Below are 70929 nucleotides of genomic sequence, written 5' to 3'. Positions count from 1 at the left end.
TTCAATTAAGTCTGACAAACCCTGAGCCTAGAGACAAACGGGTGCTCGGGTGCTTTCTGCCACCTGCCATCCTGACCAGATGAGGCCGGGTCTCCAAATGCCTCCCTCATCACACACCTGGAACTTCCCCTGGGCTGAGAACTCCTGCCCTGGGGATATGCAACTCCTCTCACCAAACTGCTCCCTCTCCACACCTCTCCTCGCCTCCTGGGGAGCCCAGTGAGAGGAGGATTTCCCTTCATCCCTGGTGGCTCAAATGGTAAAGAACCTGCCTACAATCCAGGAGACTGGGGTTCCATCCCCAGGTCAGGAAGATCCCCTGGAGAAGGGAATGGCTGCCCACTCCAGTATCCTTGCCTGGAGAATCCCATGGACAGAGGCGCCTGGCAGGCTACAGTCCATGGGGTCACAAAGAATAACTAACATTTCCACTTTCTGGGGCCACCCCAAAGCCCTATTTTCTTTTTCCAGAATTGAAAATGAAAAGAAAGCAGGGAAGACAGGGCTCCCTGCCCCTGCCCATCCTGCCCTGCACCTGCTCTGGCCCTGGGCATCCTGGCCATGCCCTGCCCACCTGGGAAGAGCAATCCGGGTCTGGTGGGGTCAGGGAGCTGAGAGGAGGGACCCAGGGGAGGGTGCCTATGAGAGGAGAATTTCATGGAAATCTGTGGACCAAGAACAGGCCAAAGGCTGGGGGGTGGGGGGTGGAATTAAAAGATCGACAAATAAATGGACAAAGTCCTGGTTCTTTAAAGGTCATAAGTCAGCTAAGTATAGACTGTCACCAAGTCACTGCTATATATAGCCACTCCAGCCCCAGCCAGCTGTCTGCCGCTCTTGGCCGGGAGCTATTATGTCCCAGGTCACAGAGCGCAGGGCCAGCTCTGAGCAGGGAGCAAGGCCTCAGGCCCCATGCCCCCTACCCCCACCGCCTGCACTAATCCCCTCCAGATCCCATATCCTGGCTCTCCGGAGTCCCTTCCTCCTGTTCTCCCTATGATTTCCTCCCCCACCCTGCTAGCCCAGACACCCCAGGGCCCTCCTGCCCTCGGATCCCTAAATGCAGATGTATTTCAACTCCAGCAGTTCCAAAAGCAGGAAGATCTCACTAGAGGATGGACTTGGCCTCTTGTCCATGCCCTGGCAATCCCTTTTCCTCTGAGAGCCTCGACCTCCAGACAGTGTTCTTACACCTCAGCCCTGCCTCCAGCCACGTCCCTATCTATTTAGCCAGCTCCACCCCTACCACCACCACCAGACAGGGCCTTCCCTGGTGGCTCAGGTGATAAAGAACCTGCCCACAAGGCAAGACACTTGGGTTCAATCCCTAGGTTGGAAAGATCCCCTAGACAAGGGAATGGCTAACACACTCCAGTATTCTTGTCTGGAGAATTCCATGAACAGAGGAACCCGGCAGGTTACAATCCCTAGGGTCATGAAGACAGGACAGGACTGAACACTTCCATTTCCACTTCCCAGCAAACGAGTCCCTTCCCTGCCCCCAGACTGCCCTCTTCCTCCTGGGTCACTTCGCTGCTTGTGTCAGCTTGACTTTCCCAGCGCTCTCCTACTCCACGAAGTCACCCTTGCTTTGCTCTGCTGGACTTTCTGCCACTCACAGGCGTGTGGGCCCGTGTCCTGATTCTCATTCCCCTTTCCGCAGTTTGGGCAGCCCCATGAGGGTGCAGAGAGCCTGTCTCCTCGCTCCAAAGCTTGGAGCTCTGGGCTCCGCAGGGTTGGCTCTCAGCCGGCAGATGTTAATCCTCCACCCGCTTCTCCCGGCAGAGAGAGACTCCCGTGAGCACGAGGAGCCCACCACCTCCGAGATGGCAGAGGAGACCTACTCACCCAAGATCTTCCGGCCCAAGCACACCCGCATCTCCGAGCTGAAGGCTGAGGCTGTGAAGAAGGATCGCAGAAAGAAGCTGACCCAGTCCAAGTTCGTGGGGGGAGCTGAGAACACCGCCCACCCCCGGGTCATCTCGGCGCCTGAGATGAGACAAGAATCCGAGCAGGTGAGGCCCAAGGACCCTCTCTCCATCTCCCTCTATATCGGCACCCTCAGTCTCTGCCACCTACAGCTTTTAACCTGGCCCCCAGCTGTCTAAATGAGCGTGTGTGGTAGCACTTTATACACCCAGGGGTCATGGCAGGGGAGGCAGAGGAAGACCTTGGGTAGCACCTAATCTCGACAAAAGGTGGTGACTTTCCGTGCAGACCCTTGACCCACACACCTCGGCCACTGCATTCTGCACGTCTAGGTGACTCCCTGGGGTCTGGCCACGCCTCTCACGCCTCCGATCCGCACACAGGGGCCCTGCCGCAGGCACATGGAGGCATCCCTGCAGGAGCTCAAAGCCAGCCCGCGCATGGTGCCCCGCGCCGTGTACCTGCCCAACTGTGACCGCAAAGGGTTCTACAAGAGAAAGCAGGTACGTACGTGAAGCTCCTTCTCTACAAGAGAAAGCAGGCCCATCCAGTGCCCCCAGCTCCACTTACTGAAGAGACTGGACACCTGAAACTAACACAGCTCTGTAGATCAACTCGACTCCAGTAAAACCTGGGGAAAAAAAGAAAGCCGGCATGCCCCGTCCCATATCCCATGTTGAGGGCATGCATGCTAAGTCGCTTCAGTCGTGCCCCACTCTGTGCAACCCTGTGGACCCCATGCCCGCCAGGGTCCTCAGTCCATGGGATTCTCCAGGCAAGAATACCGGAGTGGGTTGCCGTGCCCTCCTCCATGATGGAACCTGAGTCTCATGTCTCCTGCATCGGCCGGTGTGTCCTTTACCACTGACGCCACCAAATCTCCACCTCTAAATGCCTGGATTTCTGTATTAACAACACTGTGTCCCCAAACACCAGTATCCTTTCTCCCACCACAATCATAACTGACCCCATTCCCACCTACACTGTAATCTACTCATGTTTTAATGATTCACCATAGGTACCTGAGTTCATCTAAAAGGAAACTTTCTATCACTGTGTCACAGCCCATGTTGTCTGTGTTATTTTCTGATACACTTACATAAACATATGGGGCTTCCCAGGTCGTGCTAGTGGCAAAGAACCCACCTGCCAATACAGGAGACGCAAGAGACGTGGGTTGGATCCCTGGGTCAGGAAGATCCCCTGGAGGAGAGTACGGCAACCCATTACAGTATTCTTGCTTGGGAAATCCCATGAACAGCATAGCCTTATGGGGTACCCTCCATGGGGCTGCAAAGAGTCGGACATGACCTAGTGACTAAACAACAACATCTAAGGTAGAGCTCAAGAGCCAGACAGCTTTGGGTGAATCCTTGGGTATCCTGCTTACTAGCTGGATCTTCTTACCCCAGTCCCTTTGGCTCTAGTTTATTGTGTAAAATGGAGAAACCTATTGTTCTCACGTGATTATGAGGAATAATGGAGTCATCTTTGTAAAGCACTTAGAACAGTATCTACAGTATAGTTAAGTGTTAAGTAGTGTCTTGCATGTGGTACAGCTATACAAGTGGTGCTTTTTATTATTATTACTGTTATTTAATGGGCTCCCCTCATAACTCAGTCAGTAAAGAATCTGCCTGCGATGCAGGAGACCTGGGTTCGATTCCTAGGTTGGGAAGATTCCTTGGAGAAGGAAGTGGCAACCCACCCCAGTGTTCTAGCCTGGAGAATCCAATGGATAGAGGAGCAAGAGTTGGACACGACTTAGTGACTCAACCGCCACCACATTATCTAATAATTTAATTTACCATCATTGTCACCATCATGATCATGACCAAGTTATGTCGCTCTCTGGAGAATACCAAGTTGGAGGTAAAAACCAACTTGTTTTGGGTGACATAAGACAAAGTTGTAAGAGCTAGCCAAGGACAGGCTGCCTAAATGAGCACCTTTCGCTGGGTTGTCCCATGCAATGTGGACACCAGAACCCCAAGGGTTGGGTGTTGATGTTGTTCAGTTGCCAAGTCGTGTCCGACTCTTTGTGACCCCATGGACTGCAGCACGCCAGGCTCCCTGTCCTTCACCATCTCCCAGAGTCTGCTCAAGCTCATGTCCAGTTGAGTCGGTGATACAGTGCCCTCAGCTCTCTGGGGAAGAGAGTCTGTCTTGGGGCAGGGAAGGCAAAGGGTTAGGGAGGGGCAGAGCCTCAGGATACAGCCGTGCTCACGGCCTGTCCGTCTCCCCACCCCAGTGCAAACCTTCCCGTGGCCGCAAGCGTGGCATCTGCTGGTGCGTGGACAAGTATGGGATGAAGCTGCCAGGCATGGAGTACGTGGACGGGGACTTTCAGTGCCACACCTTCGACAGCAGCAATGTTGAGTGATGCGTCCCCTCCCCATCTTTCCCTCACCCCATCCCACCCCCGGCCCCGACTCCAGCCAGCGCCTCCCTCCACCCCAGGACGCCACTCATTTCATCTCATGTAAGGGAAAAAAAAAAATACATATATCTATCTATTTGAGGAAACTGAGGACCTCGGAATCTCTGGCAAGGTCGCAACTTTGAAAACGGCAACAACAGAGATGTGAAAAGCTAAGGAGACCCCCCCCCTTTTAAAAAAAGGTTTTCTTTTTGAGGCAGTTTGAATGAACAAGGAGGGCAAGAGAGGAAGAACAAGAGAAAGAGAAGGGAGGAAAGCAGATGTGTGTAAGAGAGGGGAGGATGAGAGTCACAAGGAGGAGAAACAGAGCGTGGGCCAGAAGCATCCATCTTTACGTCCAGCCCTGGCCCGAGTGGGGAAGCCATCTGGCCAGGAGCAAGTGCAGCCCTAGGTATGGCCTTTGATGCCACGCTTGGAATTTGCCCGGCTTGGATGGGTCGCAGGGGGAGAGAGAAGCAAACAGGTGCCAGTGCCTCTCCTGGGTCAATCTCCTGCAGCCAGCAGCTCGCACGGCTCAAGCCCTGTCCTTCCTCTCCTCCCACCTCGGCACTGTTCTCTCTCCTTCCAAGTTACAAAGGAAAAATGCATTCCATCCTTCTCAACACAAGGCCGATTCATACCTGAGTGATACTAGATGGTAGGTGTTCCTAAAGCGGATCCATGAATATGAAGAATATGTGCGGATTTCACTCCCCATGCAGACTCTGAGAAATCAGTCCACACTCCGATAGTGGGAAGACATATGCTTCCAGGGTGGCGGAAACTCAGCGCCGAATGAAGCCTGTGGTTTCAGCCCTTCATTGCATCCAATTCACAGCTAGCACAGCCTTCGTGGGGGAGGATAGGCTGAAACAAAAGTGGGCTTGTATTTATCTACAAGGCTCCATATAGTCATATATAGGCATATAAGTCTATTTTCTTTATTTTTTTTTTTTACCCCTTTCTTCCTTCCTTTCTGTCAAAGGTTTGCATTAACTTTTCCAAGTAGTTCCTCTGGGGGCTGAAGAGCGTCCTCATTCTGGGGAAACCAAGAAAACCCATGTTCTTCTAACACAATCCATAAAACCAGTTTTGCCTGCCTCCCATGAGCAGCAGCAAACTCAGCCCTCTGTGGGACACTGGGTTGAATTTTTTTTTTTCATGATTTCCCATGTGCACGTGTGCTCATGTGCCACCAAGCCAGGTCAGTGAGCACACCCAACAGTGCGCCCACCAAGCTCCCCAGGATGTCACATTCACCTTTAGACCCTTGGGAAGCTACTGTCTCTGGACCCTACACCCAGAGAACCCAATCAGTCCAAGTTCAACCCCCTGGTCCTGCCCAGCGTTTTCATTTCATCTGGACAGAGCCTGCATTTGGAAAGCCTCCCTCAGCCTTCATGCTGGCAGAGCAGGAGAGAGACTGAAATGAGAGATGGCCAAGAGGGAGATGGAGGTGAAAAGTGTGAATATGGGGAAACAATAAAAGTGATTGTTCAGGCCAGAGTAGATGGAGAGAAGGGCAGACAGCTGGAGAGACAGAGGGCTAACTCCCCTGTCCTAGCTTTGGAGCAAAGCAAAAAGAAGAGGGGACAAAGCCAAGAGACACTTCCCTGGGTCCCCACCTGAGAAGCCCTCTGGGATTTAAGAAGAAGGAGAGAGGTTTAAGAAGAAAAGGAAACAGGTTGTAAGAGAGAAATGAGTTTAACCCAGCCCTGTGAGCCAGAGAAGGTGAGAAACTTTTGGTGGGTTCTAGACTGTAGGAGCTGGACAGGAACAAGGATAAGCAGATAGCAGCCATGGTTTGGAAGGGACGAGTCTACGAGCTCACCTGCCCGCCTTCACCCTGCAGTAAGGGACGGAGGCTGGAGAGGCTTTCAAGCTCTTGGTCCACCCTGGCCCCTTCCAGCTTCCTTCCTGGGGTGGGAGATGGCAGAAAAGCACAGAACAAGCAGTGAATGGATACTTTGGGGGAGCCAAGATTCTGAACCAAGAAAACTCCCATCCTCTGCTGACTCCCCCCACCCCCACAACAAATGGGCAGCCCTGATGGAGAACTCTGGCCAGGAGACGGGGCTTGGACGCAGCAAAGGAGAACTTCTCTCGCTGTGAACACAGCTCACTCCACTCTTCTCCAACGACATGACACCGTGGAGACTACTCCAGCATCGAACTTGGGGACAGTGAAGAGGAACAGCTAAGGAGCAGAAACGCTTTAGCTGGTGGCAAGCCTGCAGCTCTGGGATTCGGTAGGGGAGTGTCCCCTGTTCCCCCGGAGTGGACAGTCAGCTGGGATGGCAGAGGCATCAATCTTCACTGGACAAAGGGCCTGATGGGATGGCAGCCGTGAGGACTTCCTTGACCTGCTGTGTGTCCACGTGGCCCCTTCCTGCACCACTGTCCCCAAACCCCCGACCCACACTTCAACGTCTTAGGCCAGTATTGTCAGCCTTTCCCACTTCACTCTTCTCTCCACCCATTCTTTCTCTGGATCTTCAGCAGTCATCTAAACTGGGACTGCCACGTGGATACTGGGGTGCCATTCCCCCTAAGACTGAGCCAGGAATTTGCAGACCCCACCCCATCACCTCCCACCAAGGCCTGGACCCAGTTCCTGGTTCCTGAGAGGGGGCCGTCTTTTCCTCCCACTCTTTACTGGACTTTGAAGGGGCCTCGGCTCCTTCCATGGGCTCTTTGCAGTCAGCCACAAGGTGGGGGGTTAGGGCCTGTTTTAATGCCACCCCTGTCTTCAGATCTCCAGAGCTCACGCTGACAACCCCAAATCTGTGAGTCTCTGCAGAGGGGGTGGGGAGACTCTGGTCCTCTGGCCACTCCCTAGAGGATGCTGGACCTTCAGACAGAGCCCAGGGTGGGAGTCCAGGGGGAGGGAATCATTGAGGAAAGTGAGGCCTCTGGGCAGGGTGGTGAGCAGGCAGGTGTGGCGAGCTGCCAGCTGTGAAGTTCCAAGCAGGGACCTTCTTGACCCCAGGCTGCCTGTTGGCCACTGTCTGCTCACCCAGAGGCCTCAGGCTCCAGGTTTTCCATAGCCTCAAATCTAAACATTGGCCCGTAGAGCCAAGAGGAGGTCTCTTCCCATCTCCCTTTGACTCAGGCCTCACTCCAGCAGAGGAGACCTGTCTCCACCACTGCCGCCAGGTGACTGAGGGGGTCCCAGCCAGGACTGACCCCCCGCCCCGCCTCAACCCGGGGAAAGCAGGCGGTCTGGGACAGAAGCGACTTGGACATTTCTCAGACAGCCAGGCCTAGAGAGACAGGCCTGGAGACATTCAGCCCCAACTCGGAGAATGACGGGAGGCCCTGCGCAGTCCCTCCTCCTGTCTCCTCACCATTTTCCCATCACCACCTCTGTGGTCTCCATGGTAACCCAGTGGGGCCAACCTCCCCTGGGGAAGCGGGCCTGGACCACCACTCTCCCACTGCCCAGTTCGTCAGCAGCCACAGGGCTACCATGCGGCCACCAAGCCCCCCCTCCACGTGGGGCAGTGCCCCACCTCCATCCGCTTAGCCCCCACAGGGCTCCAGCTCAGATGGGAATTGCAGAGAGGAGTGGGCCGAGGAGAAGCAACGCCCCGGTCTTGGAGAAGACACAGTTGGCTTCCAAGATTGAGGAGGCTGTATTTTGAGAGGTGGTTGTACTGGGCGTTGTACTGTCTTTGTTTTTAAAACCACTAAAGTGCAAGCCTTATTTTGCACTTTTCTCTACTTTTTTTTTTCTTGTAGGTTTTGGTGTCTTTTTTTAAGCATCCTTTCTTGGTTCCCTAATGGAGTATATAGTTTAGCTATTTCCACAGACTCTGGCCTCCTCTCTTTAACTTTTTTTGGATGGAGGAAAGGGGAGGTGGGGGGTGGGCAGCCACTCTGCACCCATTCACCCCACCTCTCTGGTCCCCGGCCACCAGCCCGAGTCCCGGACCGTCCACCACCATCATCACACAGTAGCCCACATGGATAGACAGTTGTCAGACAAGATTCCTTCAGATTCCGAGTTGCCTACCGGTTTGTTTGTTTTTTTTAGACAGCAATAATCACAGCACGTATTACTGTAGTTCTTTATAGTTGGACATACATACACACCATAGTGCTATTCTCTCCTCTTTTTTTTGTTTTTGACTTTCCTGTTTTTAAATAAATGCTCATAATCTTTACTGGTGAAAGGATGAAAAAAAAAAATTAACCAGCAAACAAAACCTGTTTGTGGAAAAAAAAAAAAGCGGGGGAAAAAAAAATCACCTGAATGTGGAAGAGCTCGCCTCCTGTTTAGTGTTTTGTACCTAAGGAAATAAAACAAAACAAAAAACCCCTGAGGATCTCACGTTTTATTAAAAGAAGTGAAGATTGCTGTATACTATTTATTCAACTTATAATTTATGTTACTCCTTGATCTTTGTCTTTTATCGTGACAAAGCATTTATTTAATAAAGTTATGCATTCAGTTAGCCTGCCTCAGCTTCCTCCTCTGGCCCAGGGAAGGTAGGCGAAGGGAGAGAGGACAAGGGGAAGAAGAAGGGCCCAGGGGAGGTAGGACTAGGGCCTGCGCCCTCCAGAGAGGCCCCCCTGGACCCGCCTTCCCACCTGGCACTCTGGTGCCCCCTTCTCTAGCTCTTCAAAACCTTTTCAGTGAGTACACATAGCACTTAAGAGGGCCAGTAGTCCTGCGGGGTCAGCTGCTATTACCACTAGGACTATTACCATTATTACCATTTAAGCTTAGCTCCTGCTGCCAAAGAAAGTCATCTTATTATTTATTTATTGGCTTTGCTGGGTGTTTGTTACAGCGCAAAGGCTTTCTCAAGGTTTCTCTAGTGGCGGCACATGGGTTTAGTTGCCTCTGGCATATGGGATCTTAGTTTCCAGACCAAGGATCAAACCCCAGACCTTTGCATCGAAAGACAGATTTTTAACCACTGGACCACCAGGGAAGTCCCTAAAGAAAAGTGATCTTAATTGACTCTTAAGCAAGTGATGGGTCTCTTCTCCTCAGGTAGGACTTTAAGGAAGGCATTGCTAGAATGTACCTCACAAGATCTTAACTCCTGGGAACCTCTGGTCAAGGTGAATCCCACCTCCTGCTTCTGCCCAGCTCTCCGCTGCCATTTCCACCCGGCGAAGAGGAACATTATGAAATGGCTAACCCTCCATCGACGTAAAGGGCACGGCTCCTACCGTCCACCCTTCCTTCCTCTGGCCCCTTCTCTGAGGCTCTTCTCCCCATCTGCATGTCCCCTCTTCATCCTCGAGTCCACAGTAGGCACCGCCCTTCGTGTACCCCCCAACTGCCCCCAACAAGGGTCTCCGTCTGTGGGCACAGTGGGGGAATGAAGCTGGGGGCATCTCCACTCAGCCCAGCCTGGACCTGGTGCCCTGCCCTGTCCGAGTCACGTGGCAAGCAGAGTCACTGGTAGTGTCCCTGCCTGGCGAGGGGCTGGCCTGTGGCTGGGCACACGGGCTCCTGAAGCTCTCTCCCCTGAGAGCACTCAAGCCCGTGCACAACCTTGCAGATGTACCGCCGTTCAGCCAGTACCCAGCAGGGACGGGAGAGTTGGAGGGTGGGACAGCGGTGCTGGGAGGGGTGTTGTAGGGGTGCTGATGGGGGTGGGGGGTGCAGAAAGAGCAGCGTGCAGGAAGGCCATGCTGGCCCAAGTGCTGCCACAGGGCACCACCAGCCCCGGCACTGTCTCCTGGCCCCTCCATTGGCAGCTGCTCACCCACATACTGCCTTGGGGTGGGGGACAGTGACCTAGGATTTTTGGCCCCTTTGTTCCTCCTTCAAGGCTTGTCCCACCCCCCAGACCCACTCCTCCTTGCCCCCTACCCCTACAACCCTCACCAACCAACACCCTGTTCACCTCCCCACGTCATTAGGAGATCTGGCTCCAGGCTGCTCTGCCCTTCAACCTGCTCCTCCTGGCACAGTTCATCATTGAGACCCACAGCGCCTTGCTGATCATTCATTCCTCTGGAGGCCTTGTGATCTGGACCTGGCAGGGGCCTGGGGTCTGCTCTGTCCCATATTCACCCTTAGGTGTGGGGGCTGATCGGAGACCACACTCTGTTAGCGAAAGTGAAAGTGGTCGTCCCTCCATTGTGTCCAACTCTTTGAAACCCCATGGACTGTAGCCCGCCAGGCTCCTCTGTCCACGAAATTCTCCAGGCAAGACTACTGGAGTTGGGCTTCCATTCCCTTCTTCAGGGGATCTTCCCGACCCAAGGATCAAACCTGGGTCTCTTGCATTGCAGGCGGTTTCTTTACCGTCTGAGGAATCAGAGAAGCCACACTCTATCCACACTCTATTAGAAATGTTCTCAACTCCAAGGTCCTCCATCCACTGCAGCCACTCTCTGAGCCTGGCTTCTCTCAGGGGTTCCACACGGAAAATCTGAAGATGCTACTTTCCCATTCCAAGCCCAGCTAGCTCTTTCAGTGAGAGGAATGCGGTGAGAGGGCTGCGGTGTCAACGCTTTACTCAGTGGAGAACGAGAGCCTTTGGCCTCCCACATTCTGTTTCTCGATTCATCAACACTTCCCTGGCTCGGCTTCCTTCCCCCAGGAGCCTGGAGCCCACGGCGCTCCACGGTTAGCATCTGCTCGTCTGGTGTCGCCTGCCCTGCAGCCCCTCGGCCCAGGGAAACCTCCGCTTGTCACTCCTGCACAGCCCCACTGAGCCCTGCTGGAGAAAGTCCCAGAGTCACGGGAGCTGACACCACCAAGGGCTCACCAAGCTCCAAAGCCTGCCTGGGGAGTCCCCCACCTCCCCCTCCCATCTACTACACAACTTCGGGCTCTGCCTCCCAGTGTCGCCTGGCTACCAGGGAAAACCAAGACCCACCTTTGAGTACATCCTGCCTCCCCTTCCCAACCCAAATGGAGTCAGCCACTAAACCACGGTCACGTTCCACCCTTGACATCACTCCGCCTCTGTTTCCAAGGGACGCCTCTTCCTTTTCTCTCCCTACCCATCCCCTCCATCAGCCATCCCCTCTCCTGCTGCACTGGCGACAGAGGAGAGGCAGAGAAGGGGACGGACAGGCTGATGGGACTTGCTCATGAACCACATATGAGAATGACGGGAGGGTCAAGGATATTTTCTCCACCCAAAGTCCCCCAGACAATTCAAGTCCAAAGTGCCCTAAACTGAACTCGTACCATAAGCTCATGTACTTTGCCCGTCTGATTTTATAGCTTAGAAGCACAAAGGTCAAAACCACAAGCAAAATTTGGACTCGCCATCCCCACTCTTGAACTGTTCTCTCTTCATCTCCTTTCTTCTCCTCCTCCCCGTCTCTCTTTGCTCTCAGAGAATGGAATCACCATCCACCCAGCTGCCTCGGCCTGACTCTCCTTAACCTCTGACACCTGATAAGGTCCCAAATCCCAGGAATAAGCCACCTCGTTGACAGCTCTCCGTTGACAGTCTGACTGTTCTCATCACCTCCCCTGCCCGCTTCAGACCATGCTCTCTTCTCACCTGGGTCATTGCAGTTCCTTCCTGCTGGGACCTTCCATCCCCACTCGTGTCCTCCACGCTGGACACTGCAGTCAGAACTCACTTTCTAATGCACAGATCATGACAAACCTACACAGAATATTAAAAAGGAGAGACATCACTTTGCCGACCAAGATCTGTCTAGTCAAAGCGATGGTTATTCCAGCAGTCATGTACGGATGCGAGAGTTGGACCATAAAGATAGTTAAGCACCAAAGAATTGATGCTTTTGAACTGTGGTGTTGGAGAAAACTGTCAAGAGTCCCTTTGACTGCAAGGAGATCAAACCAGTCAATCCTAATGGAAATCAACCTTGAGTAGTCACTAAAAAAACTGATGCTGAAGCTGAAGCTCCAATATTTTGGCCACCTGATGCAGAGAGCACTCACTGGAAAAGACGCTGATGCTGGAAAAGATTGAGGGCAGGAGGAGAAGGGGATGACAGAGGATGAGATGGCTGGATGGCATCATTGACTACATGGACATGAGTTTGAGCAAATTTCAGGAGATAGTGAAGAACAGGGAAGCCTGGTGTACTGCAATCAATGGGGTCACAGAGTCGGACACAATTCAGCAGCTGAACAACAACTAGTCACATTATCCTCTGCCTAAATTCCTTGACTCTTGAGAGCTTTCAGTCCAAAACCCTTTAGGAAGATACCCAGGTCCTTCGTGGTGGGCCCTCCTCACCTTAAACCTCCCATTCCACAGGCAGCCTCAAGTTCACGCAGGTCTCCACGGTCACTGTGTAGCTCATGCTGGTCCTCTGTGTGAACCCCACCATACACGCATGCACACTCACATACACACGCTACTCCTTTCTCCAAATGCCCACTTCCTCCTTACGCCTCTGCTTTTGCGTCTCCCAGGACACAGATGTCCCTCTTAATTTCACCGGGCACGCTTCTGTCAGTGGCTGGTTCCCTCCACTAGAATGTCAGCCCCTTCAGGTCAGGGACCATAATCTTTTCCTTCTTTACATTGTAAAACCCTAACACTGAACCCAGGATGCAGTACAACGGCATGCGTGTGTGTGTCAGTCGCTCAGTTGTGTCCAACTCTTTGCAACCCCATGGTCTGTCTGTGGGATTCTCCAGGCAAGAATACTGGAGTGAATTACCATTGCCTCCTCTAGGGGGTTTTCCTGATCCAGGGACTGAACCTGCATCTACTACATTGCAGGCAGATTCTTTACCATCTGAGCTACCAGGGATGCCTACAACTGCATGTAGGTAGCACTTATTATATGACAGAAATGATTTTATATTCTCAAAGCAATTCTTTGAGAGAAATTATCTCAATATTTAAAGATGAAACAAATGAGGTTCAGAAGTTAGAAATGTGTCCAAAGTCACCTAAGTCAAGGAATTCCCTGGCAGTCCAGTGGTCAGGACTGCACTTTTATTGCCAAAGGCCGAGGTTCAATCCCTGCTCAGGAAACTAGATCCCACAAGTTACATGGAACAGCAAAAAAAAAAAAAAAAGTTCACATACGCTTAAGTAGGTACAGCCTAAATTCCAAGACTGCCTTATCTCCAAACTCATGCTCTCAACTACCCCATCACACGGAGCTAGTATTCCAGACACACCTGACAGAGGTCACTACAGCAGTGATTCTCCAAATTCAGAGGGCACGGGAACAGGCAGTCCAGGATAGATTCCACAGATCGCAAGTTTAACAAGCATCCCCAGCTGACTCAGCCTGGACTCCTGGGACCAACCCTTATGCAAATAACTCTTTGCTGCTGCTGCTGCTGCTGCTGCTGCTAAGTCGCTTCAGTCGTGTCTGACTCTCTGCGACCCCATAGACGGCAGCCCACCAGGCTCCCCCGTCCCTGGGATTCTCCAGGCAAGAGTACTGGAGTGGGGTGCCATTGCCTTCTCCCAAATGACTTTGAGACCATGCAAACTCAGATGCAGTTCCCTATATTGCCACACGGTGGCAGTATAGCCACAGTGTTCATCAACTTCCTGTCTTAAAACTAAAATTGGAAGAGGCAGTTAATCCCAGGTGAGCCATCAGCTTGACATCTCTGATCAGCAGAGATCGCTGCCCAGCCAACCATCTTCCCGCGTGGGTGCAATTAAGCTTTCCCTCTGAAAAGGTTTCTAGGTCACACTGTATATCAGTCAGTGTGTTTCCTGTAGCAAGAGTCATAGCAGAAAGGTGCTTACGCACCTGTAAAAATCCACCTCTTCAGAGGGTTTAGGGTACAAGGAGGCTGTGGGCAAGTGACATGAAAATGGGCAAAGAGACTGTGGCATCCTCAGAACTCTGCAAAAAACATTGCAGAAAGGATCCAAGCAAGTTAGCAACCTTGGGGCACGTGAGCTATTGTGGGGGCTGGCGTGAGCACTGACCCCAGCAGTGGCCCCATCCTAACCCCTGTCATTTGGTACCCATATAGCTTTCGGAGCACAACCACATCTGTTGTCTCACATTGATACCACGCTGTTGTCAACTGGGTGACATTAGGTATCAACCCTGTTGAGGCTGAAATCATCCCCATTAGACATCCCCATTAGGTGAGGAAAACTGAGGCTCATCCCCATTAGGTGAGAAAACAGGCTCAGAGAAGGTAACGTTCAGTTCAGCTCAGTTCAGTCACTCAGTCATGTCCGACTCTTTGCAACCCCATGAATTGCAGCACACCAGGCCTCCCTGTCCATCACCAACTCCTGGAGTTCACCCAAACTCTTGTTCATCGAGTCAGTGATGCCATCCAACCATCTCATCCTCTGTCGTCCCCTTCTCTTCTTGCCCCCAATCCCTCCCAGCATCAGAGTCTTTTCCAATGAGTCAACTCTTCGCATGAGGTGGCCAAAGTATTGGAATTTCAGCTTTAGCATCAGTCCTTCCAAAGAAATCTCAGGACTGATCTCCTTTAGAATGGATTGTTTGGATCTTCCTGCAGTCCAAGGGACTCTCAAGAGTCTTCTCCAACACCACAGTTCAAAAGTGTCAATTCTTCAGCAGAGGAACCAGAGATCAAATTGCCAACATCTGCTGGATCATTGAAAAAGCAAGAGAGTTCCAGAAAAACATCTATTTCTGCTTTATTGACTATGCCAAAGCCTTTGACTGTGTGGATCACAATAAACTGTGGAAAATTCTGAGAGATAGGAATACCAGACCACCTGACCTGCCTCTTGAGAAACCTATATGCAGGTCAGGAAGCAACAGTTAGAACTGGACATGGAACAACAGACTGGTTCCAAATAGGAAAAGGAGTATGTCAAGGCTGTATATTGTCACCCTGCTTATTTAACTTATACACAGAGTACATCATGAGAAATGCTGGGCTGGAAGAAGCACACACTGGAATCAAGATTGCCGGGAGAAATATCAATAACCTCAGATATGCAGATGACACCACCCTTATGGCAGAAAGTGAAGAGGAACTAAAAAGCCTCTTGATCAAAGTGAAAGACGAGAGTGAAAAAGTTGGCTTAAAGCTCAACATTCAGAAAACGAAGATCATGGCATCCGGTCCCATCACTTCATGGGAAATAGATGGGGAAACAGTGGATACAGTGTCAGACTTTCTTTTGGGGGACTCCAAAATCACTGCAGATGGTGACTGCAGCCATGAAATTAAAAGACACTTACTCCTTGGAAGGAAAGTTATGACCAACCTAGATAGCATATTGAAAAGCAGAGACATTACTTTGCCAACAAAGGTCCGTCTAGTCAAGGCCATGGTTTTTCCAGTGGTGATGTATGGATGTGAAAGTTGGACTATGAAGAAAGCTGAGCACCAAAGAATTGATGCTTTTGAACTGTGGTTGAGTAACGTAGCTCTGGGCAAACGAATAGTAAGTGGTGGGACAGAATTCAAACCCAAGTGTCTCAATTTTGGCTGGAAAGCACTAGAACCTTAATTACATTAATTAATTAAAACACCTTGCCTGTTTTTTGATGGCAGGGCACAGCCCCAGGATGAAAAATTTTTTAGTGCCTCAGTTGATTCAAATATTAGTCAAGCTGAAAACTGCCAGGGTAGCAGCCACAGGCTGCCGACGACAGCTGAGGGGATCAGAGGACAGGGGGTGCACCCCTCGGGGAGGGGCTGGTGACCCACAGGGCACAGATCCAACCAGTGCCCAAAGCACTCTACACTCTCCAGGAGAACCTCCCTGCTTCCGCCCACAGAGGGCAGTATAACTCAGGGCTGAGCAGCAAACCCACCTAGGAGTCAGGGGACCCGGTCCCAGGCAGTGCAGGTTAGGCATCTCTGGGGGCCTTTTTGCTTATCTGTGAAGTGAAGCTAACAATAGCACCTTATTTGTGGATTCCTGAGGACTAACTGAGCTTTAATGTACTTCCGGGGCAGCCAGCCATTCGCCGGTTCAGCCGAGGCTCTGGCTGGGATCTGCCTGCTTTGGGGGACCTGCTTTTTTTCTTCTCCAAGTGAAGCTCGTCTCACCCCCCAGGCCTGGCCCCAGGTGTCCTTCTGCCTCTCCTTCCTGAGTTGCCAGGTGGCTGATCAGGAGGGTGGTGGCCCAGGCATGGCTGCCTCTGGTCCCCTCCTCCACATGGGAAGGGGTACGATGTCACAGCAGGGCGCTGCAGAAAGTAAGGCCGTGTGAACAGTGGGCCTGAAAGCACCGAGCACCACTTCCCCGTGGCCTCCTGCAAAGTGGAGTTGTTGTTTAGCCACTAAATTGTGCCCAACTCTCTGAGATCCCATGGACTGCAGCCCGCCAGGCTCCTCTGTTCATGGGATTCTCCAAGGCAAGAGCACTGGAGTGGGTTGCCGTTTCCTTTTCCAGGGGCTCTTCCCAACCCAGGGATCGAACCTGCATCACCTGCATTGGCAGGCAGAGTCTTTATCACTGAGCCACCAGGGAAGCTGGCCAAGTGGGGAGCCCCCTGGAATTGGCCGGGGCTGGAGATACCAACAGAACCAAGCGGGCAGAATTCTGCTTCAGAAATAGGGCCTGTGTCTGTGCCCTTTCCCTGGTCCCTCGGCTTCAGCCAAGAGATGCTTGCTATTCTGGAGCCACACAGCTCCTTGGGCCCCTCAGCAAGCAGGTCTGAGACTCCAAGTCACAACAGACCCACTAACTTCCCTTCAGGGTGATTACATGTCTCCCGTGGGGTAACAGAGCTCTCCTTAATTTGGGGGGCCAGAGGACCCCAATTCCAATTTCTGGGATCCCTTTCTTCCTCTGCAGTGTCATCTCAATGTGAGATGGAAGAAGAGACACTGGGGTCCAACCCTCCTCCCCCAGAGCCCACCCAGGGGCAGGGGAGGTTGGCCAGACTCCTAGGGCTGTGCTGGGGGGCTCCACCTGGATTCATGACTTCCTCCGCCCCATCCATCTCATTTCTATTATGAACCTAAGGCTGGCCTGCCCAGCTTGCCCAGCAGTCGGGGCAAAGCTGGAGGGAAGGAAGCTGGCAAGCCTCAGAACCTCTTATGGACCGGGGGCGGGGGAGCAAAGACTCAGGCAAAAGACACACAAGCTTTATTTTTCCTTCCTTTAATCTTAAGCAAAAGAGACACAGGGGTTCAAAAATAAAAATTTCTTTTTTTCCCTCTCCCAAACATTTACCCCAGCTCCGCCACTGCAACCATCCCCTTCCTGCCCAGCAGGGCCTCGAGCAGGGACAGTGCAGGCATCTCCAGCTGGGGAGGGGGAAGGTGGGGGTGGGGTGGGGTGTGCCGAGCTCGGTGCCGGTCTCTTTCCAAATATAAATACACATGTCAGAACTCCTGGAAGCTCCGCCCCGCCACCCATCACGCATGCGCTCTGCATGCTGGGCCCGCTCCGGAGAGGGGTGGAGGTGGGGGGTGCCGGGCACCGGCTGGCTGTGGTTTACTGCATCCGCTGGGTGTGCACCCCTCGAGCCCCCTGCTGCTCGTTGTAGAAGAGATGACACTCGGGGTCCCCCCGGATGGTGGGGGCTCCCTGGATCAGCTTCCCGGTGTTGGGGTTCACACACCAGCACTCCCCACGCTGCCCGTTCAGGGACATCTTGCACTGAGGAGAGAGGACATAAAGGACACCCCGATAAAAACGAGGGGGTCTCACTGACATGCAGACTCCTGTTTCAAGGTCTGGGTGTGCCTGCCAATTCCGCACGGTCATTCAAGCTCCAGTGTGGCGCGTGATGCTGGCCCAGGAACTGCGCTCTGGTTATTAGCAAGGCTGCTGGGGGGGGCTTCAATAGAATGGCTTGGCCCCCACACGTGCGGAGGTCCCATCCAGCAGACGACCCAGTGTACGGGATGGATGGATGTGCACTTGTAAGGGGAGGTCAGGAATGCACTTAACGGTAAAAGGTCCCGCTCTATGCTGGGCGTGGTGTAAGCGATCTCTATGCTGCTTGCTTACAGTTCCTATCTAACATACATTCATTTAATCCCCACAATCACCTTGCAGATTAGGTACCAATGTTTTACCACTTTATAGATGGTCAGGCCAGTGTCACAGAGCTAGTGAGAGCCACAGCTGGTACACCCTCCCAGGGTGCCTGCTCTTACCCATGAGCCAATTCATCTCGAAAATCCCGTTTATCCATAAGATTTGGAAGAAAAGATTGCTATTGCTTCTTTGGCGCTCCAAAGTAGCTGGCTTACATTTAGAGGGCAGGTGTGCGAACTAATAGCTTTTAACGGCAGACTGATATTTCAAGGGACAAGATGCCTCGGCTAAGAAGATGGGGAAGTGAGATCCCCTAGGGGGTCAGCAGAGCCCCACACCCCATCTTCTGGCTCCACACACTCACCTTTCCCTTCAGTGTTTTTATTTGGTTGTGCCAGGTCTCAGGTGCAGCCTGTGAGATCTAGTTCGCTGATCAGGGATTGAACCTGGGCCCCCTGCACTGGGAGCACGGTCTTAGCCACTGAACCACCAGGCGAGTTCCCACACAGCTGGCTTTTAAGTCAGCTCCAATACCCACTAGGATCCCCAGGGGAGCCTTTGAAAAGCCAGTGCCCAGAAAGCACCCCAGACTCACAGAATATGGATGTCTGGGGGTGGGGCCCAGGCATTTATACTGTTTAAAGCTCCCTAGAGAAGCCCGTTGTGCACTTGGGCTCAGATCCTCCACTGGAGAACAGAATGGCTGGTGGAGCCCACACTCTCTCAATCCTGCCTTACGTGAAATGCACACGGCCCTTTTCTCCCTACACAAGGGATGAGCTTGAGGAAGTGGGCAGTGGGGTAGGTTAAAAGGACAACCCACCAAGATTAAACAACTGGTAACAATCACCACTATAAACTCTATGTGGTTAGGTAAATACACATAGATCATTAAAAGGCATATGAACAGAGTGGAAGCAGGGAGGAAAAAGGGTTCTTTTCTTTTAAAAATTTAAACTTTCTTAATTTTCTCTAATGTACTCATGTTGTTGTTAACTGTTTAGTCGCTAAGTCATGTCTGACCCTTTTGACCCCATAGGACTCTACACCATCAGGCTCCTCTGTCCATGGGATTTCCCAGGCAAGAATACTGAGTTGCCATTTCCTTCTCCCGGGGACTTTCCCAACCCAGGAATCGAACCCGAGTGTCCTGCGCTGGCAGGCAGATTCTTCACTGCTGAGCCTCTGATGGAAACCCTCTCCTATTACCTTTTTTAGTACTATTTCAAGTGGTGTTTCTCCATTCCTTGAGATACTGGAAAACCAGAGAGGCTACCTGGTTTTGAATGGTTCAAGTCAGTGATTCTGGAAGTGGGGTCCAGGGACCATCAGCATCCCTGAGAGCTGGTTAGACATGCAAACTCTCGGACCCCACTTAAGCTTCTGAATGGCAATCTCTTGCAGCTGGGTCCCCAGAATCACCAGCACATGATTCTAATGCTCAGTAAAAGTCAAGAGGCACCATTATGAGGCCCTATCTCTTCTCCAAGAGGCTCCCTCTCATGCTAACCGCTGCTGGCAGGTAGCGGGGGAATCGAAGTCAGCCTTGGAAGGGACTGAAGCCAACAAGCCCTGCCCCCGCCCTCCCTGGCCTGGCAGCTGGCATCCCTGCCCTCCTCCTCACAGAAGACTGGTCTTGGACTCAGCGCTGAGACCTCAGGGGCTTACTGGCGGCATGCGGGGCAGCAACAAGGCACACACAGGCCAGGGACACCCTCACTCACCTGTTTGAGGTTGTACAGGCCATGCTTGTCACAGTTGGGGATGTGTAGGGAATAGAGGTGCTCCAGGGGACCCCGCTCATCCGGAAGGCGCATGGTGGAGATCCGTTCCAGGACCTGGTCCAATTCCTGCTGGCAGGGGGTCTGCAGGCATAGGCACATGGAGAGGACACTTAGAGAACGGGTTCATGCAACGCCAGCCCCGGCACAGCTTCAGAAAGAAGCGCGTGTGCAGAATGCCACTTTCCCACGGCCACACAGCAAGCTGGTGGAACCGGGAACTTCTGACACCCAGCCCAGCAAGCTCATTGCTTTACCACCAGGCCCCGCCCCACTCCAAGAGAAAGTCACCCTGCAGGTGAGTCTTCCCTCCTCTCCTCCATTCCTTTCAGGGATCAAAATGGGATCTACTTGCAAACACTGAATTCAAGGATCTCTACTCCATCCAGTGGCCCAACCATCATTCCCTTTCATAAACCCATCCAAGGGCCAAGACAGCAGAGCTGAGCTGGAAAGAGGAAGAGGGGTGGCTCAGTGAGGGTAGTGTATTACAAGAGTGGGCAAGTTCAAGCGGTAGTGGTGGTGATGTAGTTGCTAAGTTGTGTCTGACTCTTTCGATTCCATGGACTGTAGCCTGTTCGGGGGGGGCCTATATCTCAAAGCCAGGCAGTGCTTCCGCAGTAGCTCAGCAGTAAAGAATCTGCCTGCCAATGCAGGAGATGCAGGTCACTTCCTGGTCAGGGAAGATCCCCTGGAGGAGGAAATGGCAACCCATTCCAGTATTCTTGCCTGGAGAATCCCATGGACAGAGCAGCATGGCGGGCTACAGTCCATGGGGTCACAAAAGAGTCAGACACATCTTAGCAACTACACAACAGCAATGAAGCCGAGCAGAAATGTGGAGGCTTTAGAAGGGAGGGACCTCAAGAATCCATATGTCCAGCCCATTTCACAGCCAAAGATGCTGAGGCCCTCGAAAAAATACTGATGTGCTTGAAAAAACACTGAATGTTAGCAACGGAATTAGAAAGTACTTTGCCTGCAGGCACAGAGGACATGGATCTCACAGCACTGCTCCTGACCCCTCCTGCTGGGACACTCCCTTTGACGGTCCTCCCACCCCTCCAGCCAGACCCGACCCTCTCTGACCCTGGCAGGTGGCGGCCGCAGCTTCTTGGGCTCCTCCAGGCCAAGGTGATGTTTGCCACCCTTGCCCATCTGCCGGTGCTGCTCTGTGACCTTCTCCCGGAACACGGCCAGCTCCTTCATGCCGGACTTGAGGGGCTTCCGACCGGCACCACCTCCACCTCCCATCAGGTTCACGTTCCCGTCCACGTGGTTCTCGACCAGGCCTCCCTCAGAGTGCTCCTCGCCATTGTCTGCAGAGAGAGAGGACGAGACTGAGGGCTGCAGGTCTGGCTGCCCCAGATGCGGGCCCTCCAGGGACTGGCTGAACCCCCGACAGTGACAAGAAAGGGGATGACCAACGCCCAAGTAACAGCGCTAAGCAAGACGCGTGGATGATCCATTTCAGTCTCACAGCCACTAGGAGTGCCATCCCCCAACTTCTACAGACGGAGAAGCTGAGGCTCACGGAGGTCAGCTTCTTGATCAAGATCACAATCCAGGATGTGAACGCAGCCTCTGACTCCAGAAAGGAGCCTGGGCCACCTACTCTGCTCTGTCCATATCCCAGGAGGCCAGGCAGGGTTGGGGGATCGAGTGGGCAAGGCCCTCACAGGGAACGGGATTAAAGCCATCAACTCTTCCCTAGAAACACCTCTCAGATTCACCCGCCACTAACCTCCCCTGTTTAAAGTCTTCATCATTTATGGTCTGAAAAGGCACAGATTGGATGAGTTTTTAAAATTCAAGCCACAGAGAGCAATGGGCTGTGCGGTGTCTGGTGGTTAGTGCGGTGGAGAGTCAGGTCACCAGCAGAACTCAGCGCCCAACGCCGCCTCCGCTGTCACTCTTCATCAGCCCGCCTGCCCCCTCTGTGCTGCCCGCACGGAGACTCCGCTCCTTCAGCGCGACCCAGGGTCCCTGACTTGTCTCCCGGTCTGTCTATGCCTGCTGGCCCGCCCCCGCCCCGCTCCACGCCAACAGGGCTTCCCTGGTGGCTCAGATGGTAAAGAATCTGGCTGCAATGCAGGGGACCCGGGGTTCAATCCCTGGGTGGGGAAGATCCCCTGGAAAAGGGAATGGCAGTATTCTTGCCTGGAGAAGCCCATGGACAGAGAAACTTGGCAGGGGTCACAAAGGGTCGGACACAACTGAGTGACTACCACTTTAACCCATGACATCGAGAGCTCCCAGACAGGAACAAGGACCACGCTGTAGTTTCATCTTATTGCAGGGCGTGTAGCCTAACTTTCTTAGACCCCCAGCCAGTCAGCCACAGGGAACAGCTCCTACCACGTGCACAGCTCACGTGGCATGCCCCACACCCCCGCCGTCTCACGTAGGCTTAGGTGTCTCCAGCCAGGGAACAGTGAATGGTCTGGAAGGGTCCTGACCAGGAGACCATTTCTGGAGAGCTCTAAGCAGGCCAGGTTGCACACAGCCCCTAACAGACACAGCAGGGGCCTCAGGGCCTCCGACAGCACTGCAGCCCCCTGCAGGCCCAGGGAACACTCAGGGCTATCTCCAAACAAACCGTGCACATTTTCTCTTCCCCTTTAGTGCACCTCCAAAAACCTACAGTCTGGATAACAAACCCAAATGTCTTTTACGATAAATACTTCTACGCAAGAATTTCAAGCAAGGCGCTTAGTACACGGTTAACTCAGGCACAGCGTGGTGGGCTGAGGGTCCCTGTCCCAGGTAGTGCTGTATGGAGGAAGGAGCTGACCCTTACCTGTCAAAGGAGGGCCGCAATAACCTCTCTGGGTTGTTGTGAGCTTCGGTGTTCACTCCCTCGTCAGCTAAGGGGTGGGACCCTCCTCCTTGCCTTGGGGATCCAGTACCTACATCCTCAGAGCATCTCCTTCCAGCAGACTCCAGGGGAGCAGGCACCAGCAGGGTCCCCACAAACAGAGGAGTTCAACAAAGGTTGGGTTCCATCCTTTCCCTTCACACTGGACCTGTTGCCTGTGTGTCAGGTCTCACTAGCCAGAGGAGAGGATTCCTTTAGAACCTGATACATTATTTCCAGACTGGTGAGCACTGGTTAGGAGGGCAGACTCGGGCTAAATCCCAGCTCTACCATTTTTTATACCAGCCTGTATTTATCCTGCATATATACGCACTCTGTGCCTCTGTTTCCTTAACTGCAAATTGTTGGATAATAACAGTTCTTACTTCACAGAACAGTTGAGTGTATGTTAAAGGGAAAGCTGTTGAGATACAGGCGGGCGCAGAAACTACGTCCTGTTAGTGATGATCACTTTGATGATGACGAAAATGGTAATAGTGATGATGAGATGCTGATGACATCTGCCTCAGTGATCCGCTACGCTGGCCATGCAGAACTTGACCCAGAAACAGGAAGCAGAGGAAGATAAGTTTCACAAGCCTCAGAACAGCGGTCACCACGTCCGAGCATTGTAAAGCTGTGATGCTTTCCCAACAAGACAGGGAAAGTCAATCCATGAAGAACCCTGATGGTTCACAGGAGCACTGCTCGAGTAAGCCTGGTTTCTGCATGTTTGGTTTCCAAGGCCAGCACAGAATAAAATCAACAAAATTAAAAGGAATAAGAAGGCAGGCATGTTGTCGGTACAAGAAGTACCAAATGGCAGAGAGGATAGAAGACAGGTAAAAAAAAACAGACAGAAGAACCCTGGGGATGTTCAGTGCCCCACAAACAACTCCACAGCCACTGATGACCCCTGAAAACGTCCACGCTGTGTGGCCCAAAATAAGACTCATGTTGATAATATGACCTTGAGTGTGTTTTAGTTGCTCAGTCGAGTCTGACTCTCTGTGACCCCATGGACTGTAGCCTGCCAGACTCCTCTGTCCGTGGAGTTCTCCAGGCAAGAATACTGGAGCAGGTTGTCATGCCCTCGGGGCATGCAAAAAGGGAAGGGGTAAACATGTCAAGTATTCAGTATTTAAAATAAAAAAAAGTTCTATTCAAAATTGTGAAATTTAGGAAAATAAAAATTGAAGTCTTTAAATGAGGAAGCCTTCTGAAACCCAGAAAATGTTTCTCCAGAATGGCTATTTCCCCAGAGGCTCCGGGTAGCCCAAATTTTATCATAAATAGCCAAATGCAGGTGACTTCCTATTCCAGAAACCCCAGCACCACCCGCAGAGGAACTCGGGCCTGAAGCATCTGACACCAAGTCGGGTGGGAGTCCGGATCCACCATGGTCTACATCAACCTGCCCCAGACGCTCCTCACCCTGCGCCCCTCCCCTTTCTGTCCTTGAAGCCCAAACAGCAGAAACCCAGAGGCCCTAAGAGAAGGCGCTCCTGGTTCCCCAGCTCAGCTACCAGCCACGTTCCCCTGAATAGGGGGCTGGCTACAGCTTTCCTCTGGGAGTGTTCAGGCAGCTGAGGCCAACCACAAAGAAGATAAGATCCCCCCCACCCCTCCTCAGATATCAGAGGTGGAGGGCAGCAGGTTGCAGGGAAAGCTTGAGAGAGTCTGAGATAAACCCAGCAAAAAAAACAGGATGGTCTGGTTCAGGAAACCCCCCATCTCCTTCACGTTAACCTCGACGCATTCAGGAAACCCTCCATCTCCTTCACGTTAACCTCGACGCATGCGGCAGACGTCGGCACAAGTGGAGGAGAAGACTCAACCCCAGCCTCACTGCCAGTTCTGCCATTTCCGTTTCTACAGGCTTCTTTGCCCCTGGACCTGTGGGGCAATTTCAGGCTCTCTGCCCCCATCCCTGCTGGCATGGCCCAGGGAACACAGGAGGAAAACAGCAAGATGATTACAAAAGTCCTGCTTCCATGCAGGAACCACGCAGGACCCCATGGGAAAGACAATGCAGGAACCTGCGGATTGCCCTCGCCTAGCCCTGGTGCACCCTGGGCACGACCCTGACCTCACCATGCCCTGCCCAGCCAGCTTCCTGCCCCAGCGTGGTAGAATTTCTGGAGACCTCAACACCACTTCCAGCATTCCAGACCATGCATTCCGCTGACCAGGGAACTAGACAAGGGCTCTGGGAATCTCCCACCATTTCTGGACCCATCCACTCTGCTGTCTGAAGCTGTGACTCTCAGAAGCTCACCTGGCTCCTCTCTTTTCATGGGAAGCCACCCCAAGGCTTAGACGAACACAGCCTGTCTCCCCTGTGGCCATAACCACACCGCCTTGGGTTGGAAGAGGGCAGGTCAGCTTGCGTGTGTAGTCCTCTCGAGGAGCTTCTGGAAAGGGCCTACTCACAGGAACCAATGTCTGGAACATTCTTGAGGTCGGGGTCTCCTGACCCCAGCACTGCTGGCCTTGGCACCAGAAGATTCTTTGTTGGGAGCTGTCCTGTGTGAAGCGCCCAGCACCATCCCAGACTTCCACTCACCAAATGCCAGCAGCACCCGCCCCAAGTTGTAATAATCAAAAATGCCTTTGAACATTACCCAATGGCCCCTGGGAGGTGAAAATGCCCCCAGGTGAAAGCCACTGTTCGGGAGTTAGGCTTTATCCAGAGGCCTGATGCTCTCCGTGGCTCAGTGCTCAAGACCCACAGGCCCTCACAAAGCAGATCTGAGCTACACTGTACCCCCTCCCCGCCTCAGCTATGACCCCCTCCACCAGGGCTCCATCCCCAGGCACGCCTCTGGTCTCCGAGCCCACCTTCTTGGCAATGGTGGTAGGGACCTCACACAACTGGCAGCCTGCTGACCCCTCTTCCCCAGCTCTCCCAGGCACTCGTACCACTGTGCCTAGAGGTGAGCCCACAGTTGACGCTCAGAACCAGGCCCTCGGAAAGCTCTGGAAATGCTGGGCAGAGGCGAAGGGTACAGAGAATGCTGGGTCAGGGCCTCCAGCTCCTGGCAGGGCTGGCCTGCTCATCACGCACCGCAGTGGGCACGGTACCCAGAGCCCCGGGAAATGTTTTCATTTCTTTTTAAAATGAGAAGAAAAGAACAATAAACTTTTAGGTCACAGCAGACATCGTCATATAACACTGATCCGTGTGCAGTTATAAAAATAATGACTTTAAGACATTTTTGTGGGGGAAGGGCCCTATGGAGGCAAACATGTCTAGGGGCCCCAAGTCATATACAATAGCCCTACACTGGGTTCCGGAGGACAGGGCTCCAGGGAGCAATCTTATCCCAGGGGGACAGAGGCGGTTTCCTGTCCCGAGATGTCCCTGACCGGTCTGAGCTGAAGGTCAGTTTGTCTACCCTCACGGAGGCCGCCTGGGTTCCAGGGTATGTTCCTGGAACCCACTCCTTTATTGATTTCATCATTGCCGATGAAAGTGCTAATAAGATGAGGAAATCCACAGGCCTGGTTCGCTGACGCAGGTGCTGACTGCCCCCCACCGCCCCCCACCCCCTCACCTTGAAGTGGAAGCCCAGAGCCAGGGAAATGCAATCGTTTCCCGGGATGGAGATGAGAAAGGCCAGTAGGCTGAGAAGAGCCTTGATTCCTTGACTGCTCCTATTACCAGCCAAAGAGGTTCAAGCACTCAGCCTGCAGAGCCTAATCGCTTGGCTGAATCCCAGCTTCACCACCGAGCTGTGCAGCCCTGGACAAGTTACCTAAACTTGCTGTGCCTTCACTGCTCATCTGTAAAATGGGCACAAACAGGATCCACCTCCCATGGGCGGCAGGCAGGATCCCAAGGGCTGCGTGTGTACACAGTGCCGAGCACACAGGGCTGGCCCTCCCTCGGGGACGAACCCGCATGGCACCCCCACCTCTGCAGGACAAGGACACCATCACATGTCACCAAGCTTTGCCCATCTGTTCTCTTATAGGTGACAGGGCAGTCCGCAGGAAAACATTCCACAGGAAGAACTCCAGCTAGAGATGGAATTTGCCCTCAGGAACAAAAATACCAAGTTGGAATTTTTTTTTTTTCCTGCCTAGGAGTTTGGTTCAGAATAATATTTATTAAGCAACCACTTATGTATGCAGCTCCATGGGCTGCAGCGCAAAGGTCACTCTAAGAAACGGTTCTTAGCAACCCGAATCACTGAACTGGAAAAGCCTGAAGGCTTGGAGATGACTGACAGGGAACTCCAAGACCCCTGACGAGATACTGCCTAAGGATTAGCAAGCAGCAACTGTTCTCCTCTGCCTAGTGACCCAGGAAATGGGTCAATGCTGTAGCAGGCAGTTTCCTAATGATATATAGAAGGTCAAGCTTTTCCAAGTGGGCAAGTGGGGAAGATGATCGCAGTAGGGTGCACCTGTGGGAGACTTGTAGGGCAGGGAGTAGGCTGGTCACGCAGCAGGGACACGGTCCCAACTTCACCCCTTACACACCTGGCGGAAAGCTGAGTAAGAAAGGCAGAAGAGAGGAAATGGATGAGGCGTCCCATTTTACAGACAGCAAACTAGAGGCCCCAAAGAACCAGTACCTGGGTCTCCAGGAGCACACACAACCTCTCTGCTATTGTCAGAAGTGTTCCATAATTGGCCTCCACACTGCTCTGGGACCCAGCCTTCCTAACCTACCCAAGGAGGGTGACATTCCAGCTGCCTACTTCTATGCATAAATACTAAAACTTAATTTTGGGCACAGCCCTTTCCCTCTCAGTGTCTTCTTGTCTGATTGCAGCACTAACAACCTTATTTAACGAAGACCTTTGTGTCCAACAGACCTTTCCTCTCATGAAATGGTACTTTCTCATACTGGGATACTCTGACTTCTGCTCCATTTGACAGTTGGCAGATTTGATTTTCTTGGGCTCCAAAATCACTGTGGACAGTGACTGCAGCCATGCAATTAAAAGACGCTTGCTCCTTTTTGGAAGAAAAGCTATAACAAACCTAGACAGTGTATTAAAAAGCAGAGACATCATGTCTGTATAGTCAAAGCTATGGTTTTTCCAGTAGTCATGTATAGATGTGAGAGTCCGACCCAAAAAGCAGCTGGGTGCTGAAGAATTGATGCTTTTGAACTGTGGTGTTGGAGAAGACTCCTGAGAGTCCCTTGGACAGCAAGGAAATTAAATCAATCAATCTTAAAGGAAATCAACCCTGAATATTCATTGGAAGGACTGATGTTGAAACTAAAGCTCCAATACTTTGGCCACCTGATGTGAAGAACCAGCTCATTGGAAAAGATTGAGAGCAGAAGGGGAAGGGGGCAATAGAGGACGAGATGGTTGGATGTCATCATCAACTCAATGGACATGAGTTTGAGCAAACTGCAGGAAATAGTGAAGCACAGGCAAGCCTAGCATGCTGCAGTCCATGAGATTGCAAAGAGTTGGACATGACTTCAAGACTGAACAACAATTTCTGATTTAGAAAAAATCTTAGTACACTCTGAAGAAAACAAGCCTTAAGACTCTAACAGCAACCCCTTACCCCTTCCTGCTTATGCAGGACAGATGAGAAAAGAAGACCTTTTCCAAAAACCATGACACATCTTCATCATAGGTCAATACATCTCCTTTTGGATTCTAAAGAAATCCTAGCCATTTTCCAACCTTCTGTCTCACAGTTATTTGGAAATCTGAGGGCTGAGGGCACCATAGAGATGATCTAACCCAACCCTAAATCCATCACTCACTCTCTCGGTGAACTCACTTCCTTCAACAGGTACTAGCATCCCCAGGCCCTTCGAGACTACACTGCAAGTAACAGGCCAGGGGAATGTTGGCTCCTTCCCTGGTTCCATCCCGCTGGGTACAGAAGTCACATGGCTCTTTGTTCATTTTCCCCAAAATGCACTTAACCTTGACATATATGTTGGGCAAAAAACTAAATACTAACTACAATCTTTCTCCTCCCTCCCAGATAACTTCTCCACTAATATCCATGGCCGCGGACAATTCATTCACAAACTCGAATGGGCAGGAGTCAAGAGCCCTGAATTCCAGTTCTGGCTTTGCCACTGACAGATCACCTGTGATTTGGGCCAAACCCTTTAACCTTTCTGAGCTCTAATTTCTCAAAGCTGGAAGAAAAAAAAAAAAAGAATAATCATTATACTTAAGTGAAGGCTGAAGCTGAAGCTCCAATACTTTGGCCACTTGATGTGAAGAGTCGACTCACTGGAAAAGACTCTGATGCTGGGAAAGACTGAAGGCAAAAGAACAGGGTGGCAGAGTGTGAGATGGTTATATGGCATCACCGGCTCAATGGATGTGAATTTGAGCAGACTCTGGGAGATGGTGGAGGACAGAGGAGCCTGGTGTGCTGCAGTCCGTGGGGTCACAGAGTCAGACATAATTTAGCAACTTAACAACAACAAAAGTGAAGGCTGCTACTTAAACAGTCTACAGCATTAGTAGACTCCCAGTGTGGGCAACCAGGCCTTGGAAGAAACACGCGCATCATCTGGTTCCGGAATGAGTAAATGAAAGGTGCATTTGTCAGGCAGAGGGGAATGGTGGGTGATATCTGATCTGCAGAATGGCCAAATGCATGGAATTGGAGGTGGGGGTGGGGTGGGGACTAGTGAAAAGAGTATTGTGCAAAACCATCTATTCAAATATTTCTTCTGAAACGATTCTGTTGATAATATATATATTATGTTGCAAACATCAAAGCTCTCTGCCATCTGATGAAATCCTTGGGCAAGGGTGGATTTGCCGAAATTACTTTAACTCTGCTTACAGAAACTAAGGGAAGGAAGGATGGGAGGATGAGGGGAAGAAAGAAGGCAGAAAGAGAGAGAGGAAACACAAGAGTCTCATGCCCGCCGTGGAGGCTCCCAGGTAAACTTGCCAACAAATTTTCCGCTTTTGTTGGTGAGAATCTGAAGCCAATCCCTCCCTTTGTATGGCTAACTGTGCTCACCAGACACGCCTAGCCTGTGGCCACTGTGTTCAGTAACACATGCCTCCCAGAGGCTGGGGTGGGTAATTCAAGCCACGCTGGGAGGTGGGGGAGCTGGGGGCAGAAGTTAGTAATGAGTGGGGTAGAAAGGGGCTTCCCTGGTAGCTCAGATGGTAAAGAATCTATCATCAATGCAGAAGACCTGGGTTCAATCCCTAAGTGGGGAAGATCCCCTTGAGAAGGACATGGCAACCCACTCTAGTATTCTTGCCTGGAGAATCCCATGGACAGAGGAGCCTGGCGGGCTACATACAGTTCATGGGGTCACATAAGAGTCAGACACAACTGACCAACTAACATACACACAGGGTACAAAGGGGGCCTATTTGTTATTCTTCAGCTAAAGTTAAACCTGAGGTCCATAGTCTCTCTGGGTGAGAGACATCACATGTCATCCTCTACTTTTTTTTAGATGGTCACGGGCGGCTGGCAACAGTGACCTCTCACATGGGAATCCTGAGTAGTGCACGCATGCATGGATGTCAGCAGTGGCGACATTCCAGCTCAGTTAATGACTCCTGATCAGGCCATCTACCCCCTGCTCATACCCAGATTCATTGCAAACACCCTTCCCGTTCTTTCTCCCACTCTGAGCCCCTGCTCCAAGCAAGGGCGACCACTAAGCAATCTGACATCTCTCACCTGCCACCAGACCAGTAGCTCCTCTGCATGGTTTGCAAACAAAGCAAGTTGCAAACAAAAGAGGTTTCTGACCACTCTCTACGTAAGGAAATGGCTGCAAAATAAGCAGCCTCTTCTGATGTTCTAGACTCACAGAAAGGAGGGAAAGCTGGTAGGGCTGTTGACCATTTGATATCAATTTCTCTGGCTCTTCAAGGACAGCCTGGCTCGCAGAGCCCCAGAGAACCGTGCTGAATTCGACCCAGGTGGTCACATCATACTGGTGCAGGTACTGACCTTTCTCACCTGAGGACCGTGGCCCTGCACCCCCACAGCTACCAGGGCCCGCCACCCAGCTAAGGGCTATAGAGCTGGGTGAAGTCTGTGGAGGGGGATGGCCAGTGGGCACCCAGTCCCATCCTCAGGCTGGGAAGGAACCACTACCGGAGACAGCGACCGTGGACAACAGGAGGGCAGAGGGCAACCACCTGCCAAGCCTTTCTGAGCCCTTTTAGGATTTCCTTTGGAACAAGGGCTCTTGGGCTCAAAGCCTTGGCTAACCGGTTCCAGTGTGGTGGGAAGGGCAGTGCTGGCTGGGAAGTTAAAGTCCCCAGGTTCTAATCCTGACATGCCCTCCAGGCCTGGGATTCTGGCTGATGCCAGCTGGGTGTCTCAGATGTGCAGGCCCCTGTGTGCTCAGCTATAAATTCAGGGAGTGAGACCAGGCGAATGGTTCCCAATCATAGCTGTTCATCAGATAGCATGTGAAGAGCTTGTGGAAAACCAGAGCCCTACACTCCAGCCCCAGGGGTCCCCCGGGGGCTCAGTGGTGAAGAACCTGCCTGCCAACACAGGACACACAGGTCCAATCCCTGGGTCAGGAAGACTCCCTAGGGAAAGAGATGGCAGCCCACTCCAGCATTATTGTCTGGAAAATCCCATGGACAGAGGAGCTTGGCGGGCGACAGCCCATGGAGTCACAAAAGAGTCAGACATGGCAACTAAACAGCAACACTCCAGCCCCAGAGCTTCATTTCAGTTCAGTTCAGTTCAGTCGCTCAGTCGTGTCTGACTCTTTGCGACCCCATGAATCGCAGCACGCCAGGCCTCCCTGTCCATCACCAACTCCTGGAGTTCACTCAGACTCACGTCCATCGAGTCCGTGATGCCATCCAGCCATCTCATCCTCTGTCGTCCCCTTCTCCTCCTGCCCCCAATCCCTCCCAGCATCAGAGTCTTTTCCAATGAGTCAACTCTTCGCATGAGGTGGCCAAAGTACTGGAGCTTCAGCTTTAGTATCAGTCCTTCCAAAGAAATCCCCAGGGTTGATCTCCTTCAGAATGGACTGGTTGGATCTCCTTGCAGTCCAAGGGACTCTCAAGAGTCTTCTCCAACACCACAGTTCAAAAGCATCAATTCTTCGGCGCTCAGCCTTCTTCACAGTCCAACTCTCACATCCACATGACCATAGGAAAAACTATAGCCTTGACTAGACGGACCTTAGTCGGCAAAGTAATGTCTCTGCTTTTGAATATACTATCTAGGTTGGTCATAACTTTTCTTCCAAGGAGTAAGCGTCTTTTAATTTCATGGCTGCAGTTGGGAGACAGCAAGACCTGGGTGGGCGTCAGAGACTGTATACTTTTAATAACCCCCTTCTAGTCCAGGGCCCCATTCCTGCCTCGGTCTCCTGAAGAAATTCTTGGTGGTGGGAGAAAAGGCTTCTGCTCAAGAGATACGGCTTCACGTGTACACCTTGCAGACAAAGACTCATAAGCTCTTTGCACCTGCTGGCAGGCGGGTTCGTAAACAGACACGTGTCTACACTTGGATGCACACAGAGGGGCCGTCCTTGGCCAGGCACCATGGAGGTTTCTAGAGCAGCTCTCATCTCACCCCCTCCCCACCAACCTGAGTGAGCAGAAACACAGCACAGGGCCTCTCTGCCTCTGCGATCTCCAAAGGGCTGCTTCATAAACACCAGGGTCATTCCTGGAATCGCCAAGGCCTGGGGAGGGTCAGGGTGGAGGCAGACAGTTTGAGAAAACAAAAACACGCTGAAATTCAACACGGTCCTCTGGGGCTCTGCAAGCCAGGCTGTCCTTGAAGAGCCAGAAAAATTGATAGAGTGTCAACAGCCCTACCAGCTTTCCCTCTTTTCCGGGGGTCCCAAGCATTTCTCATCTGGTTCAACGCAAGTCATCTGAGAACCTGGCCAGGGGACCCACCTGCTGAAGGCCCAGGTGAGCAGAGAATGTGCTTTGGAGCAAACCTGGACCAGAGGCTAATAGGAAAGAGAAGAATGTGCCTGACCCAGTAATTCTGCTTCTCTCTGATTTGTGCACAAAAACTTTCATTACAGCATCAATGTACTTGTGAAAACTATTTAGTAACTGGATCCAAAAGCCTTTCAACAGATGAATGGATAGATAAATCAATAAAGTAATACAATGAAATAATCAGAGCAGTTAAAAAGAATAGCTCTGACCCATGTCTATCAACATGGGTAGATCTCAAAAACCTAAAGTGGATGGGAGGAAAAGGTGCCGAACGAAACCTTTTATGTACGTTTTCCCATTTATTCTCAGAGAACAACTCTGAAATGTTGGTCATCCAACTAGCAAATCTGTTTAGTTAAGGAAGAGATGCAGTGAATAACGCTAAGTGGTTGTCTAGAGAGCAGGGACAGAGAACGGGGGTGGCTGGTAGAGAGGGGAAGCTTTAAAAAAAAAAAAGAAGTAAATATCACAACAAATATCAACCATTCCCAGCTATGGGTGGTAGACTGGCATTATTATGTCATTTTTAGTACTTCTCTGCATTTTTAAAGTTTTCTTTTAAAAGAAACTCACTCCATCCACTCCTCACCCTCCTTGTCAGGCAGGGGCATCAGTAATTACAAGGTGCTCCGTGAATCCCAATGGCTGAAAGAGGACAGCACCAGTGGCGTGGCCAACTTCACCTACATTCTCAGAGGGCAGTGTCACCAGAGCTACCTGGTGCCAGCAGGGGCGAGACTGACGCCGGGCTCCTGGCGAGGTCTCTGCAGCATGAAGAACTGGGAAATGAATCAGGAAAGGCTTGAAGACAGCAGAAGAGGGCCACAGGGTCAAGGAGGGGAAGATGGAGGAATCGCCACTCAAGGGCCACTCACGCCCAGCGAAGGGAGATGACTGTTCTGGCTTCTTAAGAAGCAGAGAGGTAGCAGCCTTAACCTGAAACGGGAGAGATCCAGCTTAGAAGCCACCCAACAGTTTCACGGGAAGAATGAAAACCAGCGACAAACTGCAGGCGGAAAAAAATTACACATCTTCTGTCATGAAGTTACACATCATCATTCAGGAGGAAGGACAATGCCCTCCAAGTATCCAACAGAAACTTGAGTCAGTGGATGACGCACACTCCTGGGCCAAGCACCCTTGTAATTGGACTCAGCTTCCTGCACAGCCCTGGAGCCTGAGCGTACTGGCACAAAGCCATGGGTCCATGCTTATCCTTCCTCCCCCAAAGGAGGGAGCTTCTTGAAGACAAAAACTTGGACCTGGCTTCCATAGAGCCTTTTTTGTTTTTTTTAAAAAAAAAGTACTTATCATGAAAAGAGAGCAGGAAGGAAGACATATTGTGTGCTCAATTTTTTGGAAGAAAAAGGTTGTCCTTTCTTTTGTAAGACTGGAGATACCCTTCCTTCTGAGACTTCATCCACCAGAAAAGAGCCCCATTATTTCACGAAAGATCTTTTCAAGAGCCTTGGTCAAAAGGCTAAAAGAGCCACTTGTATGACATTTAAATACATCTCTACTGACTTGATTTCCTCTTGGATAATAATCAACTTTTTCAAATGCCTGTCTTGCTCCCCTTTAGGATCAAAAAGCATGTGTTGTTGGGGAGGGATAGATTGGGAGTTTGGGACTGACATGTACACACTGCTGTATTTAAAAATAGATAATCAACAAGTACCTACTGTATAGCACAGGGAACTCTTCTCAATACTCTGGTGGTGGTGGTGGTTTAGTCGCTAAATCGTGTCCGACTCTTGCGACCCCATGGACTGTAGCCCACAATACTCTATAGTAACCTAAATGGGAAAAGAACTTGAAAAAGAACAGATACATATATATGTATAAGCGGGGCTTCCCTGGTGGTTCGGCGGTAAAGAATCTGCCTGCAATGCAGGAGACATGGGTTCAGTCCCTGGGTTGGGAAGATCGCCTGGAGGGAATGGCAACCCACTCCAGTAATCTTGCCTGGAGAATCCCATGGACACAGGAGCCTGGCGGGATCCAGTCCATAGGGTAGCAAAGAGTCACACATGACTGAAGCGACTGAGCATGCACACACATATGTATAACTGAATCACTTTGCGGTCCACCTGAAACTAACACAACATTGTTAACCAGCTATACTCCACCATAAACAATTTCAGAAAGCATGTGCTATACAGGTGGTATGACTGTATCTGCAGAGTCAGTCTCATAGCTTGTACACGTGTTTAATCAGTGTTTAAACGTTACGAAAACGGACTGTCTGAAAAACATCCCACCACTCTGGCCTAGAGCATCCTATTATATTACTTCTTCTTCTCATCTTTCTGGTCTCTCCCTCACCATCTAAACCCCAGAGTAGCGAGAGTGGTTAGAAGAGAAAGGCAGTGAGCAAAGTGAAGCATGAGCTGGAGAGAGAAGTCACTTCCCTCAACTGAGACCCACATTCAAACAGCTGTCCCTACACTCAGCTCTGATGCCACCACACAGATCACCTCCCAGGGAGCCATAAACACTGGCTTCCACCCACTTCTCTCCTCCCACCCTCCCCTTCTGCCACCTCTTCTCCATCCCCAGGCCACTCCCAGATACCCCAGGCCTGGCAAGCTGAACCCACGGGATGCAAAAAGAAACTCAGAACCTGCAGAGATGCCCAGGATTGCCGGCCACACTCTCAAACCAGCACAAGAAGCGTCTTGAATATAAATAAGTGGCTTTAAATAGGTCACCATGCTTTCTCTTCCTTCAACTAAAAGTTCACTAATCTGATATAATCCTGCAGCACATCAGTTGTCTTTCTTGGTTACGCTCTCTTGGTTTAGAGGCAACAAAGGAACCAGAGATAACCAGCAGGGCCTCAGGTAAGAACCGTCCCTTCTGGGGAATGAAGGTGCCACGCCGTAACAATGGCACCAGAGGCTGCGACTGCCCTCTGGAACATCGCCCACAACTGACTCCATTCTGGACTTTCCAAAGCAAAGGGCGGCAGTCCAGGTGAGCCACACCCTGTGGAAGTTAACTGTGCAACTCAGACCGAGACCTGAACCCACAGGCCGGGACTTGAACCCACGGACTTTTAACTTGAGATCACACACTTGGTCTCAGGACTTGATGAAGCTCAGGTTCTTGATGTCTCATCACAGAAAGAATTCAGTGAGAGACAAAGTGATAGGTAAGAAGCAGGTTTAGAGAGAAACACACTTCACAGACAGAGTGTGTTCCATCTCAGAAGGCAAGAGTGGCCTTGAAATACAGCATGCTTAGTTTTTAATGGCCTGGTAATTTCAGGGGCTGGGCTTCCCTGGTGGCTCAAACGGTAAAGAATCCCCCTGCAATGGGGGAGACCTGGGTTCGATCCCTGGGTTGGGAAGATCCCCTGGAGAAGGGAATGGCCACTTCAGCATTCTTGCCTGGAGAATTCCATGGACAGAGGAGCCTGGCAGGCTACAGCCCGTGGGGTCACAAAAAGTCAGACTGAGCAACTTTCACTTTCTTTCAATGAGTGGGAGGATTATTCGAACTATTTGGGGGAAAGGATGGGGATTTTCCAGGAACTGGGCCACTGCCCACTTTTTGGCCTTTGATGATCGGCCTCAGAACTATCATGGCACTGTTGGGTGTGTCATTTAGCATGCTGATGTATTAAGATATGCTGAGGCTCAAGGTCTAATAGAAGCCAACTCATCCACCATCTTGGACTTATTTGATTATAATCAGTTTATGTCATGTCCTTGGGTTATGTCATTCTTTTAAAGTTTGTGCCCTTCCCTCCTTTCAGAAGCTGAAACACTTCCCTGAGATTCTCAAGTGCTTCTTCTGAGTTTCCAACCCGTGCTCAGTAGTTTGTGCATAGAACTTTGTTTTATCATCAACCAATCACATGCGATTGATAATTTGTCTCCTCTCACACTTGACTAAGAAGCCACAGGATGTGGGGCCAATGGCACAAAATCAGATAGCAACGGCAGAGCCAAAACCAAAGCCCAGGTGGTTTACCTCCACAGCTCTTAACCAACCAGAATGGCCCTTGCTCATTGGCAAGGGACCATGTAACCTCAGAGCTTGACAGAGACCATGTAACCTCAGGGCTTCCTTTCTGTTCCCTATCACTTTGTCCCTTCCCACCTCCACAGGATCCTCTAGTCATAAGTGGCCCCCTATCCAACCTCAAAAACATTTAGGATCCAGTAAACCAGTCCCTCCTAAAGACCACTTGGCTCAGATGGTAACAAATGCGCCTGCAAGCAATGCAGGAGAGCCAGGTTCCATCCCTTGGTGGAGAAGATCCCCTGGAGAAGGGAATGGCAACCAACTAACATACATGCACACATCCCTCCCCACCTTCCTTTATCTTGCCTAACACGCCTCTTGCCATTGTTGCCATAGAAACCACCCAGTGTTATCAGGCAAATGCAAGGGCAGGGCCCAGGGGAATTGCCATTTTCGGTTTATCATGGCCTCAGGCAATTTAGAACGTAAGTTCTCCATCCACAGGCATCTTGGCACCTCTATCCAGAAGCCAAGACAATAGACCTAAAAGAAACTCCCTGGGGAGGTGCATAAAGAACATTTTTGAGAAGTTATGCCTTAATTACTACCTCCCAGGGAAAAGGAGCTTTTCCGAGGAGCAGTATATAATTCACTGTTTCTCTGCATGTGTGAGTCTGATGGGATGGAGCTCTGGAATGAGAAGCTGGAGCCCCAGACTCCATCCTGGTCTGTACTTTCCTTGGCTTTGAACCTGAATGCAGCCTTGATTTCATTCTCCCGTCAAGTGGGGAGAATCCTGAGGCTAAAACAGTTGGGGGGGGCGGGGGCGGGGGGAACCCTACTGGCATTTAGGTGGCAGTGAACAAAGTCTAGAAAAAAAAGCAATTTAATTATGATTATTTTGCCATTTACCCTGTGAGGTAGACCCTTCGCTCTCTGCAGTCCTACAACTTGGATCACTCCCACTAGAAAGCACGGATCTCCCCAACCCCTATCAGGAGGGAACCCCTGAGCCTTCCCCCGCTCCCCGCCCCCCTCTCTTCCTGGGCTCAGTGCCCCTCCTCGAAGGGCTTCCTCGCTCCCAGAGCTCAGTTCCTTGAATGAACACAGGCTGACACACCTATACCCCATTCACTAATTAGAAGCCTCCCCAGGCTCCGCTCGGGGCCAACTTAAGCAGAGCCTGTGGGCCAATTCCCCAGCCTGGCAGCTGGAGGTCTGCCAGCCCCTGCCCCCCTTTCTCCCCAACCTTCACTCCTGCCCTGCCTCCCAACAGCCAGGAAGAGACATGGGGCTGGCAGCCAGAAGGGGCCCCAAGGGCTGCCAAATGTCCCCCTCCTCCCTGCAAAAAAAAAAGCGGGGACGGGGGGAAGGAAACAATTCTTGACTACAGTCGACTCTGTATTTCTTTCCGGGGGAGCCGGCTTTCTGAGCAAGGTCTCCCTCTGCGTCCTGACTGACACTCAGGAGCTGAGCCAGCCCAGATCTTCCCTGGCTTTGTTAAGGAACAGGAGTGGCCCAGGAGGGGGAGGGGAGGGGAGGGCTCAGGAGCCAAGTGGGGGAGGGGCAGACAGAGATGGTCCATTTTCCAGTAGGGGAAAAAAAAAATTTCCTATGGCCCATCCACTCTATTCACAGTGGGGGTGAGGGTGAGGGAGGGGGCAGTTACTCTGGAATCTGAAAGCCAACACATTTCACTTCCCTAGACCTACCACCCCATCTGTAAGGAGAGCTTATCCTCTCCTCCCCTCCCCCACCACCAACACCAAGACGTCTAAGAAGAGCTTCCACCCCAGATTCCCTGGGAGAAATGCTGTGCTTTGTTCCTACTGGCGTGGGTTTCACCACAAGTACCTGTTGAGCCCTGAAGACTCAAGCACCCAGCTTTCTTGGCTTCCTGGGGTCTCAGCTCCATCCGAGGCTTGACACTGAATCGCTGTGTCGTGTCACTAGCCACTCAGGCCATTCAGAGGGTTTTCCGGGACCACAGTGGAATCGGACATTAGGAAGAACCCCAGCGCCCAGAAAACACGCCCCCACATCTACTGAGAACCCTTCAGTCCCCACTCCACTCAGGAGTGAGGTCAATGCTGGAGACAGCGGAGTAAGGAAACATCACTTTTTTGGACAGAACATCCAGTTTCTTTGCCAGGATCGTGTTCAATGTTCTGGCACCCGAGGCTCAGACATGGGCTCTGAAAACCCATGTTCCTGGAGCGGGGAAATGGCGCCATGGAGTCTTCACTGGCTGCGTGGACAACACAACGGCTCATCCTGCACACACCCTATGTACCAAGCATGTTAGCACATGCCGCTTCTGATCCTGGTCTGCTGAAGCTGGGTCCTGGCAGGTGTCCTGTGGAGGCCATTCGTGGAGAACAGTGCTGCCCAGCCCCGAAACATAGCCTCGAGGACTCCCCAGTCCTCTGAACGCCAGCAACAGAAGGGCTGGGTCCTAGAATTCGGCTGGCAGATGAAGGCAGGACTCTGCTTCTGGGAACTGGGCTAAGTTCTTAATAATGTCCGACTATACCCATCCCATTTCTGAGCAGCACCAAGTGTCCAGGGTCAAACTCTGGGGCCCCCTATGCCTCCACAGCCACTCCACCCACATTCTGAGCACTACAGTCTCATTAGAAAAGACCCTGATGCTGGCCAAGAATGAAGGCAGGAGAAGGGAACAGCGGAGAATGAGATGGTGGGATGGCATCACCCACTCAAGAGACATGAGTTTGAGCAAACTCCAGGAGATGGTGAAGGACAGGGAAGCCTGGCGTGCTGTAGTCCATGGAGTCTCAGAGAGTTGGACCCAACTGAGCGACTGAACAACCACAAGAGTGAAGCTGCCAGAGGATGAAGGGTCAGCCCCAGACTGTAGTGCACAAGCCCTAAAGAGCACGCCTAATTCATCCATGGGCCTCCCTGATAGCTCAGTTGGTAAAGAATCCGCCTGCAATGCAGGAGACCTGGGTTCAATCCCTGGCTTGGGAAGATCCCCTGGAGAAGGGAAAGGCTACCCACCCCAGTATTCTGGCCTGGAGAATTCCATGGACTGAAAGAGCTGGACAGGACTGAGCGATTTTCACTAACTCATCCATGAAACATGTAAGTCTTGGACCTCAGTCATCTGTTTACTGTCAACTGGGTTTATGCCACATGGAAAGCACAGTTTCATTACCTTTTCTCCAAACAGCCCCACTACAGTCTGCAAAAGTGGATCTGATGTGGATGCTTCCAATGTATAGACAGAAAGGTGGAAATCAAGTGAATCATTCCAAAAAGAAACTACACCCAAGTGCTTAGGCTTTATATGTATTTTATCTTTACACACTTATATACACACATGCAGACCTGACCCTACACAGTTGACGCTATCAATTCCTCTACGCAGTTGATGCTATCAATTCCTCCTTTACAGATAAGGAAACGGAGGCTCAGAGAAAATATATCTCTTGCCTTGGGTGGCAAGTATGTGGTAGAAAACTGGGGTTTGAACCAAAGCCATTTCATACCAGGATGAGGCCCCGCAACGCCGGGTACAACCTGCAGAGACAAGTGGCCTGTCTGACACAGCCAGTTTGGCCTTTGTTTTAAAGGTTGGCTGACTAAGCATCAGAGAGGAGACGTTGCTTGCCAAGATTAAGGCAGCCAGGAGAACCTACTATGTGCCAGGCATTCTGCATTATCACAGCTGACCTCACACACACCCCATTTGAGAAATACAATCATCCTCATTTCATCAAAGGACAAGACTCACATCACTCAGGTTCTCAGAGACAGGCTTGCATCGGAATGCAGGTCAATCCGCTAGCCAAGGCCAGGCTGCTTCCACCATCATCCCCTGCCCACCAGCTCTCCAGAGGCCTCTCCAGAGGCCATCCCCTGCCCCTCCAGAGGCCTTTGCTGGGGCCCTTCTGTGACTCCTGGCTGCTGCACGCTGGCCACTTCCATTTCTGAAATCCCCAAGCTCAAGTTGTGCCTCTCAAAAGAGCTGAGGAAATTACTGACAGTGGCCCAAGCATCACCTGCACATGGCAGGTGTCTAGGAACAAACCTGGTTGATGGGGTCACAGGCCTTTGCTGCCAAAGGCCCCCACTCCCCTGCTTGGCCATGGAGGCAGAGGGGTTCAGGAGAAAGGGAGCCAGCTTAGTTTCTCACCTCACTACTTACCTGCTAAGGTGGCCCCTCCACTGAGCCCCCGAGTCCACACCTGTGAAATGGAGGTAAAAGGCCTCCCTCACAGGGTTGCTATTAAGACAGGAGATGAAGCAGGCAAAGAAGTTGGTTGCAACCAGGACGGAGACAGATGGGAGGCTGCCTGCCATCTCAGCGAACTAGCCAGAGATTGCAAGGAGAAGCAGAGGGGCTCTGAACATCTGCTGAACACCTGCCAACCAGACCACCAGCGTCCTGGGGCATTAGAAGTATAACCTCACTGTGTCTTGGCGGTGGCAGAAGCAGCCTGAGCAGGAACCCCCTGGGAGGATAAGGCTTCCCCACTCTACCCCCAGCCAAGCCCAGTTCCTGCACCGCCAGCTAACCGCCCTTCTCATTTAAGAATCAGGTTTGGTTCAAACATGCCAATCCCCAATTATCTATGCGGTCTCCATCTACTTCTGGATCTCTGAGGATGGCTGAGCCAATCTATTTCCCACGTCATTTTTTTTCGAGCTATGTTCTCCTGCTTAGCATCCAGCAAGGTGTTCTAGAGCCACAGGAGGAGAAGCATGGGAGAAGAGAACAGTTCACAGGCTGGAGAAAGCAGAGGTGGACAGAGAGGAGAAAGACCAAAACTAAATGCAGTCCCTGGATATGCAGTCTCCTTAAAAACAATAATAATGATGACCAAACTTTTTTTTTTCCCCAGTAGTTTTGTAGTATGTGAGGAGGACGAACAACAAAACCAAACGTGGGCCCAAGCCTGTTCGTTTTCTGCTTCTCCCTCATTCCCTTTAGCACTTCCTGCCCTGCCCTGCCCTCCCCTCCTGCCCACTACCACCACCACTCCCCCTCCACCCCCCCAACCCCCACAATCCTGCATTTCATTAAACCAAGAATTTTTGCAACTTGCTCGTATCAAAACTAGCAATTGTGTGTCCCATTTTCTATGGCAGTGAATAGCTAATCTGAGAAACTAGAAGCTAACCTGATCAATGGGCTAGAGAACAGAGATGCTCTCAAAGTCACCCTCAGTGTCTAACAGCTGATGACTCTAGCTGAGTAACAGCTACCCTGCAGGCATTTCTATAGGAATAATTTCCCCCAAAGAAACTATGTGCATGAAAACTTATTTTAAAGCTGAGTGCTAAGGTAAGCTAACAGTGAGAAAATCTAAACCTCCCTTTTCCCTGTGCCTGCCAGGAAACTCAATGATCCAATCAGTGGTTGGAAAGATCCAACTGCAAGTCTTCCACTGCATAGGAAGACACTAATGTCCACAACAGACAAGTTCTTCTTTCCCCCTAGACTTCACCACCTATCCTAATTCAGAGGCTCCTTACCTCTGGTTTTGTTTCTCTAAGTTCTCTGACACTGTTATATAGGACTTTTTTTTTTCCCTCAAAGCTCACTCGAATACCCCATCAAAGGAATAGATGGGGTCATTGTTTTTGTTTAGTCACTCAGTCATACCCAACTCTTTACAACCCCATGGACCGCAGCACGCCAGGCTTCCCTGTCCTTCGCCATCTCCCAGAATTTGCTCAAACTCACGTCCACTGAGTCAGTGATGCTATCCAACCATAGGTCATTATTTCTGCACAAAGGGAACAAGCTCAGTGAACTCTAGGCAGGAGTGGAAGGTGAGCAGGGAGCCTGCAGGCAAAGACTCCAGCACAGCCTGCCTCTGCCAGGCTGGTTCAGAACCTGGGGAATCACACCCTCCAGAGGAGCCCTGCCTCCAAGGCCATAGCGCCCAGAGCCACACCCAGCTTGATCCTGTAGTCCAGGAACTATAAGTCTCCGGTCTCCCCAGAAGAACCCAGGAGCAGCAGCCCTCTAGTCCCCCATCTTCCCTTCCAACATACTCAGGCAGAGCAGCTTAGCAGAGCTAGTTCTGGGTGTTCCGTCCAGAAGGGGGTGGGGGTGGGGGGGCCGGAAGGTAGTGATGCTAGCAATCAGTGACAGTGGGTCCCACTCATTCCCCGAGACTATTTTACAAGTTTGAACTCAGTATGCAAATTTATGCAAGACAAGATGCAAAGCAGTGCTCTGAGCCAGAAGTCCCGTTGCTTTTCTCCCCCTTCTTTGAAGCTGCACTGAACCACTGTAAATCAGCCCTCGCCTCTGCCCCCCCTTTATGCTGCCCCAGCAACTGCAGATGCAAAGCCTCCCCTGGCCCGCCCGCCGGCCCGCCGGCCCGCCGGCCCGCCTGCCCTGAGACTTTGAATGACTGCACATTTCTATAGCACCTTTATAAGTGCAGCGGGCCAGACGGCCACTTGGGCGGCTCCGCCCCTCGGCATAATCCCCGGCATTGTACGCGGCGGGGAAGGAGGCTGGGGAGATGCTGGAGGGAGCCAGTCCGGCCCGGCCGAGGACCTGAATTCTGAAAGGGCCCGGACCGGCCCAGGCCTGCTTCCTTTTCTTTCCCTAACATTTCTAGGCACTTCTGCACACTCCGCTACCGAACACACCCACACATTTCTCAGGTCCAGACTTCAGGCAGGTCTCAGGGGCCCCCTGATGTTTTTCTTCCAGGCCCACCTACTCCACCGCCCCCCGCTCCGCACCAGCCCCCTGCCTCGCCTCCGTGTGACTTCTGGGTTTCTTTGAAACCAATTGGTCCCAGCCCATCACCCCCATGGGATGCAAGCTCAGCACCCGCTGATGTGCCCAGCCCCACCCCCAGCATCCCAGCCATCCCCAGGAAGCCAGCAGCACAGCCCCTGAGTCCTGGGAACAAAGACAAAAGAGCTAACAGCAAAGCCGGAACTGCTGGGGTTTGCTGCCTCGAAATAAGAAGGGTGTGTTTAAAATTCTCAAAAAGCAACCTGCTCACAGAGGAAGGCAGGCTGGGGTGGCGGGGGGCGTTATTCTTCAGGGTGGGGGAGAAGAGATGGGGGATGGAGTGGAGACAGCAGCGCTAAGGTCTCATCTGGGCCACCCCACCCAACTCGGACCTCCGCATTCTTCACTCAGCATCCCAATTCCTGCCCCAGCCCAGGACTCTCTCCTGCACAGGAGCCTCCAAACTCCCCCTCTCTCTTCCCTGCACCCCCAGCCCACCCAGCCTCCCCCCTACCCCTGCAAGCCCAGGCTTCTCCCAGCAGTGTCCCCTTCCCCCCAGCCCTCCTCACACTGCAGACACCCTGCTTTTGGCACTTCTTTCCAGGGCACCCACTCAGCTTCCACCCCACATTCCCCGCCCCCCCAACCCTGGTGTCCCCTCTTCCCAATGTGCAGCACAAGAGAAAAATGCGGAAGGCGGCTGTCTGGCCACTGGGAGCAGGCAGAGGAGGCAGCTGGGGCTAGCTGGCGGAAAGGAGTCCCACAACCAGGCAGAAAATCCTGTGACATTCTTCCCGTGCACTCACTCCATTGTCCCCGAGTTCCCCAGACGACTGCAGGGAGGAGTGCATGGGAGAATTCCCCGCATCTGGTCCCTTCCGAAGAACCCTAACCTGCCTCGGGGGTTGGGAGGCAGGAGAGTTGGTTTTTCAGGCAGAAAGTAAGAAGAACGAAGAACGGAAAAAAAATACTAAAACGTTTAGGAAGGACGTGTACAACAGCACTTGGTTACAACAGTCAAAATCCAAAGGATTCTATGAACTTGGAGGCCTTTTGAACAAAAGTTCACCCTGCTGGGGGAGATGTTTAGTTTGTCAGAGTTCAGTTCAGAAAACCACAGTACCTCCCGGTGGACCACGGGGTGCTAGCGGGCGATGGAGGAGGGCCGCGGACGCAAGGCTGGGGGATGGGCGCCCGCGGTGAAAGGACTTTGCAGAGTCTTTTCCCTGGCATCAGCGCTTTCTAAGGGAAGCTGGAGGGAAGGGTTAACCTCCAGGCAGGCTGGGGAGGGAGGCAAGCCCCAGCCAGAAGAAAGGGACCGAGGGGTTCCGCTGGAGGAAGCCCTAACTTGCTGTGCACTCAAGGTCAAAATGAGACCGAAAAAAGATTTCAACTCTGACCCCTACTTGTCTTCTCAAGGAGAACAGGCAAAAAATAACAGCAGGCTGAAGGAACGGGGGTGGGGGGTGCGCAGGGGGGAGGGAGTCAAGACCACAGAAGCTAAGAAGGGAGCAAGAATTTTTCCCTTTTTCTTTCCTTCCTTTTCTTTTTGTAAATGTCTCTTAAGTTTGAGAAACTTGGTCAGACTCGCTTGCTTTTTAAACAACGGCAGCAGGCAGTGAACACATTTCACCACTGTCTCCAAGAAGAAAGAAAATAATTACAGCTTCCTCCAGACCACTGAAGCAGGAGGCTTTTGTAATAAAAAAAAAAAAATCACGCAACAACAATAACAAAAAAACATGTGAGATATAGTCTGGTTGTGTCCAAAAAAAAAAAACAAAACACAAAAACTTGTGGGCGGGGGGCGGGGGCCTAGAGCTCCTTACAAAGAATCTCGGAGTCCCCATTCTATGGGACAGGAAGAGCTCAATCAATTAGGATGGGACGGCGGGGGGCGACACCTCGCTCCGGTAAGGGTAGTTGCGTCCCGGCTGGGGCATCCTCCCGCCCGGACGCCCGGGGGCCCAGATGCTAAAATGAGCGGCAAGACTGCCCGCGCCCCAGACTGCATGCAGCCGGCGACCTGGCTTGAGTTTCATTGACTCAATGATTGGAGTCTCCTTTTCGCCTCCCAAATCCTCCTCTTTTATCATTCCACCCAACACAAAAGCGAGCGCCTTCTTCGTCCTCTGTAAAACAGCAGCGTTCCGGTTTTTTTTTTTTAACTCCTAGGCAGCCCACCCTACAAAAAGTATGCACAAGTCTTTTCTTCTCACCTCACAATCCCAGAAGGAAGGGACCTCAATGCGCCCCCTTCTCACTAGAGGTCCCTGGTGTCACCGGTACCCGCCAGCCTCCGCCCCCGCACCCCCCACCCCCACCCTGGGCAGAGTCCTCCACCAGGACCTCTCTGGGAACCTTCGGCCGGCGACCACCAGCTCAAGTGGTGCCCCAGATAAGCCTCAAGCTCCTACCCCCACCGATCTGACCAGCACCCTCCTCCCGGGCAAATCCCCCCTCCAAAACATAAGTCGAGTACCTTCCATCAGGAAAGCCTCTGGCAATAGGGATGCCTTCTCTCTCCGTATTATTCCCCACTGAATTAGCAGCCGGGGATCTCCAACTCCAGTCCCTCTCCCCGGACCTGACTTTCGGGTCTGCCGCCCTCCCAACAACCCCCCAACCCCCACCCAGAGCCGGCCCAGGACCCCGCTCTTCATCCGTTAAAACGGTCTCTGAGGTCCCGCCGCACACTCCTTCCCTCCAGAAGGGCCGCTAGCGGGGCTCCCCCCTGCCCACTAAGTTTCTCCCAACTAGTTGTCCCAGCCCCGCGTTACCTGCAACCTGCTCGGGGCTGGCGCTGTACTCGGCATCGCCGTGCTTCTCGCAAGTGCCCTCGCCGTGGACCAGCGCCCTCAGGGGCAGCTCGGAGCCCGGGTTGGGATAGCAGCGCAGCCCCTGGCCGCAGCGCGGGGTGTACACGCCGCACCGCTCGCCCTCCAGCCGGGCGCACACGGAGCAGCAGCCGCAGCCCGGCTCGCGGACCAGCTCGCAGGGCACGCGGGCGTCGCCGGCCGGCCCGGCCGCGGCGCCGGGCGGGGGCTTGCAGGCGGCCAGGCTCTCGGGCGTGCAGGGCGGGCAGCGGAACAGCACCTCGGCGCGCGCCCCGCAGTCGCCGCCGCCCGCGCCCAGCAGCAGCAGCAGCAGCAGCGGCGGCAGCAGCAGCAGCGCGGGGCCGCCCAGTCTCGGCTGCATGTTGGCGGCGGTAAGCGCGACGGCGGCGAACGAGCGGGCAGGTGGCACGGCCCTGCGAGCGCGGGAGCCGCCTCCTCCGCTTCTTTCTCCACCCCCGCCGCCGCAGCCGGGTCCTAAAGGGCCCTGCTTCTCCCCGCCCCCTTGCCTTCTCCCCTCCTCCTTCTGGAGACCACCCCCTTCCCCCCGACACTCCCGCGCGCGGGCCTCTGCGTGCGCGCACGCCCACTCGCCCATCCCCACCTCCTCACAGGCAACGTGGGTCCTCTATACCCTCTGGCCTCCGTCCCTTCACGCACTTCCACCCCGGGCTCCCTGACTCCAGGAAAAAGAATAACTTGGGGGTTTGGGTTAAGATCGACGCGGGAGTGGGCAGGAGTGGGTGCTTTTGTCTCCTGTTTTCGGTTCAATTCGGAAGGACTTTGTGCGCTTCCCATGTGGCCGGCGCTGGGCTCACTGCTGGAGGGAATGCAGAGGACGTCAGGCATGACCTTCAAGTAGATTTCGGTCTACTCCCAGCAGTTCCCTCCATCCTCGAGGTTCCCCCCACTGCTGACGTGCTGCTTGGGACAGTGACTTAGGAGTCAGGAGGCTGTTCACGTCCTCTAGATCAGCCTACCCCCCGAACTGACCCTCTTAGGGACCATTGCAATTTCCTAACCCTGCAGGCATCTGGTAACGTGTAAGTATCTGAAATGCAATTTCTGGACACTAAGGAATCTCCCCTCTTCCGGGCTTACTCGGCTCCACACCCCCTCCCTCCGCAAAGAATCCCTTGGGGACCTGCCCCACCGCACCCACTCCAGGGCTGAAGGCATTTGCCGCAGGACAGAACACCTTGCTTCAGGGGTCTTAGGTCAGATCAGTTTTCCAGGTGTGGGAAAATGCCCTGCGGTAAGGTCATTTAGAGCTCACTCCAATAAATGCAGGTGAACAAGAATGGCCTCCCTTCATCGTTCAGCTTGATTTACTGATTCATCCATCCAAGCTGTCCCCAACTCAGAAATTCCAGACTGGACCCCACTTTAATTATCACACATCTCTTGTGACCCTAACAAAGATTCTTGTCAGATTCTCTTGGTAGGGATAGGACCATTGAACTGCCTCCAGCCTGGGTCTAATTTCTCAATACCTCCATGCCACCCACCTGGCCTTGAAAGTTAGCACCATGCCCCAGGAAGGCAAGTGCTTGATCTTAAGGAACCAACAATGTTATGGGGGTGAGTTTGGTGAGATGAACAAATAACTGGTTGTCAGAGGCTTTGAGGAGGAGAAATGTTTAAATGGCAAGGTGATGGGGATTGCAGGGGTGGATCAGAATTTAAACTGAAGCTTGGAATTCTACCAGGGGACATACAGACATAGCAAGGGCATCTTGAGCAGAGGGACCAGCTAAAGCAAGGACCTGGAAATAGGACAGCAAGGATGGAGAAAGGAAGGCTTGGAGGCAGGGGGAGGACTGGCAGGAAATCCAGTTGGCTTGGGTGGAGGTTTGGCTTCATATAATGGGCAGGGAGGTGCAGCATCCGTGTTTGGGCAGAGGAGTGAAAGAGACAGAGCTGGACTTCTGGAAATCACAGCACTGTATCTGATGGACTTCTGGAAATCACAGTGCAGATCTGATGGAACTCAGAAGAGACAGGCATGGGAAGCTGCTGGTCACTCTTTGGTGTGCCCTGGCGTCCTGTGCCAACCTTATAACATTTGTTTCTATTGGTCTCATCCTTTAGAGTCTGAGCATCTTCAGAGTAGACACACTCTGGCATGATGCTGTCCAATAAAAATCTATTGTAAACCACAAACGTGAACCACATGTGCAATTTTCAATTTTCTAGTAGTCATGTTAAAATATAGTAAAAAGAAATAGATGAAACCCATTTTAGTATATACTTTATTAGTTTCTTCAAAATATCATTTCAAGGTGTAGTCTATATTAAAAGTTATTAGAGATTTAACACTTCTTTTTTCATACTAAATCCTCAAACTCTGAGGTGTATCTTATGCTTATGTGTCTGTGTGTGCTCAATTGTGTCCAACTCTTGGCAACCCAAGACTGTATACTTGGGCTACAGCTACAAGGACTGTAGCCTGCCAGGCTCCCCTGTCGATGGGATTTCCCAGGCAAGAATACTGGAATGGATTGCCATTCCCTTCTCTAGGGGATCTTCTCTGGTTGAGGGATCGAATCCACATCTCTTGCATTGCAGGCAGATTCATTACCACTAAGCCACCTGGGAAGTGCCAGTTTTATGCTTATAGCACATTTCAATTTGAACTAGCCAAAATTCAATACTTTCTAGCCATATGTGGCAAGTAGCTGCCAGATTGGACAGGAAACAGGTCTAAAATATATTGCCTGGCACTTTGTAGGCCCTCAGTAAATGTACTGAATGAATGAAAAGTGTGGTTTCTGGAAATACTCCTCTCAGGGCCTTGATAATCAGTTGCCATTGCAGTGACCAGTAGCTAGAGATGAAAGGTAAGGCTCAGTCATGACGCTGTTGAGAGGATAGGAGAGACATTAATTCATTCATTCAGCTCCTCACTTATCTTTTGAGACGCATTCTTCTTCCATCTCCTTTAAAGTTCTTGCTCTCTTAGCCCAGAACCATGGAGATGAGCGGGCAGTGTAAGGCTAATTTGACACATGCCAAGTGCTCAGCAAAAGTTTTCTTTCTGATGAGTCTGAAGATCCTCCACCGGTTCCCTTTGTTCCCTGATTAAGGGTAATCCTCCTCTCTGTGTATGCACATTCACTCGCTACCAGCAGCCCCATCTTTTTGAAGTCCTTTCCTAACCACCCTGAAGTCCACAGTCCTACTCCAGAAAGACCAGCTTCTGCTGAGGCTTCAATCACAGAACATCGTCAGTGGAGTCTCAGGAAGAGGAGCAAGGGCTTGACCAAGACCCCACGCGGGTTACTAGCTGGCCTGGGACTCCCCCGTTTTGTTCACCACTGCAGTCCCAGGCCCTAGAACGGCGCCTGCTACACACAGAGTGAATAAATCCTGAGTGAACCCAGGTACTCAGCTCCTAGCCCCCTAGAGCATATCTACCTTTCCATTTCTCATGAGTTCCTCTGTGATGTCCTTAGGCCTGTCCTGAGAGCCTGTCTGCGCTAAGGATGAGGCAGTAAGGACTCCCTGAGAGATGGGGACAGGCTGCAACTGGTTTACTCCCCTCCCCCTAATCCCTGCCTTTTTTCCATTTGAAAAGTGCTTCACAAACCCCACCCTCACAAGGTTTACCGTAACTAAGTACCACCTGTACTATTATTTACATAATATTTTCTTAATGAAAGTCAATCCCCCTTTTTTTTCCTTTTTTACTTAAAGCTTTTTTTAATGCAACTTTATATCACTACCATAAATGGAAAAGCAGTATTGATGGATGGCCATATATAGATAGCAACCATAAAAATAAACACAATGACAACAAAACAATGTTACACAGTTCAAGTTGCATACCTCTTGCTTACTGCAGCCTCTGAGGCTGGCATACTCCTCTGGTTAACAAAAGATGAGCCGAGTCTAAAGAGCAGTAGTAAAGGCAAGCCTGACCCAAGCTGAAATTTTTCTCCATTAAGTCATCGGAAGGAGAGGAATATTTTTAAAAACATTTTATTGAAATGTAACATACATGCAAAAAAGTACAGGTATCATAAGCTTGAGGAAGGTTTGAGGAATCCCATATAACCAGATGAAGGGCATTGACAGCGCGCAGAAGACCCCTGCTTGCTGCCTTCTAGTGGTTACGGCCCCACCAAGGGAAAACATTATCCTGACCTCTACTAGCATGGATGAGTTTTGCCCATTTTTACCTTTCATATAAATGAAAACATACAACATATAGTCTTTTTGTCTCTGACTTCCCCTGCTCAGCCCTACACTCATGAGATTTGTCCATAATCTTGCATGTAGTTGTTCATCCCTTCTCCTGTTAGGCACACATTTTTGTGGCCTCCCTACCTGGATGTGCAATTTCTGGATCATGAAGTGTACCAATGCTCAGCTCTAGGAGATCTAGCCAGAAAGTCCTGCCAAATAAATGTATGACTCTAACTTCCTATCAACAGTTTTATGAGGGTTCCACTTTCTCCCCATCCTTACCAACACTTGACATTTTCCATCATTTCTCAATGTATCCGTTCTGATAATTGTATCTGATTATGGTTTTATTTTGGGGTTCCCTGATGACTGAAGAAGCTGACCACCTTTCTAATGATAGAAAAGGAGGAATTTTCAAAGGGAATTGTGTCATATAATGTGATGTAATGTCATGTCCATGTATCATGATTATACATCTTGAGTAGCACCTAAAATCATCTTGCATGTAGGAGTTGCCACCTTTTTTATTATGGTGGTTTTAATTGTAGTTGTTTCAAGAGGAAGGGAAAAGAGAAAGGTTAAGACTATTGCTTGAGCAGAGGAAGTGTCCTCTACTCTCTATCCATCCAGTGAATGACTGAAGTTGCTCAGCCATGTCTGACTCTTTGCAATCCCGTGGACTGTAGCCCACCAGGCTCCTCCATCCACAGAATTTTCCAGGCAAGAATACTGGAGTGGGTTGCCATTTTCTTCTCCAGGGGATCTTCCCCACCCAGGGATCAAACCAGGTCTCCTGCATTGCAGGCAGATGCTTTACCCTCTGAGCCTCCAGGGAAGCCCTTACTCCGGACCAGCACTATCCACCTCCTCTTTGATGCATCCTGAAACAAAATAAACAGGCAAGAGGACCTTCTGATCCAGTGGTTGGAAACCCCAATAACCAATATGAAAACTGAAGAATGTGCTCTCAGAGGCAAGGCTGCATGCTTTGTGAGGGTTTCCCAAATGAGCATCGGGTACCAGGGCAACAATGTGATCAGATCACCATCATCATCTTTCTCTTCAGAACATCTTTACCACATACCTCTCCCCAGGTGCTGGCTTGGGCTTTTGTGCAACCCTTTCTCTTAGAAGTTACTGAATCGAGTTGGATGGCTCTAAAGTGACCAAAAGGAGAGGATACAAAGGGAAAGAATCGGATGACAATGTGAGCACCGGAGGCTGGCGGAAGAGTTCAGAGAAGGCGCTGCAGCCGGACTGTCTGGATTCATGTCCAACTCCTCCCCTCCCTGGCTCCGTCATTTGGGACAAGTTTACTTCCCTTCTCTGAGCCTCAGTTTCCTCATCTGTCATAAGGAGGTGATAATAATAGTACCCATTTGAGAGAGTTGCTGCAAGGAGTGAATGAAATGATCAAAGTGAGTCCTTCACACTCTACCTGGCACACAGCCCTCAACAACAGACAGCTGTGCCGCTATTATTACCTGGTGCTCGGGAGACTGAGAGTTCCTCAGTGTGGGGTCAGGAAAGTCTCACATCCCTTCCTCTAACACAGCTGGTAAGATGTCTGCAGAGGGAGGAATCGAGCTTGACGGGAAGGGGGAGTGGCTCCCTAGGCTCTAGTGAGGTAGGGCGGGGATAACTGCATGCCCTGAAGAGTGACAAGGAAGAGAAGACCTCAGAGCACAGATGCCGCAGAGGCCTGGCAGAAGGCGCAGATTCAGAGCCTTCTCCCTCCCGTAAGCAGAAGGTCCAGCGGACCCACACAGCCAACGCAACAGGCAGTGAAGTGCCCTGATGACAGGGAGAAAAGAGCTAGGAGCAGTAATTCCACCCAAATACTTCCACAAGCATTGCTTCATTTCTCATAAATGTCAGCAGAGGCCCAGAGAGGTTAAGTGACCTATCTGTGGTCACCCAAATAGTATTACCTTTCTACAATCCCAGAGAGGCAAGGAAACCAGCACTCAGTTCAAAGTCAGCTGCTGACTTCAAGGTGTATGACCCTAGTCATCCCGCCTGCACCTCACGGCCCCCATTGCCTTTGTCCTGGCCTGGTTATTTCTCACTGTGGACCCATCATCCCAAAGCTTAAGTCTTAAAACAAACATGTGTATCATCAGTCGTGGTTCTATGGACTGGTCAGGCTCTGCTGGGTCATCGTCACATGGGTTCCTCCATGTGGCTATAGTAGATGGAGTCTGGGACCTGGGTCAGCCTAACTAAGCTTAGCATTCAAGAGCACTGTCCTGGCCAGTAGTTGAGCCAGGTGATTAAATGAATCAGTGCTTTTCCTTGCACTGGGTTCTCTACCTCCCAGCCTCCAGGGCTCACAGTCTTACACCCAGCACAGCAAAGTTCCACATGGCAGAAAAGAGGTGCTACCCGTTAAACAAGTCACATATTTTCCCTCCTTTTTTGGGAGGTTGTTGAGGTCAACGTGTTGTGGAAATTCCTGATGGGTTTGGGACCTTGATTCAGTTCAGTTCAGTCGCTCAGTCGTGTCTGACTCATTGCAGCCCCAAAGTCTGCAGCATACCAGGCCTCCCTGTCCATCACCAACTCCCGGAGTACCCATTGCCTGTGAAAGAGAGGCGTTGAGCAGAGCATCCCCCAGCCTGCATATCAGGGTCCAGAAGACATTTTTAGTTTTAAAAAATCAACCAAACAAAAAATAACCCTTCGGTAAGTATTTTAGGCATTGCTGGCCTCATATGGTTGCTGTCACAACTGCTCCTCTCTGCCATCCCAGCCCCAAAGCAGCCAAGGATTATAGTCAAAAAAAGGAGTGTAGCTATGTTCCAATTATGTTTCATTTATTAGAACAGATGATGGCTAGAATTCACCCAGGGACAACAGGATGCTGACCTCTACACTAGGGCCTCCTTGATGCTGGACAGCAGGTTTCAAAGATGCTCAAACCCAGGAGATAATATAGACCCTGGAGTGCTACTCCTCAGTCTCCATCCAACTGACCGCCCATTAGAAAGTACCTACGTGCAACCACAAGGGAGCAACAGGATGCCTGTTGAAAAGACCAGCTTTGTCCCCTCTCCAGGGATCCTCGTTCCTTCCCAGAATCCCACAGTGAGCTGTCTAGATCCCCAGTGTCACCAGAAAACGATCTCAATCCAGCATCTGGCCAGGCCCAGGGAGACCCCCACTCTTACCCCCACCAGCCGACCGCAGTCATATAAGACAAGATTCAGAGTTCAATAGGATGCTCCCTGAGACTTCCCGGAGGAGGAAGGCAGGACAAGCGGCACCAGGAGGCAAGGCAGATGCCATGGACCCGAGCAAGAGAGCACCGGCTTCCCTGAAAAGGTTTTGAGCAGGGTGCAGCATCTGTGAAAAATTCGAGCAGGGCCACTGCTCCCATTAGCTGGGCCTGCCCCCCTCCTCCAGGCTGCAGCTTTTCTTTCGAGGAACAAGACTACATCTGTTTGGCGATACTCTATCTGGAATCGTTAAATAAACCTTTCAGGCCCTGGCAAACAACAGCCCATCTTATTCCGATGGGGGAGCTCCTGAAACGCACCAGACTTATTAATCCTAAATCTGTCTGCACGCACCCCCCTCAACTCCCCTCCGGGCAGGTCCGCACCGCCCCCGCTCCCAGCCCTCCACTGGGGGAAAGGCTGCTCACCCTCGCCACCTTTGGCCCCTCTCGATGGGAACAGATTCTTGGCTTTGAGTGTTTCTTCGAGTTTACTTTTAGTATTGTCTACTTGGGTTTTTTTTTTTACTCCCTCCCCCACTCTTCCCAGGGGGTCTCTCTCCCTCACTGACTTGTTCACAATACTGTCTGAGCAAACTTGCTCAGGGCCCCACAATTATCTCATCTTCCCATTACCCCCACCCTCACCCCCTTGGGGCCACTGAGAAGCAGGCAAAGCTAAACAAATAAAGGATGGGAGGAGGGATGCAGCCAGCTTTTCCAAGGCCCTGGCCATGTGGAATTGCAGGCTCACAGGCTCAGTTCAGCTTGCCTTCTGCTCCCCAAGGGCACCAGCAGTACACACACACACACACACACACACACACACACACACACACACACCCTGAGCCCCTCCTACAGCTGAAACCCAAGTCCACCACAAAAGCCTGCTGCAACGCAGGCTGAGGGATCTGTGGGTCCAGCTGTGCACACAGACCTCTGCACACACACCCGCTTCCCCCTACCTCCAGTTGTCTCTGGCTTCCTACATGGTGGCACACACTTCATCGCCCTGACTCCCCTTTCCAGGAAATCTGTTGCCTCCTCTGAGAGTCAGGGAAGGCGTGAAGTCGCCGTGGGCACGTTTGGGCTCGTACATAGTTACTGCCGGATGCTGGTGACACATGGGTTTGAATGTGTCCTTCTGCGCCACCCCTTCCCCTTTCCCACCCGGGAAAGGACTGCATGGGGACACGCTAGGATCCAACACGCACTCCTCTGCTCTGCGATTAAAGCCCAGCCTCGCCCCTCCAATCAGAAGCCCGCTGGTGACAGGGCCACTGCTCAGCGGAGGTTGAGGGGGAAGGGAGGGAGATTTGAGCAGGGGAGGAAATGATGAAATCAGCCAGCCGGTCTGGAAGCTCAGTCACTGAGGGGGTTGGAGGTAGCAAACAGTCATTCCCTTGGGGAAGAAGAGGACCCCCACCCCGAATTTACAGACTCTAAACAGGCCGGTGTGAGGATGAGGGAAGTTTCCTGGGAGGCGGGAGGTGGGGCGGGCGGAGCAGTGAAGACTCTCTTCCAATAGCATTCTTGCTTCACTCCTTGTAGAGCACCTTGGGCGGGGGGTGAGGCCAACCCCGTGTGATCCTGCCCATGGTGCCGAACACCTGAACCCTGGCATTCAGGAGTGGAGCTCTGTGGCAGCTATTCTAAGATCCGAGTTTATGTTACTTTGTGTTTTCGCGTTTCCCACCCATCTCCCCATGCACTGTGAGTGTACACACCTCTTCTGCCTGGCTTTGCCCGCAGTAGATGGAGATTATCCCACCCTGCCTAGGTGCTGACACGTGGGCAGGCTCAGCAAGTCCTCTTTGCACACATGGAAGAGCTGCGGCTTGAGGAAACCGAGCTCCTCCTGGTTCAAGGTCAGGGGGCCAATCTGCAGTTTCACTCCCAATGGCTGCTCCATCTGGCACTCCTGTCTCCTTATCTTGGCTGTGGGCAGGCCATAAACTGCAATGACCGGGCCGTTGCGGACAGAGCAAATGCCTAGCAATGTTTCCCAAATATCAGTCCTTTGGAGACCTAGCTTTGAGTGACTTCAATTATTTCTTTAATATTTACCTTTAAATCAACTCACATATTTTATAATAAAACACTGCAGTAGTAATATTTCTGAAAACAAGTTTCATATATTATGTTTCCTTTGCACATGAAAAAAAAAAGCATAACTTAAATGTTCTTCGAAATACACCTAAAATTACCTTGTGTACCATACTCTGGTTCACAGTATAGAAGGTATTTTAACCTTCGGGCCAGGTGAAGTATTTCAAGAAAGTCTCTGAGGTCAGTCCTCTCATCCATAAAATGGGAATGAAAGTAACTTACTCTGCCTTCCTGAGGGTGTCAATATCCCACAAAGGACAGTGGGGGCTATACACAGTTATCAAGTAGAAAGGGGATTTTTAACAGAAACCGTAGCCAGGAGAATGTCCCAAAATTTAATAAGCATGGGAATTGTGGAAAGTATAAATTGCTAAAAGAGGAAGGAGTAGAGAATGCTGTACATACTTAAAAGAACAGGAGCCCTGCACAGATCCTGCGAAGGAGCTCTAACAGAAATAGAGAAATGTACAGGCTATTAAAAGAAACAATACACTCCCACATGAAAAACACAAATAAAAGAACCTATAGAGATTTCTGACCCCAAGTAGAATCTCTTGAGCCACGAATGTGAAGCGAGGGGATGATGAGGCATTGGGTGACTCAGGGGGAGCCCCACAGCCTAAACAGTGGCCTGGGAAGCCTTCCTGGAGGTGGTGTCACCCTTCCCCACATCTCAGCTCCAAAACCCCCTTGGGCTTGTGTCGTGGACAGCAGGTGCGTGTTGGAATCGACTTTTCTGGAGGCTGGTAGCGGTTGGCAGGACATCGGGGCTGCTAAAGGCAGCAATGCTGTGCTTCTGGGGTGTCACCCGGCGCTCAGCACCCTCTGCTGCTTCTCCACAGCCCCCCACGCACCCCCTCACCCACAGCCTCCTGCGTGCATGTTCTTCCCACTGGAAGTCTTTCTGATTGCTGCCTCCAGGGAAACTTGTCTTCCTCATTTTCCGTGGTGTTTCTCTCTCTTCTGTGCAACTGTCAGAGTGCAACTATTTCTATCTCCTCTGCTGTTGCTTCTCTCTGCTACTCTGTAGCTTATCTTGGTCTTTTCCTCTGTGTTCTCTGCCTCCTTTCTCCATCCTGGTTATCTTCTTTAATGATATCCTTTTCATATCCTTTTCATCCCACGCTGACCCCCAACTCGAGGCCTCTTTCTATATCCCATCCTTTCATTCTGTAGAGAAGAGTCCCAGGGACTCTGCTCTATTGTAATGATTATCAGTGGCTATGAGACTCTAAGGTATTGTCCTCTGGGATCTGGGCAGAAAGGAAGGTTTAGAGTCACAGTGAATACTCTAACACCATTACACACAACACACAAAACACACACACAGTGCGGCATTGGGCATTTTGCCAATACTTTCCAAATTGTGCCTCCTGCCCACAGTCAGAATGAAGAATCGATAGTTATTTCCATCCACATCTTTACGAAATAGCTACAACCCAGAAGCTCAGCCAAATGACCTCAGTTTCTGCTTTTGGTCCAGAATCCTGATCTCTGGACCCTCAGTGTGTAAAGGGGCATTTGAGTTGTAACAGTAAGGACTTCATAGCTTGAAACAACCAGGACAAACCCACATACTTTAGAGGCGGCTCTGTGGGGTCCCAGTGCCAATTCTGCCCAGGATGACTTTATACGTCACCAAACAGCTTGGAGCCTCAGTTTAACCATCTGGCAAATAGGTGAAAGAACATGTAGCTCAAGGGCTTCCGTAAGGATTGAGTGGAATCATCCATGACAGCCTCTGGCAGGATGTCTATTTCAAAAATCATGTTCAACCTACTGTCTGCTCGACCCAAGGGGGTTCTTACTGTGAGGATCTTGCTTCTTAGAACAGTCGTTCCCTGTCTGTGAAAACTTTGGTCCAGGACATGAGGTGCTTGGTATCGTTCAAGGCCACCTGTCGGCACCTGAGCCTCATCCCAGCTTCCCTCCAGGCTGGAGCGATGCTGAAGGCTCCACCCCCTGGCACTACCCTCTCTGGAGACCTTCACCTTGTAAGTGTGCCACCTGCTGCTGCCTGTCCACTCTGCTTGGTCCTAGCCATCTGGAATAGGTCCTTCTCTCTGGGGAAAATATTATTGTTTTTTTGGCCACTTGTTTGATCCTCCAAAGTCAATATTTGTGGAGATAAGCACCATGTCCTGTAGCAGTGCAGTTGTTTATGATTCTGTCCACATCCCATTTGATTCCAGTTCCTTCTGGGCCACAGTGGGAGGTAAGGGCGCATTTCAACCACAGTGGGTCCCATTACTCACCCAAACTGTCTCATCCAATGAGGAGGAAGGGCTGGGTTCAGTCTTGTCCAGATCCTGGACGTGTGTTCCTAGCCTGCCCTGACAGGAGCTGGACAGGAATTTAATGTGACCTTCCAGGAAGCAAACCCGAGTCTCTTGTGTCTCCTGCATTGCAGGAGGCTTCTTTACCTGCTGAGCCATGGGGGAAGCTCTCCAGGAAGCTGGCAGTCTGGACTCCTCTGCGTCCAGGCCTTCCCTGTTAACACATCCCAGGCCTACCCCAACCTCCTCCACTAGATGATGAGGTCCCGGACTGGTCCTTTCTATAAAAATGAGATTTTCTGTTTCCACTTCACATAAAAATGCCTGGTGAGATTTTTCCACCCAGACTGGAGAGCTTATTTCAAAGGATTTGACTTAAAATATAGGTTGTGAGGGGTACGCAAAATTCCCTTTGAAGTGGCCTGCAGGGAAGGGCATTCCCCAGAGAGTGGGGTGGGCAGCCATTCTCTTCTGCAGCTACACAAGAGATGCCATGGCAGGCTGGGATGACATCCAATTTAGGACAGACACACTACATATATTAAGCCGTTGAGAGCAGAGAAAGCAACTGTGGTTTCAAGTGAAGCCCCAGAGTAACAGGCATGAGGACATGCAAGGCTGCAACTGAGCTGTTTCTTAGGTGGGCAACTCTGTATAATTATAAGGGAATAGAAGCAGGAATTATGAATTAACCATGATCAGTGGCTTTCTGCGGGGCTTCCCAGGTGGCACTAGTGGTAAAGAACTTGCCTGCCAGTGCAGAAGACATAAGAGATGCCAGTTCGATCCCTGGGTCAGGAAGATCCCCTGGAGGAGGACCTGCAACCCACTCCAGTATTCTTGCCTCGAGAATCCCAAGGACAGGGGAGCCTGGTGGGCTACAGTCCATGGGGTCGCAGAGTCAGACACAACTGAAGCAACTCAGCACACATGCACACAATGGCTTTCTGGAGAGACACCAGGGAGGCTAGCTAGTGAATAATAGTAATAACAACAGCAACAGGAGAGAAGGAAGAACAGGAAAGGGAAAGGAGAAAGAAGGAGGGAGAAAGGAGGTGGAGAGGAGGGGGAGAGGGGGAGAGGGGGGAAAGGGGAGGGGGAGGGGAAGAGGGCAGTGGAATAGCTGAGTGTTCTGCTCTGTACCAGTCTCTTAGCAAAAAGACTTGCAAAAATAACCTCACTGAGTTACTTAATTCTCAGAACAAACCCACAAAGCAGTTCTTATCATCCCCATTTTTCAGATAAGGAAAGTGATACCCTGAGAGGTTAAAGTGACCTGTCCAAGGCATACAGCTCGCAGAAAGCAGGCGCCAAATGAGATCTGGCTAGATCAAGCAAACTCCCAAAGATTCATTTTTGCAGAACTCATCATTCTGTACTGAAGACAGGCCCTTATTATCTTGTCTTAGTCATTTCCTTGATTATTCTTCTTTCTCCCTTTGAGGCAATGGGATCCTTTAAATCCTTGGCCTGAGCCCACGCTAGGCTCCAGGACAAATTATTCAAATGAGTCAAGATGACCCATGCCTGTCTTAGCCACCCATGGATCTGAGATTGCCATAACCCTCCCTGAAGCACCTGGAAAGTTTGGAGACCTTCAGGAATTTGGGGCAACTGCTATGCACCAGGAATGGTTTTCTTTGTTTGGGATAAATCGGTGAACAAAGCGGACAATGCTCCCTTTCCTGGTGGAACTTATGTTGGAGGAGGGTAGGGGACACAGAGGCGGTGGGGAGAACAGGAATGACTGGCAGACATGGAAGGGGGTTTCTCCTCATGGGCTTCCTTTTAAGAAAGCTCGACCCAGCTCCAGTCTGCTCTCCATGATGCAGCCAGAGAGGATTCTGTTCCAAACACAACTATGAGCAACTCAAATTCCTGTTCAAAAAGCGGTCTTCCTTTGCTCTTAGGATGAAGACCCAAAGCCTCAGATCTGCCATCAAGGGCCTAGGTGGGGTCCCCATGCATCTCGAGTCTCACTGCACACCCAACACCTCCCTTTTCTAACTGGTGCTTCCAGTCCCTTCCCTTTTTACCAGCCAGCATCTCCTTCAACCATCTCCTCCATCATCTCAACCTTCTGGAAGGCCTTCTCCCACATTGGTCAAACCGTCCTTACAGACTCCCCAAGCACCCTAGACCTCTCTGTGACACTTCTCAGCCTTACGGCTTCACCCTGAGTTAGGCACGTAGCTGATGACTGTGTCCCACATCAGACTACAAGCTCCTTACAGTCTGACCACGTGGAGGTAAGCTCCACACTGGACTGGCCTTGGCACTCACCACCGTGTGCCTAGAACTTAGCCAGGACCTGGTCCAACACAGTCTGCTGAATGAATGACCTTTCCCTGCACCCCGTACCTCTAATGACCTTCTCATCTGAGGGGTGCAAACCTCCCTTTCCTAAAAAGTGAACAGGCATGGGGGTTAAGAGCTGAGGGCAGGGTGCCCATGACATTTCGACCTCCAGCCAGGATCTGCGGTCTCAGAGTATAGGTGCATACATAAGGACAAAGACAGAATGTGTGACCACCCACAGTCCAGGTCATATGGTCACAGCACCTGTGATGGAAAACACTCCACTGCAATGCAAAATCCTGGAGAAATAACAGTGTGAAATGAGTCACTAGCCAAATCCATCTCTATAAAAATGCTGAGCAGAAACCCTCCAGCCTCACGAAGATTAGAGTTGCAAACCCAAGAACTCTGTTGCATAGCACTTACTCCCCCTTTCATTGGAAAAGCACAGGCCTAGGCTGCAAAAGTGAAAGTGAAGTCGCTCAGTCGTGTCCGACTCTTCGAAACCCCGTGGACTGTAGCCCGCCAGGTTCCTCCGTCCATGGGATTCTCCAGGCAAGAATACTGGAGTGGATTGCCATTTCCTTCTCCAGGGAATCTTCTCGACCCAGGGATTGAACCCAGGTCTCCCGCATTGCAGGCAGACGCTTTAACCTCTGAGCCACCAGGGAAGCTCCCAAGGCTGCAGAAGCTACCTTTTAATTGGAGAAATAAGAGGCATCCCTTCACTTATTGAACTAACATGCATTGATTAAGCCCCTACTGTGCTTTTGCTGTTTTTCAGAAACAAAGTCATGTCTGACTCTTTTGAGACCCCATGGTCTGTAGCCCGCCAGGTTCCTCTATTCATGGGATTTCCCAGGCAAGAATACTGGAGTGGGTTGCCATTTCCATCTCCAGGGGCTCTTCCTGACCCAGGGATCGAACTCACATCTCCTGCACTGGCAGGTGGATTCTTTACCACTGAGCTACCAGAGAAGCCCTCCTGTGCTTTAGGGATATAAAAATAAACTAGACCATGAACTCAGAGTCTTGCCAAATGAACAGAGCAGGCAGGCTGGGCGGAACAAGGGGTAGGGGCAATGAGGCAGATACCTACCTCAGCACAGGAAGGGCCTCTTGGAGATGATAAGACCCAGGAAGAGTCTAGAGACAGATAAGAGTTGGGTTGGGTTGCAAAAGGCTTTCCAAGCCATTGGAATGGCACAGACAAAGGTATGGCAGTAGACAGAGCCTGGGTTGTGGTGGGAACTGCTGGAGGTTTGATATTGCTGGGAAGTTAAGGGTAAGACAGAATGGAGGGAAGGGAGCTGGAGCAGGAGGGAGGAGACAGGCCTTAGAGCAACTTTTAAGTCCTGTGAAGAATTGTGAAAACGTTTATGTCCAAACAAAGGAGGAGCATTGAGCACTTTAAGCAGGAGAATAGCATGGATAAAACTGCATTTTATGTGGCTCCTAATATGGGGATAAAAGATTTGTAGGAGACCAAGAAAGGCCATGCCAAAGAATGTTCAAACTAACGCACAATTACACTCATCTCACATGCTAGCAAAGTAATGCTCAAAATTCTCCAAGCAAGGCTTCAACAGTACTTGAACCGAGAACTTCCAGATGTTCAAGCTGGATTTAGAAAAGGCAGAGAAACCAGAAATTAAATTGCTAACATCCATTGGATCATAGAAAATGCAAGAGAATTCCAGAAAAACATCTACTTCTGCTTCATTGACTAGGCCAAAGGCTTTGACTATGTGGATCACAACAAACTGTGGAAAATTCTTCAAGAGACAGGAATACCAGACCACCTTAGAAATCTGTATGCAAGTCAAGAAGCAACAGTTAGAACAAGACATTGAACAAAGGACTGGTTCCAAATTGAGAAACGAATACATCAAGGCTGTATATTGTCACCCTGTTTATTTAACTTATATGCAGAGTACATCATGTGAAATGTTGGGCTGGATGAAGCACAAGCTGGAATCAAGATTGCTGGGAGAAATATCAAAAACCTCAGATATGCAGATGACATCATCCTCATGGGAGAAAGCAAAGAGGTACTAAAGAGCCTCTTGATGAAGGTGAAAGAGGAGAGGGAAAACGCTGGCTTAAAACTCAACATTCAAAAAACTAAGATCATGGCATCCGGTCTCATCACATCATAGCAAATAGATGGGGAAACAATGGAAACAGTGACAGACTTAATTTTGGGGGGCTCCAAAATCACTGCAGATGGTGACTGCAGCCATGAAATTAAAAGACACTTGCTCCTTGGAAGAAAAGCTATGACAAACCTGGACAGTATATTAAAAAGCAGAGACATAACTTTGCCAACAAAGGTCCATATAGCCAAAGCTATGGTTTCTCCAGTAGTCATGTATGGATGTGAGAATTGGACCATAAAGAAAGTTAAGTGCCGAAGAACTCATGCTTTTGAACAGTAGTGCTGAAGACTCTTGAGAGTCCCTTGGACTGTACAGAGATCAAAGCAGTCCATCCTAAAGGAAATCAACCCTGAATATTCATTGGAAGGACTGATGCTGAAGCTGAAGCTCCAATACTTTGGCCACCTGATGTGAAAAACTGACTCATTGGAAAAGACCCTGATGCTGGGAAAGATTGAAGGCAGGAGGAAAAGGGGACGACAGAGGATGAGATGGTTGGATGGCATCACTGACTCAGTGGACATGAGTCTGAGCAAATTCTGGGAAATAGTGAAAGACGGGGAAAACTGGCATGCTGTAGTCCATGGCATTGAAAAGAGTCAGACTCAACTGAGTGACTGCACTGAACTGAAGGGGACCAAGGAGAGGAGAGAAGCCAGTTAGAAAGCTGTGGCCATGTCCCCAGATAAGAGACAAGAGCATAGTATTGAGTTATAGGAGAGGCATAGGGAGAGGGGTTCAAGAAGGGTTTAGAAATCTATACTCAGAACAACTAGAGTATAATAAAAGCAATAACCCACACTTTATAATTCTGAGTTCTTTCTATGCTGGCCACTCGGGAAAACTTTATGTACATCATTATAAGTTTTAACATTTATCCAAGTAGGTGGATAAGCCTCTAGGATGAGAAAGGCCTGGAGGCTCTGGGACCCTCTATGTAGGGTCTAAATATCTTTAAAGTGCTCTACAGATGCTAATGTCAACTGAGCTTAGATTAGGGGAGAGGAATGAAGTAGGTGATGGAGTGTAGAGTAGAAATGAAAAAGAGCAGGTCCCCATGGATCATGAAAAGAAGACTTTCATTAGGGACTTTGGGAGAAAGTAAGTTTGGACAAAAGTTTGCAAGGTCAAATGTTTCTGTGTGTCAGAAAGTGAACGCAAGTTCCACAGGCAAAAGGCCAGGCGGTTAGGAGCGGTGGGGACCGTGGCAAACGGAGAGTCCACATGCCATCAAAAGGGTCAGCCACTGCCCAGTTCTAGTGACAGTAGCCTTTCGAGAAAGAGGGTTTGAGGTAATCAAACTAGCTGATGTTCAAAGCAAAACCAGTTCTCCAGACTTTTGCCTGAATTCTCCCAAGCTGAAAATATTTGAAAATTTGGAAAAGAAAAGAAAAACCTTGTACAAAGCACCCCAACCTGCCTCCAAGTTGGACACCAGTCTAGGATTGGCAATGTGAGTGCTCTGCTGTCGCCTGTCCATCCAGCAACTGAGTACCTCAAGGAGAGGGAGACTCTGGACGGGGCACACAAGTGCAACCAGGATGAAAGGAGTGGCTCAGGGTCCTGGAGACTTGCCAGCTTCCTGCCCAAATGCCATTTGAAGAAGGAGAGATCAGGCGTGGTAATGTCTCGTCCCCACCAAGTGACAGGATCTGCAGAGACATGCCTTCCTAGGATGAGTGAGATCTGTCACGCTGTCAACAAGGGTTGTCAGACACCAAGAATATCTTCAAGATCTAGAAGCTCAAGCAGCAAGTTACATGCTCAGCATCTGAAAGGCAGCTGCGAGGGCTAGACTGCCTGTTGGAATTCTGCCCCCATTTCCCATCCCTGTCTCCTGGGGCCATCCTCCACTGTCCTTGCAGAGTCCCTATGTCACTTCCTATCCTGTGACTCAGGTCCAATGACCCTCACCCCCATCCCTCCCTCTAGATGTCTTCTCTTCAGACCCCAGTGACTGGCTCCCCTCTCCTGGTCTACCCCTGACCTCCCTGACTGTCCCAGTTGTGAACCCACTGCTCTGGGCTGACCTCATGACCCAGGTGTCATTGTGTGGTCTTGTGATTTAAGGCAGCAAGTGGGGAGTCTAGGGAGAGAACCTGAATCAGTACTTACTGAAAGAGCAAAGAGTGAGAATAGAGCTATGTCCTCAGAAAGCTCCAGAAAGAGGGTCAGTGGAGAATGATCCTGGAGGTTCAATCAACTCAAATCAAGGAGCCTCGGCTAGCACCCATGCCCCTCACTCTGTGCCCGCAGTCCTGGCGCTCCTCTGCTGAACGTGGAGAATCTGAATGCTCCCAACAATCCCACTTTATTATCCCATGTTGCAGAGGAGAAACTGAAGTCCCGGTGGAGAGGTTAAGCAGTCACACACCAGAGGACCTGTAGCCTCTTTCCCAGCCCAGATGCTTCAGAGCGTCTTAACAGCGCTTCTCCAGTTACCTCTGATGGAAGCCCAGTTTCCTCCCAATCCCTCAGGGACTTGACTCTTGTAAAATACAGTAATAGATGAATTAACAGGAAAAGGGTCATGCGCTTGGATGGCGTGTGCAACTGGCAAATTGCTCTGAATGCTTCTGGACGGTTCAGTTTCTACACCTATCACATAGGGGGCTGGAGCCACAGGGACTGAGAAACGCTAATGCACCTAACTGTATCCTCGCTCAGCTACTAAGGATGGGAAGGCATGAGCTGGGCGCTGGGATGGGGCGGGGGGCGGGGGGTGGACAAACACTTGTATATATTCCCAAGGCTGAACTGTTCACCTCACTCCAGTGGTGCGCACTCCAGTACTCAGGATGCGCCAGAGCGTCCCGCCCCGCGTTCCCAGTTCGGGTGACTTAGGGCAGGGGTGCCCCGTTATTGTCCAGGGATGAGAATCGCTAGCTCCAAAGGGCCCTTCCAAACCCAAAACGCTGGGATTTGGCCTCCTTTTGCAACCCTCCAGCTCAGCAGAAATGTTTGCAAGGGCCAGCTGTTTTTGCTCCCGCATTCATTAATAAAAGTAGTGAATGCAGCCAGGGCCACCCTTTTCTTTCCTTTGTCCTGTCCTGAAAAGGGGCAGGGAGGGAACAGGAGAGCCTGCAGACGCAGGGGACGTGCCAGACGTGCAACAGGAAGGGCTCGGAGATGAGGACTGAGAGGAAGGAAGGCAGGTGGGCGGATGGGGAGGCGGGGGAGCGGGCGCGGGGCAGGGGGAGGGGCCGTGTGACAAAGGCGGAGAGACACGTGGAACGAATTCCCCGGGGCACCTGGGGATTGAAAAACACCTGGCAGTTTCTGGAAACAGGAGGATTAAAAGCTGCTGAGAAAAATGGGGCCGATGGCAGAGCAGGGCTGGCTGGGGTGGGGGCACCCTCTGGGAACTGCTCATCGAACTCTGAGACCTTCTTTTTGATCCCTTAGTGATTGGGGAGAGGTTAACAGTGCAGCAGTCGGCGTAGCGGCGGGTGGGACACTAGGTCTTTTATTCAGTCTTTAAAGCAGGGAATTGGTTACAGAAGTGATAGAAAGTCGCCTTGGGCCAGAGGGAGCACAGAGGAGTTGAAGGAGCAAGGATTTCTCCAGCAGGAGTTCCCACATAGAACACCAGACGCTGGTTAAATTTCAGAGAAAGTATTCTTACTAAAAGCACTTTTGTTAAAAAAAAAAAAATTTAGTATATAATGTATTAAATACCACAAATGCCAGAGAATTGTACATTTTAAAATGATTTAAAATGGTGAACTCGATGCTATGCACATTTTACCATCATAAAAATAGAATGTAACATTTTATTTTATCTGAAATTCAAATTTAACCAGTGCCCTGTGTCTTATTTGTTAAATCTGGCCACCCTACACACAGCAAGAGCTAAGAGGATGCCAGGGGGCCTCCCACATGGAGCTGGAGCCACAGAGACCCAGCTGCTGCTGCAGGGGATGGAGAGAGACAGGAAGTCCAGGGAAAGGAGGGAAAATGGTCCTGCTTCTCCTCTCCAGTGACCCCCAGTTCCTCCCTGCTGTCAACCAAAGTTCCTAGAAGCCCAAGGCCAAAGGAGTCTTAGAAATGCAAGTGCAGGGAAAGATATAAGAGCGAACTTGCTATTGCTTTACATGACCCAGGAAGGCCACCAGTGACCACAATTTTATTTTATCTGTGTCAACCAAAATAATAATGACATGATGAGGATGCAAGAGGCCACAAATAAGAAAAGAACTTATTTATGGTTTTAACATTGCAGTCTGGAAAACACAAATCTGGGGTAACTGCAAAAGAGTGTTCCAGAGAAAAGAAAGAGTCAGGGGCTTATAAGGACAAAAAGCCATGAGGTCCCTGGGTCCAGAATATCCTCTGGAGAAGGAAATGGCAACCCACTCCAGGATTCTTGCCTGAGAAATCCCATAGACAAAGGAAACAGGCAGACCACAGTCTAACAGGTCACAAAGAGTTGGACATGACTAAGTGACTAAGTACGCACCTTAAGAGTTGCCTGGCAAGAACTGTGATTGATTCTGACTCGAGTCAGAAAATATTTGTCCTTAAGGATTCATGAGTTGTTTTAGGGTAAGGGTCTGATAACTATAGACAGGCTGTCATGAGTTTCTGGCAGATGTTTGGGATGACTTAACATCAGGGCAAAAGGTCAGATTCCATCCAGGCTGAGACATGCGTAAGTCACACTTTCTTAATGGCTCTAAAATGAGAGCTCTCAGCAATACCAATTTTGCTTTGATTTTCTTTTCACATTTCTCCCTTTTGATTGATTTCTTCCTTTAAAAAGCATCAGTGGTCAACCACTTGGGTTTTGGGCATCAGTATGAACTCCATCAGGACTGGGAAGGCTGATTCCCAGAGAGTTGTGTCTCACAGAGAGGGGAGTGGGGTGATTTGTGGGAGAGGTCTGCTTTTAGAGAGTGTATCACATATTTGAGCAACAAGGAGCCATCCAGGAAGAGAGTCTTAGGCAGTGTTCCAAATGGGCATGGATCTTTATCAGAAGAAATCTTATAGGAGTGAGCAATCACCTCCAGATGCCAATCTGTCATTATTTCTGAACTGATGCTTTCCAACTCTGAAGGTGGAGAAAACTCTTGAGTCCCTTGGACAGCAAGGAAATCAAACCCATCAATCCTAAAGAAAATCCACTCTGAATATTCATTGGAAGGACTGTTGCTGAAGCTGAAGCTCCAATACTTTGGCCACCTGATTCAAAGAGCTGACTCATCAGAAAAGACCCTGAAGCTGGGGAAGATTGAGGGCAGGAAGAGAAGGGGATGACAGAGGATGAGATGGTTGGATGGCATCACCGACTTAATGGACATGAGTTTGAGCAAATTCCGGGAAACAGTGAAAGACAGAGAAGCCTGGCGTGCTGCAGTCCATGGGGTTGCAAAGAATCAGACGCGAATGAGCAACTGAACAACAACAGCGTCGAGAAACGCAAAATCCAAACAGTTTAAAAACAACAAAGAGAGAACTGTTAGAACAATGATTAGTAAAACTGGTTGCAGTTCAGATTGCACTAAGCCACAAAGACCAGAGGGGAGTCAGCTGAAGAAGACTACTAGATGTCAAGGTTGAAGCATTTTTTGGAGTTTGAAATGTCTCTGATGATTAGGTAAAGGCAGTTTTAGTTGTCAAGGATTCCAAGGATGGAAGAAAAAAAACTGAAAATGTTTGGAGAGCCATAGATACTGGAGGAGTGAGAATTCAGGATCTAATCTAGTGCAAAGTCACCCCAGTCGTGTCCAACTCTGTGTGACCCTATGGAACGTAGCCTGCCAGGTTCCCCTGCCCATGAGATTCTCCAGGCTAGAATACTGCAGTGGGTTGCCATTTCCTTTTTGAGGGGATCTTCCCAAGCCAGGGATTGAACTCGAGTCTCAAATCTCCTGCACTGGCAGAAGGGTTCTTTATCACTAGCACCAGCTAGGAAGCCCCAGGATCTAATCCAGTTTACAGGTAAATACTGAAACCCCAAAGAAAATTAATAGTGCTAGAACCTAATATCCATGAAGGTGTGATATTGAAACATACTTTTTCTCTCTAAAATCACCATTATTCCCATCAAATATAATCAAAATGAGACTAATTTGTTTGGAAAATCAGTACGGTTTCAATAATGTGGCCTGATTACACAAATATAAATAACAATAATACTGTTGATCTGGACTTCCCTGGTTGGGGGTCAAGTGGTAAAGATTCTGCCTGCCAATGAAGGGACACAGATTTGATCCCTGGTCCAGGATGATCTCATATGCTGCAGAGCAACAAATCCCCTGTGCTCTAACTGCTGAGCCCTGAGCCTGGAGTCGGATCGCTGCAACTACTGAAGTCCGAGTGACGTAGAGCCTGGGCTCTGCAGTAAAAGAAGCCACGGCAATTAGAAGCCCACACACTGCAAATAGAGAGTAACCCCTACTCGCAACAACTAGAGAGGAGTCCACGTGCAGCAGCTAAGACACAGTGAAGCCAAAAATAAATAAATAAAAGCATTTTTTTCTTAAAAAAACAATAGCAATTGATCTTACAGGTTCTTTTCTGTCTTATTTTAAATTAATTAAGTATTTATCTGACTGTGCCGGAGCCAGTAGGATCTACTTCCCTGACCGAAAATTGAACTCAGGCCCCCTGTGCTCTGGAAGTGTAGCGTCTTAGCCACTGAACCACCAGGGAAGTTCATTAAAGGCTCTTTTAAATTTCTTTGCTGGAACTTTTCATAAGAATCTAAGATTGAACACTTAAAGGCCTCTTGGGGCTAGGAAAGCAATACCTATGTGAATTCATCTCTTCTTAAGGTCCCCCAAATATCTTGAGGTTCCTACACTGGGAAGGAAGGGCCCTTCCTTACTCCCTGGTAAGGCTTCTGGGTACCTTGTAAGTAAGGTATCAGGCTGTTTATCCAGGGGTCTTTATTGGCTGCATAAAATCAGTCTTAGCTTTTTAAAGCTGTCTGGTCATATCTGAGTCTATGCATGTTTCTCTCAAATATAACATTTTAGTCAAAATCTTGGTAACATAACCAAAGTTCCCAATTGTATTCTGTTGTAAGGAGAACAGATTCTTATTGAACTTATACAAATAACTATGTTACCATCAAAATAAGAATACTCACTAGGAGTTTCCAAATTCTGGAGGGAACAGAAAAAGAGGAATCAGAAAAACGATTAATGTTTTTTCTTTGTTGACAAGGGTGTGCTTTATCAAACTGCTGCAAGTCAAAGATAGCTTGGGAGAAAAGGTTTCCTTAAATCTGAAAAAGCAAAACATAAAAGAATCAACAATGTTTAAAACAAAATATCATACAAATTATAATTATCCCCATCCCTTCATTCAGTCCCATGGAATTAATTGTTGATTTGATCTTTTGTTAGCAGTTTTATAAAGCCATCAGTTTCTTTGTTAGTGTTCTGTAAATTTTTACCCAGTTCAAGGGCATGATCTGAAAACCTTTCAGAAACGTCTACTCTAGAGTGTTGATGTCCTTTCCATGAATCTCTCTGAAGATGAAACATTTGCAAAAGCATGAAGAGTAAAACAATGTTGTTGTTAGTCACTCAGCTGTGTCCAACTCTTTGGTGACCGCTTGGACTGCTGTCTGCCAGGCTCCTCTGTCCATGGGATTTCCCAAGCAAGAATGAATTGCCATTTCCTTCTCCAGGGGGTCATCCCGACCCAGGGATGGAACCTGCGTCTTCTGCATTGTCAGACCAGTTCTCTACACTGAGCCACCAAGGAAGCCCAGTAAAACAGTAACAGTCTGTAAATGACAGACGACTTAAAAAAACCCACTTTTGAAGATCTGAGAGTTCATTATAATGGAATTGAAAAGGAAATTTGGTTATTTTTGTGACACAGAACAATTTGAGATAATAACTAGAATTATGCCTGATAACATTATACTAGGACATATCAGATATCCAGAAATTTCACATAGTAACTGGAACACTTACATACTTACACAGACAAAATGTAAGGAAGGTTTTGTGTTATTTATTCAGCAATCCTTCCCATGTAATTTAACATCTAAGCCTAATTAGTTTAACAACTCTCCTTTCATAAAGAGAGAAAATAAATCTTTGGATTTTCCAGTCAAGAATACTGGAGTGGGTTACCATTTCTTTCTCTAGGAGATCTTCCTGACCCAGGGATTGAACCCAGATCTCTCGCATTGTAGGCAGACGCTTTACCGTTTGAGCCACCAGGAAGTCCTGAGATAGTTCAGGGGCCTTGGGGTCACACAGAGTCGGACACAACTGAAGTGACTTAGCAGCAGCAGCAGCAGCAGGAGAAGCATCTCATACCTCAAATTAGTTCTAAATTAAAAAAAACAACAACAAACTTCACTTTGAATTTGATTTGGAGAAATCTGTCAGAAGAATCAAAAG

General features: G+C 50.6%; 2 protein-coding genes across 2 annotated transcripts in view; one reads left to right on the top strand and one right to left on the bottom strand.

The window, feature by feature from the left end:
- Positions 1-8712, top strand: part of IGFBP5 (insulin like growth factor binding protein 5) — a 22083-nt gene extending 13371 nt beyond the window's left edge. The window contains exons 2-4 of the mRNA XM_068966890.1: positions 1786-2015; positions 2313-2432; positions 4181-8712. Of these exons, the coding sequence (XP_068822991.1) occupies positions 1786-2015; positions 2313-2432; positions 4181-4312 (482 nt within the window). The 3' untranslated portion in view covers positions 4313-8712. The remainder of the gene's footprint in view (positions 1-1785; positions 2016-2312; positions 2433-4180) is intronic.
- Positions 8713-17382: 8670 nt separating this feature from the next.
- On the bottom strand, positions 17383-46677 carry IGFBP2 (insulin like growth factor binding protein 2). The gene is made up of 4 exons (XM_068969103.1): positions 46260-46677; positions 21096-21325; positions 19950-20090; positions 17383-17841 (listed from the first exon to the last, which is right to left on the bottom strand). Exons 1-4 carry the CDS (start codon positions 46675-46677, stop codon positions 17677-17679), a joined length of 954 nt encoding a protein of 317 aa, XP_068825204.1. The 3' UTR covers positions 17383-17676.
- Between the last annotated feature and the right edge of the window lie 24252 nt (positions 46678-70929).

Source organism: Capricornis sumatraensis, chromosome 3 (genome assembly GCF_032405125.1).
Source record: "Capricornis sumatraensis isolate serow.1 chromosome 3, serow.2, whole genome shotgun sequence".
Lineage (NCBI taxonomy): Eukaryota > Metazoa > Chordata > Mammalia > Artiodactyla > Bovidae > Capricornis > Capricornis sumatraensis.
Note: the sequence above shows the minus strand (reverse complement) of the source record. Positions and strands in the feature narration are given on the sequence as shown.

What these genes read in the sequence shown, in the direction of transcription:
- IGFBP2 (XM_068969103.1), bottom strand. Translation starts at nt 46,677, where the DNA reads ATGCAGCCGAGACTGGGCGGCCCCGCGCTGCTGCTGCTGCCGCCGCTG. An exon ending in TGCGGCCGCCACCTGCCAGG is followed by an intron (nt 20,091 to 21,095) that starts GTCAGAGAGGGT and finishes CTATGCCTGCAG; the next exon opens with ACCCCCTGCCAGCAGGAATT. An exon ending in GCCTGTACAACCTCAAACAG is followed by an intron (nt 17,842 to 19,949) that starts GTGAGTGAGGGT and finishes CTCTCTCCTCAG; the next exon opens with TGCAAGATGTCCCTGAACGG.